Source organism: Cannabis sativa, chromosome 3, assembly GCF_029168945.1.
Source record: "Cannabis sativa cultivar Pink pepper isolate KNU-18-1 chromosome 3, ASM2916894v1, whole genome shotgun sequence".
Classification (NCBI taxonomy): domain Eukaryota; kingdom Viridiplantae; phylum Streptophyta; class Magnoliopsida; order Rosales; family Cannabaceae; genus Cannabis; species Cannabis sativa.
The window spans coordinates 74,937,096-75,009,184 of NC_083603.1; the positions used below are offsets into that span (position 1 = coordinate 74,937,096).

At 30.2% G+C, this 72,089-nt stretch overlaps 3 protein-coding genes across 4 annotated transcripts; 2 read left to right on the forward strand and 1 right to left on the reverse strand.

Moving 5' to 3' along the window:
- Positions 1-24,919: 24,919 nt before the first annotated feature.
- Positions 24,920-26,086, forward strand: LOC133036287 (uncharacterized). Its single transcript, XM_061112836.1, has one exon. The coding sequence runs from the start codon at positions 24,920-24,922 to the stop codon at positions 26,084-26,086; it is 1,167 nt and encodes a 388-aa protein (XP_060968819.1).
- Positions 26,087-30,471: 4,385 nt separating this feature from the next.
- LOC115709369 (uncharacterized) lies at positions 30,472-35,399 on the forward strand. Of its 2 annotated transcripts, none has more exons than XM_061112278.1 (7): positions 30,472-30,678; positions 31,205-31,403; positions 32,048-32,171; positions 32,339-32,679; positions 32,900-33,626; positions 34,323-34,492; positions 34,760-35,399. In XM_061112278.1, exons 1-7 carry the CDS (start codon positions 30,593-30,595, stop codon positions 34,856-34,858), a joined length of 1,746 nt encoding a protein of 581 aa, XP_060968261.1. In that variant the 5' UTR covers positions 30,472-30,592; the 3' UTR covers positions 34,859-35,399. The 2 variants fall into 2 exon arrangements, with proteins under 2 accessions (XP_060968261.1, XP_030493315.2); XM_030637455.2 differs by having other exon boundaries at positions 30,474-30,678; positions 34,293-34,492.
- Positions 35,031-36,563, reverse strand: LOC115709370 (peptidyl-prolyl cis-trans isomerase CYP26-2, chloroplastic). The gene is made up of 2 exons (XM_030637456.2): positions 35,527-36,563; positions 35,031-35,237 (listed from the first exon to the last, which is right to left on the reverse strand). Exons 1-2 carry the CDS (start codon positions 36,390-36,392, stop codon positions 35,135-35,137), a joined length of 969 nt encoding a protein of 322 aa, XP_030493316.2. The 5' UTR covers positions 36,393-36,563; the 3' UTR covers positions 35,031-35,134.
- Between the last annotated feature and the right edge of the window lie 35,526 nt (positions 36,564-72,089).

Below are 72,089 nucleotides of genomic sequence, written 5' to 3' on the forward strand. Positions count from 1 at the left end.
TGTATTTGAAAAATTAAAGTATAAAAACTATACAAATTTCGAAAATAATAAAAATTAGAAAAGAAATACTTGATTTTCTTTTGACTAGTTAATTCAATTTCTAATAATATATATTTTCAATTTCTTTTATTTTAAATTAATCAATATATGAAAAAATCATTGATTTAAGTTGGCCCAAGAATTAATTAAAATAAATAATTAATTTACAACTCAATCTATTTTTCAAGATAAAAAATTCAAAAAATATTGCATAGATAAAACGCAATTTTCGAAATTGATTCATAAAATAAAAAATTTGAAAATTACTTAAATTTAAGTTATAAAATTAAATTTCAACCTAAAAATAATTTTCTATTTAATTAAGTAACATGAAAAATAAATATTTAAGTATCATGATAAGAATCAACTTAGATATTTAAATTTTTCAATTTAATTAAATGTATTAAATTCAAGAAATAAATAATTAAGTGTAGAGAAGGCTTAATTATTAATTTCTAGTTTAATACTAGGAAAAATATATTAAATAAAATTGTACCAAAATTAATTATTTAAATAATTAATTTCACAATGTATAATATTTTCCTATTTGAATACTAGAAATAATAAGTAGTCTAGAAATAACTATCTAGAAAATATCTTATTTGACTAAGTATCTTTTCAAAAAAAAATTGAAAAATATCTAATTTAAGTTGTGTAGAAAAAATCTAAAACTTAAATAATTTCAAATTTAGATTTAATTTAATATCAAAAATTAAGCTGTAACCACTTAATTTGAAAAATATTCCATTTTAAGTTTAAAACTAACTTAAAAAATATCTTAAGAATCTTTAATAACTAATGCCTAGGATTCCTCAACTTAATTAAAAATTTAAATAAAATATTCAAATTTAAGTTAGATGATAAAAATCAGTTGATACAACTAATTTATAACTTAAATAGGAATATTTAATTAAATAAGCTCCAGAAAGAATTTAGTTAGTTAAAATTCTTTATTTAATTAAATACAAGAAAAATACAAATAGTTTGTCTAGAAAGAATATCTAAAACTAAATGTGTTTTTCTTAAAATTAACTTTAAAATATTAAAATGAAAATAAATTTTCACAAATTTTAAAAGTTAATTATGTTGCTAATTCAATTTAATTAGGTCAAACTAATATAATTAACCTAGTACAGTTATTCAAATCAGGCAAATGGGCCTTCACAATTGGGGTAGTTCATGTGAGGGGGTGCTGGGTTCAGTATGTCGTACCCACTTCTATGGCTCCCAACTCTCACACAAGGCCCAAAAGAGAGAAATTTAACCTTAAAATAAATAATTGTTATTAATTGAATAGGTCCAAGAACTAAATGGACCTAAATAAAATCTATCATGGTGTGACATTTTATTTAGCAACAACCTATATGCATCTATATAATAAAATAAACACATAGGCTCACACTTGGATGGATCCTATCATGTTGCTAGGTCATACACAGATGAAAGAAGATTGTAAAATTTACCTGTTACAAATTATTAACTTGACCAAGGGAGCCATGAGTTAAAATCAGATCATTGGATATGTCAACAAGTTAACCATGGCTATTTGCAATCAAGTAATAATAGGTTTTAAAAAACTTACACACAAGCTAAAACCACATACTCCTGCAACAAGGTTAGCTGGATAATTGGAAGTAGGATTTATTTAATTTTAAATAAATAAATTTCGAAAAATAAATAAATAAATAAATAAATAAATAAAATTTAATTTTTGAAAAATTAAAAAAAAAATTATTTATTTTCGAAAATAAAAAAAAATATATTATTAATTTAAATTTCAAAATTATTAAAATAAATATTTAAAATTAACCCTACAATTTTGAAAAATTAGGTTTCAACTAACCTAAATATCATTTCAAAATATGCTAACTACTTTTAAAAATTAAATGTTATTTTATAAATAAAAATTAAATAAAATTAAAAAAGATAAATTAAATATCTTTTTCAGATTTTAAATTTAATTTAAATAAATAAAATAACAAAATTTAAAAGTTAGCAAAATATCTTACATCTATTTAAAATTTCATGATTATAATTATCTTATTTTAAATTTAAATAAGGTCAAATTATTTAAAAAAAATTAATTTAAAAAAAATTTAATATCTGACCTTAAATTTAAAAATAAGATAAGATATAATCAAATTTAAAAATAAGATAGTTAATTAAGCAAAAAGATAGATATTTACTAATTTCAAATTCAAATTACACTAATATCATTAATTAAAATAAAAAAAATATTAAATAAATTAATTATGATAATTAGAATTGAATTAGGAATAGTAAATATATAAATACAAAACTACACAAAAAATCGGAACTAAATCCATGAAAAAACGAAGAAAAACGAAAAATTTGGGAGCTGTACGGACGGTATGCAACACGCGAGGAGATGCTGGCCGAGAAAGCTCGGCGGATTGGGAAGGTTGCAGCATTCCCGCGCGCGTAGGGGGCATCAGACCAGGTTCCGCGCGCGTAGGTGATGCTCAGCATCCCTATCTTTTTTTGAATCTTCAAAAAATCATAACTAATTCAAATTAAATCGAAATTTAGTTATGTAAAAAAGTAACTTGGTTAATTTTTTCCATACTATCCAATAAAAATAATTCCAGAAACAAATTCTCAATTATTTTTCACGAAAATTCACAAACATCAATCAATCATCATATAACACTCAATACAACATGAAACCATCCAAATAACAAATAATCGTTTTAAAGTCCAAATTTCTTGCAAGAAAATCAATTACCATGGCTCTGAGGCCAGTTGTTGGAATTTATTTTACCAAGATCTTAGATCTACTCACAAGTATGTTGTTTAACACCCTAAATATGAACTTTCTAAAACGATAAATTAAACACATATAAAGTTAAGAAAACCTTACATTGATGCAGCGGAATTAATGTCTCCTTCCACTCAGATCTCTAACCCTTGTATCCTTTCTGTAGCAGAGTATAGTCAAGATATGAGCCCAAATGTCCTTCTTCTTTGAGTTTGATCCTTCACAGTCTTCCAATCTATGATTGAGTTACTGCTTGCTGTGTGTGGGCACTTACTCTTTAACTAGGGTCGAAATTTATGAATGGAAAGGAGAGAAGAGGGTTTCGGCCTATAGAAGAAAATAGGGAAGGCTCAGTTTTTCTGAAGAGAGAAATTTATGTCAGATAACTAATGAATTGCCAAAGCATGTGATTTGACTGAGTCATCACTTTCTATTTATAGGCAACTACTAGGTTTAGGTTGCGAATTATTTGGCATTAAAATAATGAAAATATTAATTTGAAATTCCACAAATAGTGGCCGGCCATGGTGTAGTTTATGGGCCCACTTGATTTTGCAGTTTTATCAAATTTTATTTCTATTTTCTCAAAAACGACAATTTTCCAATTCTAACCTTTTAAATGCAAAAACTAATTATTTAATAACTTAAATAGATTATTAAATAATATTGTCATTTAATTTAATTATTAACTAGACATATAAAGTCCATTAATAAATAAATAAACCTAGAATCTCTTTTCTTTACAATTTCACCCCTGCTTAGTGAAAATTCAGAAATTAGACATAGTCTAACTTTAGAATTATAATTGATCAATCACGAATCAATTAATGAGTCTTACAAGCAGAATGTTCTCAACTAGAATGGGGACCATGGATCTATATGCTGAGCTTCCAATAAGTGAACCAAATTTACCAAGTAAATTCCTACTTATTAATTCTTTGTTGAATCCACTCTTAGAACTTAGAATTGTACTCTCAGACTTATATAGAGCATATTATATGTTCCACGATATCAATATGTTATCTTATTTAACCATTGTTATAATCTTATTGTGATTTAAAGATCCTCTATATAGATGATTTACATCGAGATGGGATTTCTTTACCGTTCTCACCCCTCAATGTATTTTGCCCCTTAAAACACTTAGCTACCTGTAAATGGTGTTTAGTGATCTAGTAATTAGTCAGTTAAACAAGAGCTCATCCATTTACTTCTATTTGCTAAGCTCGAAGGGAATCATCACTTGACTTCTATACACCATTAGAAGCTATAGATTCCATATTTATGTTCAGCACTCCCACTCAATCATACTATCATGTTCCCAAAATATACGTATCACCCTGACCCAAAAGTAGGCTTAACTAATAAATCAAAGAACATGAATAGTACTCCTGAGTTGAGCCTAAGCATATATATCAGGATTTAGATTCTTTTAATCTTAAGATCATCTACTGATATTGACTTGGAAAGATATATATAACGGTAAGTTTGTAATATCTTAACTTAGTTGCAATATCGGTCCAGTCCAATGTATACTCCATACATTCGAAACTAGTATACTTTACTAATGTCCTGGAAAGAACATAACACTTACTTCAAGTGTAAGTACACATCATCGCTGATTATCACATTAGTGTAAATCCAATAACACTGATGAAACAGGGACCAAGTCTTTTGATTCATATGATCACAATCACATTCCACTGTGTTGACGATACTGTAATTGTGAATAAATATATGATCTGGATTTAACTGATTTTGTGTGTAAATGTAATAAACATATTAAACCATTAGCATGTAAAATTCATGCAAACATTAATCACTTCAAATTTCTTATATTGATAACTAATCAGATTGTAAAGAGTTTTATTTAGGGCATAAAACCCAACATCTAGCTCAGGCGAGGTTTAAACTCGAGGAGTCTCTCATGGATATCTCAGCTTTTCTTGGAAAATTGAATCCACGTGTCCTCCAAACAGGAGTCTGGTCTCGAGTTTCTAGGTGAGAGAAATCTCACTATAACATTAATGATATTGATTTTGAGTTCAAAACAAATCCTCAACTCGTAGAAATTTTTGAAATTCTCTTTCTCAACTATGTTGATTTTCCTTTCCATCTCAAATCTTGCTTATTTTATTTTGGAACTTTTCCAGAAGATTATTTACTTCCGAAAGGAAGACTGTGTCAGCTATGGAATTTTGAGGGTTTTGTTCAAGTAAGGCAAGGAAAATCATAAAGGAAGAAGCTGAAGGAAAATGAACGTAATCTTTCACATTTGTGGAATCCAACATTTGCTCTCTTCTTTCTCACCATAATCTATCACAGTTTCAAACCATCTGCCATTAAGTCCCTCTCTTCTTTCTCACCATAATCTATTTTATTTTTCACTTTTTAAATATTTAAATAAAAAATTAAATAATTAAGTGTAATAATTTTAATTTTAAATTATATGTACAATAAAATTTTAATTATGAAATTATATGTGTATAGTTTTAAATTATAAAGAATTTTGTAATAAAAAATTAAATAATTTAAGTGTAAAAAAAATAAATTGCTAAAAGATTCCTTTTTAATAATAAATTGCAAAAAATTAATTAATTATTATACTTAATGTAATTTTAAAATATAATTAATCCTAATTAAAGTTTTGAAAGGAAATAAATTAACAGGTTAATATTAGGTTACATGTCATTTTTTATTTATTTTTATTTAATTTCTAAATTAATCACAACCATTTAATAGTGATCCAATAGATAAAAAAAATGTAACTATAATGGTTACAATAAAAATGTAACCATTGAAACCTCCTCCTATATAAATAACATTATCGCGTTAAGAGTTCTCCAACCATACTCTCTTAATACACTCCTTAGCTAAAATGGGGAGTGAGACTTGAAAAAATAAACACCAACCATACCAAAAAGTGAAATTTGTCAACTAATAATGTGAAATACTAAAATTTGCAAAATAACCTAACTTAATTTACTTTATGCGACTATGATGGTCACACAATGTAAATTTATGGTCGTTTTACGACTATAATAGTCGTTTATGGTCGCACAATGTAATTTATGGTCGTTACTATTACTATAAAAAGTTATTTTGCTAATAAATTTTTTTTGTAAAATTATTTTGCTAAAAAAATTTCATAAAGACTATTTTTTTTTTACAAAAATACTCATTTTTGTTAAAAAAAATTTAATAGTATTTTAATAAAAAAACAAAATTACTTTTTTTTATTATTTTATAAAATTAATTTATATTTAATAAATTTAAATTATAAAATATTATTAAATAATCAAATAATAACACTAAAGTATGGAGCATGATTGGAGTAACAACAATAAATTTTTTAACATTTTAGTTATTTTAACTAAAAAATAAAAAAAAATATTATTGGAGATACTCTAAAAAAACACCTACCTAGCTATCTTAATTTATTCGAACTAAAATAACTCAATTCGTAAAATGTGGGTTTTCATTTAAAATAGAATAAATAGATTTGAGCTATCCCTTCGTACTGTTTTGTTCCTTAACTTTTATTTTTATTGTAAAATTTCTTTATCAACTATAAAAATTAGTTCAAATAACTCCAAACAGTTATATTTTCTCCTTTTTAAAGAATTTATTGATGTAACAACTACATTATGCTAAGAGAAATTATAGTAAATAGGCTTAAATTATAGGACTATATTAGTAAACGTCCTCATTTTAAAACTTATAGTAAATAGGCTTAAATTATAGGACTTTAATAAATTTTTTTCATATTTTTTTTAGAATTGGAAGCAAATTACTTAAAAATTATGGTATATTTATATTAGTTTTGTTAAAAAAAAAAAATTATTTGAAAGTTATGTCGATTTTTTTAATTTCTTATGAGTTGTTGTGGGTTATTGGTATATAAATTTTATTGTACAGTATATTTTTATTTTGTTGTATGGTATATTATTATCTTAGATGATATTTATTTTTTATTTTACAATGTATAATAGTAGTATATAATTTTGTTAGCATAATACAAATATTTTAATATATGTATATAATTTTATTCACATGCTATATATATTTAATTATTATTTTTATATATTTTAATTATATGATATATTATTTATTTTAAGTAATATTCAATTAGTTATTATTTTATTATATACAATGGTGATATATAATTTTATTGTCATGATATATATTTTAATTGTGGCCTATAATTTGATTAGTATAGTATACATATATATTAGTAATATATATTTTTTATTATTATTATTTTTAGTATATATGTTTTGGTGAATGGATATTTTTAGTTATACGGTATATTATTTTTTAAATAATATTTAAGTTATATTTCCTATTGTACTTTTTATTGAAATGATTTATAATTTTATTAGCATCCTGTATATTTTTATTTTTATTTGTTACTATTATATATATATATTTCTATTGTAAGATACATATTTTTGTTATATGGTATATAAATTTTATTGTATAGTATATCATCTTATTTTAGATCATGCATGTTTAGTTTTTATTTTATTATATATAAATGTGATATTTAATTTTGTTAATATAGTATATACAAATTTTTTTAATAATATTATATTATTTTATTTTATTTTTTATTGTAGGTATATATGTTTTATCGTATAGTATATGATTTTTGTTGTCTATAGTATATCATTTATTTAAGATAATATTTAGTTTCTATTTTATTATATATAAAAATTTTGGTATGCATACATATTTTAATAGTGGCATATATAATTTTATTATCATGATATATATTTTTTTTAATATTAATTTAGTATTGTTATAATTTTTTGTGGTATATAATTTTATTACTACGGTACATTAATTTTTAGTACTATGATATATCAAATATTATTGTATATATTTAATGATCATTTAATATATTTATTCGTCTTTGTTATAATATAATAATATACAATAATAAAAAAAATTATATAGCTTAATTTAATTATTATATATATTTTTAAAAAAAATAATATGTAGTAAATGTATTTTTATTAGCTAATTTATTATATTTGGTCATTTTTTTAATTTTTTTAAAAAGAGACATTTACTAACTTAATTTCTAAATTTAAAATCATTTTACATCTCAATCCTATTGCTAATCTGCCAAGTAAATTCATAATATATGTATATGGGTGCACTCTTAATGGGTATTACCCATTCATGAGTAATATTTTAAAATTTTGAGTTTTCATACTTAGTTTTTCTATCTAATTAAAAAAATCTCTTATTTTTACATTATATGAATTGGGGTTGTTCTATCGGCTGAAAAAAAATTAAAAAAAAGTTTTTCTGCAAAAAAAAATTGAGTTTGACTTAAGTATTTTTATATATAAACATATTTTTGATATATTGTAAAAAGTGATTTTTTTTATATATATTTTTTAATTAAGTAGTTAAATTAAGCATAGAAATTTAAATTTCTCTTTTATTATTCGTCATTGGATCAAAATCTAATAGTTTAATATTTTTAAAATTAATATTTATAGTTAAATTATTTAGCAACCATTAATGGGTAATACCCATTAAGAAGTATTCCTATATATAACGAATTATATTCAAGTTACCGAAGTGTATTTGTATTTATATCCCATATATCTGCATATGAAAATACACTACCCTAAACTAAATGATTCGTGTGGTTGTGTGCTATTGTATTTTTGAATTTAGATCAACTTTTATGTGATAAATTTTGATAATTTTTAACATACTAGGTGAGGTTAGCACGTGCGATGCAGGTGCTTTGCTCTTCTTGTTACATTTTATTTTTATTTTTGTTTGTTTAATTTTAATACTATAAATATTTGTAACAAAAATTTAAGTTTGATAACTCAAAAAAAAAAAAAAAAAAATTTAAGTTTGACATTTTAATTGCAGTACAAATTAAAAATTATAAATTATAAAATATAAATTTTATTATTGTATAAGAATAAGAAATTGACTTTTTAAAAATGTATATATATCTTATTATTTTACACTTTACACTTTATTAGTATCAATGTAATTATATATTGTTGTAAAGGGTAAAAGTGGTATGGTAATTAGGGGTGTTCATCAAACCGCCCACACCACAAAAAATGTAGTTTGAAATTCTTTGCAGTGCAGTTGCGATTTGAATTTTTTCTAAACCGCGCGGTGCGATTTGCGGTTTTAAATTATTTATATGCGATTCAAACCACACCGTACCAGACATTCCAATTTTTATATTTATTTAGGTCCAATATGTAAATGTCCAAACAAAAGTCCACTAATTATTGTATTATTGAAATTTTTTTTTCATATTTATTTTCAAGTCTTATGGTATTTTTGACAAGTGTTGCTCAAACTTTGTTGTATATGTGATAGTCCAAGCCGCAAAAACCACCGCACCGCACTATTTTTTGCGGTGCGCTTCTGCTGTTTTTTAGTTTCGCGGTGCAGGTGCAATTTGGAAAATTAAAAAAACCGCATGTGCAGGTTGGTTTGAAAAATTAGTTAAAACCGTACCACCCGCACTACGAACATCCCTAATGGTAACATCATGAGATGAGTTGTAAATGACCCAAATAATTAATAATTGTGGTAATAAGAGAAAGCATAGAACAGATTCAACACTTGTTGAATCTCTTCGCCATTGATGTTAATCAAGCAAACAAGAACAACCAAAAATAAAGAAAAACAGAGATGAAGAGAAAGAAAAAGAAAAAGAAAGAGAAGGAAAGGCATTGAAAGAGAAGATTGTAGAACAAAGAGCAATCTTATTATTGAATCAATGAATATTGGCATTATATAGCCAATGATTACACAAGGGAGAATTAGTTAGTAGTAGCAAAAATTAGTTACAACCAGTACTGAACCACTAACAGAATCAACTAACACATGGTAACTGAATTAACTAACTAATACTCCTAACACGACCCCTAAAAGTTACAATTGGAAGCATCTTGAGAATCTTTGATATCTTCAATGGTAAGCTTGGATCGAAATAGAGAGAGCCGATTAGTGGAGATTGCCTTTGTAAGACCATCAACAAATTGGTCTTGAGCTGGTACATGTTTAACTTGAACGAGTCTATGAAGTATCTTCTCACACACAAAATATAGATCAAGTTTAATGTGCTTAGTTCTTGCATGAACAACTACATTTACTGTGAGAAGAACGGTGCTGAGATTATCACACCATATCATGGGGGTTCATAATCTTGATTCGCAGTTCAGTGAACAAAGAATGAATCCAAGTAAGTTCATCAACTTTACTAGCAAGACTTCTAAACTCGGCTTCAGTGCTTGACCTTGATATGGTGTGTTGCTTTTTGCATTGCCAAGCAACAAGATTATCTCCATAAAAAATTATGAAGCGAGAGGTTGAGCGTCGATCATCTATGTCAGTGGCCCAATCAACATTGCAAAAGGCAACCATTTCTTGTAAAGAAGACCTTTTGAGATGAAAACCATGATTGATGGTACCACTGAGATATCTTAAAATCCTCGTCATGGCTAACCAGTGACTTAATTGAGGATCTTTCATGAACTAACAGACTTTATTGACACTAAAAGAGATTTCAAGTCTTGTGATTAGGAGGTATTGAAGTGCACCAACAATTGAGCGATACAATTGAGGATCTGGATTAGGTTCACTGCCATATGCATATAGTCTAAGGCTGATGACCATGGGGGTAGGAGATGGTTTAACATCGTACATTTGAGCCTTAAAAAGCAGGTCCCTGATGTATTTAGATTGTGATAGGTGTAGACCAGATGAGGTTGATTGAAATTCAATGCCTAGAAAGTAGTGTAAATCCCCAAGGTCTTTGAGTGAAAATTTGCTGTCAAGAGCAACAACCAGATCTTGAATTGCCTTATTATTGCTGCCAGTTACAAGTATGTTGTCGACATACACTAGCACTAAGGTAGTGTATGTAGAGGTGTGTTGTATGAAAAGAGAATGATCAGACTTGGATGGAACAAAGCCAAGGTCTATGAGACAATGATGAAGCTTGTCAAACCAAGCACGGGGTGCTTGTTTTAATCCATATAGGGCTTTATGCAACTTGCATACAAGATAGGGAGCTGAAGTTATTTCAAAACCTGAGGGTTGTAACATGTAAACTTCTTCATTCACTGTGCCATTTAGAAAGGCATTATTGATGTCAAGTTTGGCTAATTGACCAACCATTTGATATAGCAATGGTGAGGACAATTCTAATGGTCACAGGTTTGACAATCGGGCTAAAAGTTTTAGTAAAATCAAACCCCAGTTGTTGATGAAAGCCCTTAGCAACAAGACAAGCTTTGTACCTGTGATGTGTTCCATCTGAATTCTCTTTTTTCCTGAAAACCCATTTGCAGCCTATGGGAGTCCTTCCTTCTGGTAATGGAACAAGAGAATAAGTTCCATTTATGGTTAAGGCCAACATCTCATATGTCATGACTTGATTCCATTGTTCTTGATGCAAGGCCTCTTTGACAGTTCTTGGAATCTTAATGGTGAGATAGACTTTAGGTTTATGAATTCCTAATTTTCCCCTTCTTTGCATGGCATGAGAATTTATGGTGATTTCTTTTTGTGCAACAGGTTCTGGTGTTGGTGTGGTGTCAACAGCAGAGGGTGCTGGTGTGACAGCAACAGGTGACACTGCAGGTGCAACAACTTCAATTTAGCAGTGAGAGTTGGTGAGACAGTAGTAGTATTGTTGTTGTCACTGTGTGAAGGAGCAGACTATATGATATCTGGAACCTGCTGAGGGATGGAAGTAGGTATGTTTTCCTGTATAGGCAGAGAAAAACTTGCCACAGATGGCACAATATTAGTAGTAATAGCAAGTGTAAGATCAGGACAAGAAGTGTTGAATGTGTTAGAGAGTGGAATTTGTGCAGGTGTGGCAAATTCAGAGTACATGTATGAATCAGTGGCCAATCTGGGAATGGAAGTAAAAGGGAAAGATGTTTCATCAAATATGACATCTCTTGAGATGTACAATTGACCAGAGGAGTCTAAGCACTTATACCCTTTGTGATCGAGACTATACCCTAAGAAAGTGCATGGAGAAGACCTAAATTGGAGCTTATGTTTGTTATAAGGTCTTATGTTGGGAAAACAATTGCGCACCAAATGTCTATGTTTCCTTTCTACTAAGCCATTTTGTTCATGTGTAGTAGGACATGGATGCCTATGAGTGATGCCAAATTGTTTAAGATACTCAGTGAAAGACCTAAATTCCCTTCCCCAATCTGTTTGAAGACACTTGATCTTTTTACCAAGCTGTAATTTAGCTTCTGTTTTGTAACGCCCGTACTTTTATGAAAAATACTAATTTTATTTACAAGCGTTAAATGCGGAAAATTATAATGTCGCATTTTTATTTAATACTTGAAAATGTTCACAACTGGCCAGTTTTCGTACAAAAGACATAATAAATAATAACTAAAATAATTGCGACATAAACTTAATAGCGTAAATAAATAAATAGAGTGTCCTAAACCGCCCGCAGTTATATGGCCCTCAGCGAGTTCACACACACAAGCGTCCAAAGTTCCACTCGCCACCGGCATTCTAGACTTTCAGTTACCTTGGTCTGCACATGGTAATTTGATAAGGGTGAGCTACTAAACTCAGTAAGGAAATGTGTGTCAGGTAGTCACATAAATAAAAATAAAACTTAACTAAAAATGCACATGCACATATATTGACAACTAGCAAAACATAAACTTAATCATATCACTAGTAGCTAATAACTAAGTTCTAAGCTAAATCACATAAAATGATTACGCCCAAGTCCGACTTTGGCAAATAAACCCGAGCTATTGGACTAAATGGTGGAGGGCTGGGTTCAGTAAAATCGTACCCACTACTAAATGGCCCCCTATCTACCATATAGACCCAACAGTCAAGTATTTCACCATTATCTTCTCGGTCAAACCATGTCACATTATAATCTACCTAATTTAAATAATGTCAAACTACTATACATTATTTAAATAACATAACAATCATAATTAAATAATGTGAATCTTATAAACACACTATTGACATACATACTTAAATAACATGAATCTTATAAACATATTATTTAAATATATATATCTTTAGCAATGGCCATGCTCTAATACTGTAAACATACATAAATAACATGAATGTTATAAACATATTATTTAAATATATATTATACAGTACATTAAATAACAAACATTAAAGAGTCAGGCAGAAGACCTTAGTTAACTTCTCTTTTACTATTCCCACTCTTTCTATGAATGTTATTACATACAGAAAACTTATGCTTTTCTACTTAATTTCCTTACCTCGAATGTAGAGAATCTAGCTTGATTGCGAGAGTGATCCTTGAGAACCAATAATTATTTTATGAACAACCCAAATTTCATAATTATTAATTAGAACATATCACAATGGTATATATAAATATATATATTTATATACAAGACCTTAACCTTGAATCTACAAATCCAAAATTATAGAATGATACCTTAGATTCAAAAGGAAAACTGACAGAGAAATAATGGTGGTGATGGTGTTGATATATATAAGTAAATAAAAGAGGGGTATATATATATAAATGCTTAAGAGGTTGGTGGTGGTGATATGTGAGTATGACAAGAATAAGCAGTTGGGAATAGTGTTGAGAGGATGGTGAAATGATAGAGAAAGAAATTGAAAGAAAAAAAAAATAATAGAGAAAATGATAAAGGATGATGGTATATGGATGGCTTATATATATAGTGCTTATATAGAGGAAGATATGTGACGTAGAGTAATATGTAGAGTGATGGTAGTATATGTTGAGAATTTGGTTGACTGAACTAAGGAATGAATCAATAAAATTGGTATTTATAGACTCTAGAGAATTAACTACACATAATTATCGTAACAACACCTAACCTGTCAATTCTTTAATAACCAATTAAGTGTTTAAAAATGACACATGGATATTCTTAAGGCTCACTGATGCTATTTTGGTGGATGACGAGTTCAACCTGTTGTGTTTCTTTAGAAAGAAATGCTCATGGGTATACACCTCACCAAAATTATTATAGACTAAGTTCTCATATTATCAAATGATGCTAACTAATTCCACTCATTTCTCTTACCTACCACACACATCCAATTTGCTCTCAATGAAGCTAACAAACTTACTATAACCATCCATGAAATGCCACACGTCCACCTTAATTAAAATTAAATAACAAGCTAGATAATGTTCAATTTTCAATCTACTTCATCATACTCGGTCAATACCGATTCTTAAGCTAGTCGTCATATAAATCATAGCTAGAATTTAAATTTAAATTTCAAATAATATATTCTCAATCTTAATTCCATTAAAACTCTTACCTACATCAACTTATGACTCCCACACTAGTAGCCCACGTGCAAGATAATCAAAATTCAAAACCCTTTTAAATCTCAACAAGCCATGTGTATATGGTTGGTCAAGGCTTGGACTATACACATTGGGAGTTGATAACTTACCCTTTCTAGTCTCCTCATGTAAGCCTTATAATGATTAAGCCTTAAATTTAAATTCTGAAATACATTAAAACATGTTTCCATGCACAATGCCACTTGGTCTTATAACTATTATGGTACACATCCCCTTAATTAAACCATGCTTTATAAATACTATATACTATATATATAATATATATCAACATATATCATTCAAATGTACTTACTCTAATTAATGGCACCATTGCAATAAAATTTTAATAATTAATCTAATCACTTTATACTATCACAACCTAACTTACAAGCCCAATAAAAAAATACTTGTCACTTTATTTTAATAAAGAATTACTCCACTTCTAGCATTTTTAAAAAAAATCAAGACAAATTCTACATAATTACTATTTCCACATCGAGATATTTGGACTAACATAATAGAAGATAATAATCAAATATTTTGGTTATTACATGTTTTGAATTGCAAGAAGGTTTTTAAAGCCTCAAACTTGTTTTTGAGCATGTAAATCCATGTGAATCTAAAATAGGCATCAATAAAATGAATATAGTATTTATAGTCATGAACAGAGGTAGTTTTGGCAAAACCCCACAAATCAACAACTATCAATTGCAAAGGTTCATTGTAAACAGTAAATGAAGATTTTGGAAATGGTAGCTTGTGAATCTTGCCTAAACAACATGCTGAATAAACAGATAAGGGATTTTTATTGCTAACGCTGATATTGCAAGTTTGAAGAACAGATTTCACAATCTTTTCTGATGGATGACCAAGTCTATTGTGCCCTAGATCATACTCAGAGAGTTGAGATCTGTTACTGTGAGTACAATTTGAGGAAGTTGACTCACTGTTGTGTGACAGAGAAGTAGTGAATGCACATGGGACAACAGCTGGTGTGTTGGGTTGCACATGAAACTGAGACGGCTTAAAAATATAGAGGCCATTTTGGTGTATATGGCTTATGTTTCTTGATCCTTAGTAAAATATTTGTCAGCATGAAACTCAAAAAATACATGATTATCATGAGAAAATTTAGAAACACTGAGTAAGTTTTTGGTAATTTTAGGAACATGTAAAAGGTTATTTAGCACAAGAGGATGAGAGTTATTTGTACGAATAAAAGATTGGCCAATGTGTTTGATGGACAGACCTGAGCCATCTCCAACATAAAGCTGACCTGCTCCTTCATACTCAGTGCTGATGTTGAGGTTTTGAACATTGGGAGTACAATGATTAGATGCACTAGAATCGGGATACCAGTTGCTGTCATCAACAGGAGTTGTTTGAGAAACATTCACTTGAGCATTGGGAGGGTTGGAAGTGGGAAAGACACCTGTAAAGCTCTTATCAAATCTGTAAAAACAATCAAGAATAGTGTGTCCAAGCTTGTGGCAAAGCTGGCCCTGAACACGATTTGATGAAGTGGAAAATCTGCCTCCTTTGCTGAAACCAGAAACACCACGACCATTAGCATAGTTAGGATTAGGGGAAGGATTAGTGTAGTTACCTCCATTGTTAACAACACGATTGTTGAAGCCACGACCATTTCCTCTAGCTGATCTAGAAGAGGATGAGGGAGGGATTCGACTTTGATTAGGGCACTTGCTAGCATGATTTGTGTAATTTTGATAAGCAACATTAGCTTCAGAGAATTGATCCATCTCAGTAGTAGCAACATTAACTCTAAGATCATTTTCTTGATCAAGGTTAGTCTTTTTAATTTGAGACTCGGAGGCTAATAGGAGAGCTTCAATTTCAGCAACCGAGTATTCTTCAATTCTAGTGTTGGTTGATATGATAAAAGTATCATATTGAGGTGGTAAACCCTTGAAGATAGCAGCGATGTGATCTTTTAAGCTTTAAACTTCTCCAACCGAGGCAAGAAGATCCACATGTTTCTTAACTTTTAGCAGATTGTCATTCAATGACATTGACCCTTTTCTAAGTTTTCGTAATTTTGTTCTGATTTCCAGGATCTTGGAAGAGACTTGTAAAGTGAAGTGTTTCTCAAGAGCACTCCAGATTTGTCTCGTTGTGTTGCGTCCAACCATGTGTGTAAGAAGACTCTCTGTCATCAAAGAGAGAAGCCAAGAAACAAGGAGCTGATCTTGAACCTCCCATTCAAGAAAAGCTTGATTGAAAGTGTTTGAAGCTTGATCAACATCATTTAGAAACTAAGGAGGAGGAGCACGATCTTGAATGAGCATTAGCAATCTGTTTCCATGAATTGCAGCAAGAACCTGATGTTTCCACAAAAGAAAATTGTGATAATTTAATCTAATGGACATATTATGGTTGAAGTATACCAAATTAAACTCATCAGAGTCGTTTCTCGGTCGATTGAGATTCGAAGCTCCATTAGGTTGATTGACTGGTCTGTTGAGATGTTGAGATTCGACTTATTCTGAGTGTTATTGGTGCCAACTCCAACGTTCGCCATGTTAGCCGACAATGGAGGAAAGAGCTCTGATACCATGTTGAATCTCTTCGCCATTGATGAACAATCAAGCAAACAAGAACAACCAAAAGTAGAGAAAAATAAAGACGAAGAGAAAGAAAAAGAAAGAGAAGGAAAGGCAGTGAAAGAGAAGATTGTAGAACAAAGAGCAATCTTATTATTGAATCAATGAATATTGGCATTATATAACCAATGATTACACAAGGGAGAATTAGTTAGTAATAACAGAAATTAGTTACAACCAATATTGAACTACTAACAGAATCAACTAACACATGGTAACCGAATTAACTAACTAATACTCCTAACAATACTATAGCCAACACTATGCATAATAATAGATTATTTTTCTTTTTTATAAAAATAAAAGAAATAAGTGGAAGAAATAAATAAGATAAATAAGGTTCAGATATTTGAATAAATTCAACTAAATATATATAAAAAGAAATAAATGAGAGTTGACCGATCAAATAAATTGATCATATTGATAATTCTATAAGAGAAGATATAATGGTTTAAATAATTAAGTCATAGCATATAAAATATAAAAGTATTATTGTCATTAATATTATCACACAAACACTAAATTTTTATAATAGTAAAATTATTGAAACAAATACTTTATAAGATGAACTATATTTAATTAATTTTTTTTTAATAAATAATAAGATCACTAATTTATATCTCCAATGGAGAACTCTAACACCCAGCAATTTTAAGCAAAAGAAATACTAGGGGTGAGCAAAAAATCCAAGAAACCGATCAAACCGAGTAAACCGACCGTCCGAACACCGAAAAAACCGACACCGAAAAAACCGAAAACCGAAAAAACCACCTTCAGTTAAAACCGCCTTAACATGGTCGGTTTTAGTGTCAATGGCAAACCGACCGATTAAACCGAGAACCGACCGAACATATATATTATATATAATATATATTATTTTTGTACATATTTAATATACAATTTTATTAAACTAATTTTACTTAGATCTTTTTTATTTAAAGTCTCAATTATTCATTATTTTATTTTATTATAATTTGATGCATTTACGTATTATATATACACATTCATAAAATAATACTAGTTTTTTAACATAACTCATTACCATATTAGTAGCACAAATAATTTGAACAAATTTTAAAAAGTTTATTTTACATTATTTATTTAACTAAGAAAGTTTTATTTTTAAATTATATGATATTTGATACAATAGTTTAATTTTTTAGTTTTCAAATAATTATAAAAAATTTAAAAACTTATTTTTTTTTTTTTAAAAAAAAAAGTTCGGTTTGGTCGGTTTAAACCAACCAAACCGTGGATTAAAACGGTCGGTTTTTTTATATTTTTATTATGGTCGGTTGGTTTTCGGATTAGAACCGTAAAAGTCGAAAACCGAATTTCGAATTTTTTTTGTGTAAAAACCGATCAAACCGACCATTGCTCACCCTTAAGAAATACCAAAAGAAAAATAAAAAGAAAAAGAAAAAGTGGGGTCCTTTACGTTGTCATTATTCAGTATATAGTTAATACCTTGACTAGAAATGAAATAAAAGAAAGAGAGCATCTTAAATGTTTTGACTGTCTTACCTTCAATAAGAGAGAGAAAGAGAGTCTGCAGAGTGTAAGCCTGTACGTCGTTCAGACTTAGACCAAGGACCATTCTATTCCAGTATTATCTCTTTCTCTTTTCTTCATGAAGAAACTCAAAAACAGGGTATCCACTTTGCAATTGACCATCTCCTTTTACTTCTTTACTTCTCTACACCCCAACATAAATTTTAGTTTGGAAAATTTGTTATTTCAATATATCTATATATATTAATATAAAGGAAAGCCTGTACGTGGCTTTTTATAATTTTTTTTTTTTTTTTCATATTTGTGTAATTTTTTAAGAGTACCATATTAATGTACTAAGAAAATATAATTATTCAATTAAATTTATTTTTTTGTAATAGTCTCACATTATTTAAAAAGTATAGTAAAACATTACACATACACTATAAATAAATTTTTTCTCGTAGTATTTTAATTTGTGTCAAAATATGTATTTTCTTCCTTGAGTCCTTAATTAATTGATTAAATTAGTTTATTCATTTAGTATGTGGCTTTCTATAATTTTTTCTGAATAAATATTATTGGGTGATTCTACAATGCACCCCCTTAAAAGGGATGTACTGATGCAACCCCTACTTGTTTTGGCATCTAGAAAAAATTTTGAGTCTAATTTTTTTTCATATTCCTGTACGTTATAGCTACTTAAGATATCTTACAAAATTTTAAGAAATTCGGAATAATTTACAATATAGAAAACAGTGTTCAAACAGTCAATTTTACACGCGTATAAAATAAAATAGTCACGCGTGGAACACACTGCTTGAATATAATTTTCGGCGTGTTAAACTTTTTCGAATTTCTTAAAATTTTGCAGGATGTCTTAAATAACTATAATTTACATGATCATAAGAAAAAATTGACTAAAATTTATTTCGGATACTAAAATAGATAGAGATGTATCGATATATCTCTTTCGGATACTAAATTAGTTTATTCATTTAGTATGTGGCTTTCTATAATTTTTTTCTAGATAAATACTATTCTGGGTCTTGAGTTTTGTAAAAGTTATCGATTGGACCCTCTATTTTGTTAAATGACAAAATAGACCTTGTATTTTCTAAAATTATACTAATAGGACCCTGAACTAATTTTTTTATCAAAATAAAACTTAATAATAATCTGATATCTGATCTAGAGATGTTATGACAAAACTAGTTAAATTTTTTGTATCTGTTCGTATTAAAAATTGTCTTAAAGTTGGTTATACTAAAAAAATAAAATTATTAAAAATTGAACTCAGGATCCTATTTTTACCATTTTATAAAATATAAGGTCAATTTTGTCATTTAACAAAACAGAGTATCATGGTCTAAAATGGTATTTACCTATTTTTTCTTCGGGAAAATTACATAAATATGGGATTTTGTAAAAAAGTTACAAAAATATGGCATTTATAGGTGTGCCACTTTTCTAAGGCATTTTTTACATTTAAGACTTTTTATGGTATTTGATATGCCATATTTTTGTAAACCTATTATCCATACCCATATTCATGTTTTTGTTTCTAATTTAATTAGTTTTATTTTTTTTTAGTTTATTTTACATTTACATTTTAAGGTTTCTTTCTATTTGGAAAATTTACACCAAATACTAACTTTTTTTTTTTCCAAACATTACATTTATAATTTGAGTTGCTGACTTTTTTTTTTCTTTCTCTTCTCTCTCTCTAATTTTCTTTTTTATTTTTTTTTCTAATTTCTCTTTGTCTCTCTTTTTTTTAAAAAATTTTTTTTCTCAAACTATTTTTTTCTCTTTATATATATAAATATATAATTAGTGTACATTTTTGTATCTTATTTTTTTACAGGAATTAAACTTTTTTTTTTTATTTAAACTACTATTTGTTTTTTTTTTGTTAAAAACTAATTATTTTATTAAAAATAACACAAAAAAAAAAAAACCAGTTTCATCAACATCATCATGGAAAAAAAGAACAATATAAAAAATCATAATCTGAAAAGAATACAAACTTCAAAAACTAGTTTCATCAACATTGAAAGAAACTAATAATTTCATTAAAAGAATAAAAAAAAATAGTTTCATCAACAAGATAATGAAAAAAATTACAATCTAAAAACGAAACTAACTTTAAAAACCAGTTTTATCAATATTAAAATAAACTAATTATTTCACTAAAAGAGACAAAAAAAAATAGTTTCATCAATAACATAATGAAAAATACACAATGCCTAATAACTAAACTTTTACAAACGATACTAAATTAAAAACCAGTTTTGAACATATAAATTTTATATCAATACCTAATAACCAAACTTCTAACTTCATTCTTTATTTTGGCATTTAATTTTTATTTGCTTGCTCAAAAAATAGAATTGATTTAAACATACATTATGTAGCAAATATAACAAAGAGAAACAAAAATTACAACCAAAGAGAAAAAAAGAAACAAAGAAAATTAAAGAGACAAAAATGCAATAAAAATCATAAAAGAATAAAAAAAAAATAGTGGAATGTGAGAAACTAGTTAGTAAAACAACCAAAATAAAAACAAACAAATAAAAACCAATTTCTTGAAATAATCAAATAAAAAATTGAAACTTAAAACTCTATTATGAACAACAATAAAAAAACCAGTTATGAAAACTAGTTATTTAAAAAAAAAAAAAACCAGTTATGAAAATAATATGTGTGTCAGAAACTGATTATTTAAAATAAAATAAAAATTGTTGTTCAAATATCATACAATAATAAAATTGGTTTTATACAAACTACAAAAAATACAGTAATATCATAAAAATAGAGCAACCCCATTACAGAACAGTTAAAACCTATGAAACCAGTTTCGACCTGTGAAACCAGTTTTGACGCTATAAAAAATTATAACAAAATATAAATGTTAATTATAAACTTAACTGAAACCAGTTTCATCAGACAATCAAATAAAAAAAATACACACACACACAAAAATACAAAAAAAAATATATATATATATATTAATCACAAATGTAATCAAAACAACACACCATGCATACCAATATTAAAAATAAAATATAAGTGTAAGTTTCGAACCTAGAAACAAAATAATAAAAAAGTAACTTAAAATAAAAATTTTGTAATAACATAATGAAACTATTTTTTTATTCCTTTAATGAAATTATTAGTTTCTTTCAATGTTGATGATACTGATTTTTAAAGTTTGTATTATTTTTAGATTATTTTTTTATATTATTTTTTTTTTCATGATGATGTTAATGAAACTGGTTTTTTTTTTTGTTCTGCTGCTTTTAATGAAATAATTAGTTTTTAACAAAATAACAAAGAAAAAAAAAACAAACAGTAGTTTAAATAAAAAACAAGTTTAATTTCTGTAAAAATAAAAAACAAGTTTAATTTCTGTAAAAAAAAAACAACATCTACACTTTAGATTATTTTTTTATTTATTTTAGTGTTTTATTTTTCAAAAAAAAAAAAATAATAAGAAACACAAATTTAAAGTTTTTTATGGCATTCCTTATGACTTTTTCCCATATTTGTAAGTTTTTTTTTTAAAAAAATGTCATATTTAGGGTAATTAAGTTTTTATGCCATATATATCAAAACATATCTTCATTTTCCCATATTTTTTTAAATAGCCATTTTTCTTCATTTTTTTTAAGTTTTTTGAGAGTATCATGTTAATGTACTAGGAAAACATGATTATTCAACTAAGTTCACTTTTTATAATAATGTCATATTGTTTAGAAAGTATAATGAGACATTACATACATTATAAATAAATGTTTTCTCATAGTATTTTAATTTATCCCAAAATATGTATTTTTTTCCTTGACTAATTGATTAAATTAGTCTTATTCAATTAATTAGTTATATTTTTTTTTTTAATTTATCCTAAAATATGTATTTTTCTCATTGACTAATTGATTAAATTAATTTATTCATTTAATTAGTTATAATTTTTTTTAAAAAAAAAAAATATCTATTCTATAGTCTATTACAATAACATACATTTTATATTTTATATAAAAATAAAATATATTTTTCATCTTATTTTTTAAGTTTGTGAGAATTTTATATTATTTTTCCCATATACATATTAATATAAAGGAAAGCACACAAGAGTGTAGGTGACTTTCTATAATTTTTTCTTCATATTTTTCTAATTTTTTTAAAAGAACCATGTTAATGTACTAAGAAAATATTATTATTTAACTAAGTTTATTTTTTGTAATAATCTCACATTATTTAGAAAATATAGTAGAACATTACATATACACTATAAATAAATCTTTTCTCATAGCATTTTAATTTGTCCCAAAATATTTATTTTCTTCCTTGACTAATTGATTGAATGAGTCTTATTCAATTAATTAATTATATTTTTTTTGTCCCAAAATATGTATTTTTCTCCTTGACTAATTGATTAAATTAGTTTATTCATTTAATTAGTTATATTTTTTTGTTTTCAAAAAAAATTATCTATTCTATAATAGTCTATTATAATAAAATACATTTTATATTTTATATAAAAATAAAATATATTTTTCATCTTATTTTTTAATTTTGTGAGAATTTCATATTATTTTTGACATGATTTCTATATCTATATATTAATATAAAGTAAAGTACACAAAAGAGTAGGTCCTTTCTATAATTTTTTTCTTTATATTTTCTAACTTTTTGAGAAAATTATGTTAATGTACAAAGAAAATATAATTATTCAATTTACATTTTGTAATAATCTCATATTATTCAGAAAGTATAGTAGGACATTACATATACACTATAAATAAATATTTTCTCATGCCATTTAATTTATCCCAAAATATGTATTTGAACTTACAACACATTTTCTTTTTGAGTGTAAGTGTAGTATCACTAACCTATGTCTATGACTACTCTTAAATGATAATTTAGACTTTATGTTTTGCAACATGAAATATAGCAATATCATGAGTCCAATATTAGTGAAAATAATTATAGTTAAGATAGATTAGAAATCGGATCATAATTGTTAATGAAGGTTAGGAAGAGAAAGTTTTAAGGTTAGTAAAAATTTTTTTGATTATAATTAGACTTAGTGTATCGTTATATTTATATTGTAAATGTTCAGAAATATGATTTTTTAGTAACTTTTTTTTTCTTGGTAATTAAAATTTTACATGGATTAAAAAAAATACATAATTAGTATACTTCTAAATTATGAATAAAGTATTCTTACATTCATTTTAATTTGCCTAAAAATACATGGCTGATTTATTATTTAATATTGCCTAATTAGTTGTAATCTTTTTTATTATTATTTTGAGTCATCAAATCAACTCTACATATTTATTTAATATATTTATATACTCATTTAATAAATAAAAAATACTTAATATATGAATTTTTAAAATAAAAAATACAAAAAAAAATAATCATAAATAAAATTTGATTTTTCAATAATTATAATGATTCTACGAGGCACGATATAATTATAATGATCCCGCAATTGCACAACCAACTTCATATGGTATTTATCATTTTAATTATTACTAAAGAGTAAGACAAATAAATATTTCGATGTAGAAGCAATTAACCATATGAATCGTGATCTACCTTTTTATTATTCCCATTTAAGACATATTTTTCTCATCCACATAATTTATTATAATTAATCTTCTTATTAAATATTTTATATAGATCAATTTTATCATTAATATTTTTATATAAATCCCTCATTTTTTTAGTTTTTAAAAATAGATAATATTGTGACGCCCTTTTTTATCGTTGTCATCTTATGAAATAAAATGTAAAAAACTTTCTGTTATACCCGAAATTCGGCTAGAGGACACGTGTCAAGATAAAGGGAATGTAAATTGGTGCAATATCTTTTTATAGAATAACTTATTAATTACGTAAGTATCAGAGTATATTTGTAACCCGCTGACTATAAGGTCTTATGAGAGGAATCAATATACAAACTGACACTTAGTGTATTAACGAGAAACCATACGTCGCTAAAAGTGAATAGCGAGGCACCGGAGGAAAGTGACACATACCTTAGCTTGCAATAAGCAAACTAAGTGTAAAAGTCGGATCGGCTCGAAGAATAAGTATGCGAGATGACCATCTCGCTATGAGAAGACTTCCTGTAGCTTCCTGTAACTATTGATTGATTGATTGATTGATATTGATATTGATATATTGATTGGTCGAGATCATGCTTTTCCAAAACTAAACAAAGGTAGTCAGTTTCAAATAAATATTTTTTTTTTTAATTTTTTATTTTTTTTTTATTTTGACCGTTTTTTTACTTGGAAGAGAGAAATAAATAAGCTGTTTAGTTAATAAACTACCTCGTGAAACCTATTAGATTACTTACCAATTAGTTTGTTAGTCGGTTATTTCTGTTAAGGCATATTGTTAGAATTTAGTTAATTGGGTTGTAACTGTGAGCTAAGTCTACCTTGTTGTATTGCCTATATAAGGTTCTATTCTGTAACAAACAGAATTATTCAATACAATTACACCAGAACAGAGTATTTGCTCTGCATTTTTCTCTCTGATTTCTTGTTCTCTCACATGGTATCAGACGTAACTTTGCCATCGTCCATGGCTAGACCTTCAACAAGATCTCAGAATGGTATTCCACCACCTACTACAGATCACCCCTCATCGGACAATCCCGATGTCACTTCCGCCCCTGCAACTGGTCCCGTTGCTAATCCTCCTCAGATCGATTCAAGATCTAGATCTCACAACGTCACCGACAACAACGTTGATGCCTCTGACCATCAATCTCCAAGAAACGAAGCGATACCAATCCCTAATCGCAGGTCTTCTGATCGCACCACCATTGACAACGCCTCAAGCCCTTTCTTCCTCAGCTCCGGTGATCATCCTGGGCTGGTCCTCGTGTCCACCGTTCTCACTGGAGTCAACTACCAATCTTGGAAGCGTGGCATCATGATGGCGCTTGCTGCAAAGAACAAAATTGCGTTCATTGATGGCTCAATCCCACGGCCTGAATCTGGTAACACTCTTCTCCCATCTTGGTTGCGTTGTAACAATATGGTGATGTCCTGGTTAGTCAATTCTGTTTCACCTGAAATCGCTCAAAGTATTATGTACTTTGATCAAGCCACCGATATGTGGCAAGATATAGCTGAAAGGTTCAATGAGGGCAATGGACCCCGTGTTTTCCAGCTCCAAACCCAGCTAACTCGTCTCCAACAAGGTGACAATTCCGTCACCTCTTATTTTACGAAACTCAAATCCATATGGGATGAGCTGAAAGAATTTCAGCCTAATACTACATGTTCTTATGGTGCAATGAAGATATTCCTTGACTATTACAATCGAAACCAAGTCTTGCAATTTCTCACTGGCTTGAACGAGTCATATGCCTCGGTTCGAGCCCAAATCTTGTTAAATGAACCACTGCCGAACCTCTCTCGAGTCTTTGCTATGATAGTTCAAGAAGAACGTCAACGCACTCTCGGATCTTCGGAAAACCCACCTCTTGCCTCTTCGGTTCGCCCACCACCTACTAATCCTCCAAGAAGCAAAAAACCCCGGCCTTCTTGTTCTCACTGTGGTAAACCAGGTCACCTTGTGGATAAATGTTTTTTCCTCCATGGTTTCCCACCTGGTTATGGGGACAAAAAGAAGGCTGATAAAGGAAAGGCTCCAGCCAATCACACCTCCTCTACACCGATTGCAAATCACACAACAGCCCCCAATATCCTGCTGATCTTACATCACAATGTCAACAATTAATATCCCTTCTTAGCCAGCAGCTTAGCCAAGCAACTCCATCTGCTGAAAATACACCAGCTGCTTCGAATATGGCCGGTAATATCATTTCTCAATTTTCTTTTGATTGGATTCTTGATAGTGGTGCCACCCACCATATGTGTTCAAATATATCTTGTTTTACATCTTTCAATAACACATCTTTTCCTAAACATGTAGTTTTACCTACTGGTGGGTTGGTACAAGTCACAAAATGTGGCACAGTTTGCATCAATAACTCTCTTGTTTTGCATAATGTCCTATATGTACCTCACTTCCGAATCAACCTCCTGTCTATCAATGATTTAGTTTCTAATACACCCTACAATGTCCTTTTTAAAACTAATTCATGTATTATACAGGATCCTTCTCGGAAGGTGGTGATTGGGATAGCTAAGAAACATGACAAATTGTACCTCCTATCTCAAGACAAACCACTTGCTGCTGCCTCTAATCAATCTTCTTTCGATTTATATACATCCAATGTAAACCAATGGCACAATCGCCTTGGTCATCCATCATTGTATATTTCGAATTTTATAAATAAAAAGATTGACAATTCTTTCATTCCCAATTCTAATACTTTTTGTCATATATGTCATTTAGCTAAACAAAAGAGACTCCCTTTTGTCTCAAATAATAATTTTGCAATGACAAATTTTGACTTAATTCACATGGATATATGGGGACCATTCCAAATAATAAGTATAGAAGGTTATAGGTATTTTTTGACCATTGTTGATGATCATTCCCGCTTTACATGGACTTATATGCTAAAAGCAAAATCGGATGTTAAAACTATCATACCAGATTTTTTTAACATGATTTGCACTCAATTTTCCACCTCCATTAAGGCTGTCAGATCCGACAATGCCAAGGAATTAAATCTTACTTCGTTTTATGCCTCAAAGGGCATAATTCACTATCACTCATGTGTTGAAAAACCACAACAAAATTCTATGGTTGAAAGAAAACATCAACACATAATAAATGTTGCTCGAGCTTTAAGCTTTCAATCCCATTTACCATTGACTTACTGGTCTTATCTCATATCTACGACCACTTATCTCATCAACCGAACCCCTTCTAAACTCCTCAAAGGTCTTACATCCTTTGAAACTCTTTATAAAAAAAGTCCCAACTATGAACACCTTCGATCCTTTGGTTGCTTGGCATATGGATCCACTTTAGAATCCAAACGCCATAAATTCTCTCCTAGAAGTCGGGCATCTATATTCATTGGCTACCCTATGGGAATGAAAGCTTACACCCTTTTAGACATTGAATCCAAACAAATTTATATTTCCCGCGATGTTGTGTTTCATGAACACATTTTCCCTTTTTCTAACATCACCTCACCTCAGGAAATAGACATTTTTTTCTCCCCATCCGTGTTACCAAACCAGCAACCAGTAACACAAAACCAGCCCACTGCTGAAATACAAACAATAGCTGCTGTTGCAGCCAACAAAAAACAAGTTGATGCAGTCTATTTCCATACTGCTACAGCCCCTACAGTGGCCACCGATGCCACAAACAACATACCTCTTGCTGCACAAAAATTACCTACTGCCACTATGCATACTGATGCAGCAAACACAACTCTTGATGATGCAACAAACACACCTACTGCTATATCCCCACTCACGGCTACTGATATAGCCGACACACCACATATAATTCCCAATCCAAGTATCACAAAAACTCATCACAAGGTAGCTACCAAAAATCCAAGTATCACTACCACAACAAACGGTCGCATTCTCACTAAACCACCACACTTAAAAGACTATGTTTTTCATGCCTCTTCCACAGCCTATCCAATTGAATCTTTTTTATCATATATAAAACTGAATCCTCAGTTTCGCGCCGCTGTCTTAGCTGCATACACACATAGTGAACCAAAAAATTATGAAAAGGCATCTCAATTCAAACATTGGCTTCAAGCCATGGATTGTGAGACTCAAGCTCTTGAAAAAAATAAAACTTGGATTATAACCAAGCTACCCCCCGGCCATAAAGCCATCGGTTGCAAATGGGTATACAAAGTTAAATACAATGAAGCTGGTGAAGTTGTGAGGTTTAAAGCCCGGCTAGTTGCTAAAGGCTTTAACCAAAGAGAAGGAATTGATTTCTCTCAAACTTATGCACCTGTTGCAAAGTTTAATACTCTGAAAATCTTCCTTGCACTCGCTGCCATAAACAATTGGACCATTCACCAATTAGATATCAATAATGCCTTCCTTCATGGAGATCTTCATGAAGAAGTATACATGAAGATACCTCCTGGATACAATGCTCCTCCAAACACTGTTTGCAAGCTCAATAAGAGCATTTATGGGCTTAAACAAGCCTCCCGACAATGGTACGCCAAACTTAGTGCTACTCTCATAAAGGATGGCTTTCAACAATCTCAATCTGACAATTCCTTATTCATTAAACGCACTTCCTCCTTTTTTATGGCTGTCCTTGTGTATGTTGATGACATGATTATTGCTAGCAACAATACTACTGCCATAACCAACTTCAAACGCAACTTAGACATTCAATTCAAGTTAAAAGACCTTGGTAAACTTCGGTTTTTCCTTGGTCTTGAAGTTGGCCGAACTAAAGACGGAATATTCATTTCCCAAAGACATTTCACTTTGCAATTATTAAATGACACCGGGTACACCGACACCAAGCCTGCCTCTACCCCCATGGATGTCAACTTGAAACTTAGCAAAGACAAAGGGACCCCTTTACCCGACCCCACTCTCTATCGAAGTCTAATTGGTAAGCTTATCTACCTTACCATTACTAGACCCGACATTTCTTATGCCGTGAATCATCTTAGTCAGTTTTTGGCTTGCCCTCGGCTCCCTCACTTACATGCCACACATCGCATATTACAATATCTCAAAAAAACCCCTGGTCAAGGGTTATTTTTTCCTTCTCATGCAGTCCCCACCCTCACGGCATATGCAGAAACTAGCTTATCTCCAGCAAATGTTCAAGTTTCTTTCTTTGCTGATGTCGATTGGGGTAGCTGCCAAGATACTAGACGTTCAATCTCTGGATATTGCATCTTTCTTGGCAACTCTTTGGTTTCATGGAAATCAAAAAAACAACAGGTAGTCTCCCGTTCCTCTGCTGAAGCCGAATACCGGGCTATGGCCAATGCAACCTCTGAACTCACATGGCTCCTTGCTTTACTCAAAGATTTTGGCGTCTCCCATACTACACCAGCCAACATGTATTGTGACAACACCGCTGCCATCCACATCAGTGAGAATCCAGTTTATCATGAACGGACAAAACATGTAGAGATAGATTGTCACTTCATACGCGAAAAAGTTCAGCAAGGATCTCTCAAACTTCTTCATGTGCCTTCTCAACAGAACTTAGCCGACATCTTCACCAAGCCTTTACTTCCAAATCAGTTTTCTACCTTAGTCTCCAAGATGGGTGTACTTGACATCTACACTCCATCTTGAGGGGAGCTATTAGATTACTTACCAATTAGTTTGTTAGTCGGTTATTTCTGTTAAGGCATATTGTTAGAATTTAGTTAATTGGGTTGTAACTGTGAGCTAAGTCTACCTTGTTGTATTGCCTATATAAGGTTCTATTCTGTAACAAACAGAATTATTCAATACAATTACACCAGAACAGAGTATTTGCTCTGCATTTTTCTCTCTGATTTCTTGTTCTCTCACAAAACCCAATCACATCAACGTCTTATTCTGTGAGAGTGGTTCGGTTCGGCTCAACGATGTCCTCCGTTTCAGATTTTTGTTTTCATTTATTAATTTACTATTATTAGTTTAATTTCAATTAATATTTTTATGGGGTTAGAATTATAAGGAGTTCATCCCTTAATTAATTTTAATGTTGTGATCGTGTTTATTTGTTGAAACTAATTTAGTTTTTCCATTAGTCTTGTCTTTGATATGGTTTTTTAGTCTTTTTCTTTTAGTTTTTTTTTTTGGTTCGAGTCTTGTCTTTTGGCATGGGTTGTGTAGCTCAGAATCATCATGGTGCTATGGTAGAAGCATTCAAGAAGGGGAAGATTGGATGTGTTCAACTCGAAATTGCTGAGATAATAGACATTAAAGAAGCATTGAGTTAGATTGCAACTCATTCGTGGAATAGAGTCATGTTGGAAACAGATAGCTTGGTGTTGGAAACAGATAGCTTGCTGTGTCTAAGCGATTCAGAGCGGATTTTATGCCTTCACAATTTGTGTTTTGTAAAACGATCTGTAAATAAGTTGCTAATTGCTTGGCAAGATACTATTGTTTCTCTAGAGGTCGTGTTCCTCTGAAGTGAGTTTTATTTATTTTTTGTTGAATGAATTTATTAATTAATACAATTTTTATTAAAAAAAAAAAAACGCTTTAGTTTGAAGATCTCCCTGTCTTTCTCTACCAAACTCTCTTTCACTTCGTTAATAGTTTCACTTTCACTTATTCTGTACTATTGTAAGTAAGGCCTTCGACGATTACGGACATGGACGATTCAGACAGGAGGTTTCATGCCCTAATGGACAGGATATTCAACACTCCCAAGAAGGGTCAGAAAGAATCCCCTTCCAGGTTTGTTTTTTTTTCCCTTCTCCGTTTGGTTCCTGAGAAACGCAAAATTGATTTGGTTTCCGTTATTTTTTGTGCCTAATGTTTATTTTGGGCTTCCTTTTATGTTAAAATCGATGTGTTCGTAGGTTTTTTTTCTAATAGAAATTTAGAATCGATGTGTTGTTAGGTTGATTAAGAGAAATTTAGCTTTAGTTTAAATGTTTTGTCTCGTTTACTGTGCCGTCTAATTGTTCTCTTTCCGATTAATCGCGTTTTAAACAACCTAACGTAGCTTCAAGAACTATGTCGAATTCGTTATTTTTCTTACAGTAGTTTACACTTTGATATACATTTATTGAACTAGCTTCTTCTTGCTGTATCGAAATTTTTACAGAGTATGCTCCAAACCTTTTTGCGAAACTAATTATGATACAATCTTTGATATGAGTTCACAAATTTGTGAATCCTGTATTTTTTTTTTTAATTTTTTTTTGGTTCATTTGTTTTGTTTTTATTGAGTTTTTTCTTTCTTTCTTTCTGTTATTAGTTCATCGGATTTACAAACACCGAGGGGTGAAAAGCTTGCGGATTCGCCGTCTTCATTGGCATTGATGGAATCAAATGTAGGTGGTAATGTCAGAGCTGGACCGTCCTATCAGGGTCCAGAGTGTAGGCCATGGGACCGTGGAGATCCTATGCGGAGATTAGCCACATTCAAATCGATGACATGGTTTGCTAAACCCGAGGTATGGTTCTTCTACTTCTGTCATCCAATTTGATAGCCTTGTGCCTTTTTCTGTTTTTAGTTTCTAGTCAGGAATAAATTTCTGAATTTGTACCTTTAGTATGTTGGTGCTGGAACTGTAAATGTTCTTTTTATTGTAGCTTCTCGAATAAGCTTGCATGGCACACCTTTATTCTGAGGTTCTTCATTCAGTTCTAGAGTGGTATGAAGTAGGAGCATATCACAAGTAGGAAAGAGTTCGGTTTAAGTATTGCTTTTGTGGCAAGTACTCATAGAAGATAAACGTGATTAGAAAAATGCAACCTTTTAATGTTGTGTGTTTACTTCTGTGCTCTGGAAGTTGACAGTCATGGAAGCATATAATTCTTGCAAACGTTACTTTGAATAATGCTCTCATTTAATCTTTTCTTGTTTGAAAAGATAGTCTGTTTCTCTTGAGAAAATTTTAGGAACATCTATGTAGGTTTTTGAATGGTAGAAGGCCGTTCTTTTTTATATTGTGTTGGGAACACTAATGTCCTTATCAAGCTCATTTCATTGCTGCAATTAACCCTCAAGCTGTGCTGATAACCTTACTGAATAGTTTCATTTATCCGGCTTGGTTAAAAAAATTCTAATTTTTCTAACTTCTCTGTTTACTATCAGGTAGTAAGTGCCTTAAATTGTGCTAGAAGAGGTTGGATCAATGTAGACATGGACACCGTAGCTTGTGAAACATGTGGGGCTCGTTTACTTCTTTCTACACCTTCAGCTTGGAATCAGCAGCAAGGTATGCTTGGTTTATCTTCTACCAAGTTCGGATTCATCCTAAGTATTCCAAATAATGGTCTAGTTGCCTATATTTTGCTATATTTGTAAATGGAGTGGAATCACCATAATTTGTTATTGGTTTCATTAGTATGACATTTATTTGTTTTCTCCATAATTTTCTGTCAGTTGAGAAGTCGGCTGCAGTATTCAGCTTAAAACTGGACAAAGGGCACAAATTACACTGTCCTTGGATTGATAATGTCTGTGCTGAGAAGTTGGTTCAATTTCCACCAACACCACCTCCAATTTTAGTTGATAAATTTAAAGAACGTTGCTCTGCTCTCATGCAACTCTCTGCTCTTCCTGTTATTTCATCGTCAGCCTTTGAGTACATGAGAAGTCCTCAACTTGAGCAAATTATTGAACAATCTTTAGTGCTGGAGTGTGAGAATGGTTGTGCAGACATGTCAAGAGTAGAGTACCTCAGAGATGAACATGATGTGGATTCTGAGAAGAAATATTATCAGGTTCAAGTCCTACACATGTTTTCATTTGTAACTGTCATTACAGGCAAATGATTGCTTTCTTCGCATATGATATTTTATTAGCATGTTGATGAATGTGAACTCACTGACTGTAACAGTAAACACATTCTCAATTGTTCTTCTCTTGATTGTTGGTATGTGTGCAACTTGAGTATTTTAATTTTAATGTTAATTTTTTAATTTTTATTAATATAATTTTCAGGCACAGAAGCTTATAAGTTTATGTGGCTGGGAACCACGCGTACTGCCTTACACAGTGGATACTGGGAATAAATCAAGTCAACCCTCAAAAGAAAATGTGCCAGAGTCACCTAATTCAGCTGCTCATGATCTGAATACCGAAATCCATGTGCTATCTACTAGAATTAATGAGCCTACAGAGGCAAATGAGAATTCCAACAGTCCTTATATGCCACGATCTGATCCCAATTCGGCTGCTCTAGATTGCAGGCTCTGTGGAGCTAGTGTAGGATTATGGGCTTTCTGTACAGTACCAAGGCCTATGCCTATGGAACTGATCCAGCTGGTAGGATATGGAGAAATAAATGGTGGAAACCATTCTGAAATCAATGATTCTCGCACCGAAACTAATTCCATAAAAAGGGGAGAGATTATACTTGCTGATTCAGATATTACAACATTGACTAAAGAGAGACATCAAAGTTTAAATCTGACTATTGCAGGGGGTCCTCCACCAACAAAACAGAACTTTAAAGCTACAGTTTCCTTGCCTGTTATTGGTCGGAATCTTAGGGCTCGATTTTTTTCTGATTCTAAATCGAGGGATCCTGTAGTCTCTGATCAAGAAAAAGAACATGTCAATGAAAATGGTGATGACCAAAACACATCAGGTGTAACAGGTAACAGTGGGGATGGTGAAGGCGAGTTGCATATTCCTGTAAACAACGGTCTTGTTTCTCATGATACTGGTAAGCAATATTATCATTTTGTTCTTTTCTTTTGATCATGAATGGCTGACTTGAAATGTCATGCTTGTCTGTGTGGTTTATTGAAGTTCTCCAATTTTTGGCATCTGGTTTTCTTCGAAATATGTAAATATGTGTTCATATTGCCTTGTTTCTGTGCAAAGTTCTTCTGTGATAATCATTAAATTTTAATTGATTAGTGTGTCTGCTCATAAGTTTCATATATGACACCTATCGAGCCATTTTTAGGCAAGTGGTTGTTGAATTCTACAAACGTTGGAGAAACTCTCATGGTTTTTGAAAGAAAGGGTTTCGTTGTTTCTGGTCACTACTGTGATGTATTCTTTGTTTCATTTTTATTTCAATTTATTTAACTAGAGGTAATATCTAATTATATGTTATCTTGTGGGCATCAAAAAGATAAACAATTGGTTTTTAGGAGTTCTTTGGCAAACCCAATTTTGACCTCTCGGGTCTATTAATGTAGTGGCTCTTATTTTATGAGTTCTTTTGATAGTGATGACTGCATTATAATGAATCAGAGCTTTGATAGATATTCAATTTGTCAGTCTTTTAAGAGCTCTTCTTTCAAGAAGCTTCCTGGTCTTTTTTTGCCTCAATGAAACTGAGAAAACATTTTTGACAATCCTTCTCCGTCTTCCTTCTCAGGGAGCAATCTAATAAAACAAGTGTCATCAGATAATAAAATGGAGCTTGATCCCGTCAGGCAGCACAGACATTTTTGCCCCTGGATTGCATCAACAGGCAAGGGGACACCTGGATGGAAACAGACACTATCTGCTTTACAACGTCAGCAAAGGAGTTCACCACCTTCATCTGAGAGATCTCCATTGTCATCTATTATTAAGGTATTTCTTGACCTTCATTCTTGCTAGCGTAAGTGAAGTGCTAGGTTGTCGAAGATAAAACATCTCATACTTGCACTTGATTAATTCACTGCCATAAATTACATTCGGCCATGTTCAAACCTGTTCTGAGTATGATAAACGCACAAACACTATTAAGATATCTGCTCACGCTATGTGCTTGCTTTCTCCTTTGCATGTCATTTTTAGTATATTGTTATGGAACTGTTATTTGACCAACTGTTCCTTTGCATTATAACATTTCTGCAGGTAGACGATCCCCTTGCATCTGTTAGAAATATTTTTATGTCTCCATCTGCCAAAAAAAGGAAGTGTGATGTTTTATCAACCCCAACTACTGAGAAATAGGCAAGGATTGGAGATCTCATGTTTGGTGAAATGATCAGATGAAAGTTAATTTCTCTGATCATTGATCTCTTATCTTCAGTTAATTTATCTGCATTTGCTGCCAAACTACTGCTTGGATGAACATGGTGAAACTTCCATTGGAGAATGACACATTACCTGCTAGGCTTCGAAATTCAAGAATTTGGTATCGAGAGGTTCTTTAAAGCAAGATAAGCGGATAATTGTACTACATTATTGTGTTGCTCAAAAACAAAAAGAGATGCAAATATCATTGTGTTACTCCAGCAAGCCACAATTTTTCACTACCACCTTTGAGTAAGGGCGATTGAAACCTCTTTCTGCAACAACGGCTCTCTTGTCACCTATGAGCTTGGCCACCCTTCACAAGTGGACAAAATTGTTGTTAGTGCATTTATTGAGAGGCTAAAAAGGAGTGTCTGAAAATTTGTGCTGTCATGGTTTGTAAGAAAATAATCGAGACTTTGAATTATACATTTTTAATCCTTTCCATATTAATATCACACAATTTTGATTGCTTTAATTAATATGATATGCAAGAGCAAGCAGCTCTTACAGGCGCTAGTATTTAACAATGAGGAGTGTATTATGACAATGTGCAGAGACAGAGAACTCATTTAAAAATATAAGACTTGAAGCAATTAACTTACCTAAAATAAGGGGAGCTGGTGTTCTCCTGCACAGTCTTGACCTTGCTGATCTTCTCCACGACTTCCATCCCTTCCAAGACTTTCCCCACCACCAAAGCCGAGTCATCCAGCTCCGGTGAGTCTTTCATGGTGATGATGAACTCTGTCCCATTCGGAGCGGCCTTGACCTCCTCCTCATCAATCTCAAGCTTCCCTCCTCTTGCAACCAACTTCTGTTTCGGAGGTGGCCTCGAAGGATCTCTGACAACAAGGCTCACTGTCCCAGCCACGTTTTTGATTCCAGAGCATTTTTCCTTGGCTCTTTCCCACTCTTCAAGAAGATTTTGGGCCTCTAAATTGCTTCCAGTTCTGCTCGCCATCTCTGCGTCAACACCATAGGATCTCACCCCGCCATGCTGAACATAACCAGGCATGATTTTGACAAACTCCTTCCTTCTGTAGCTGATTCCAGCTGAACCACTAACAAGGTTAGCTAATCTAGTAGCTCCAAGTGGAGTGTCGTTTCCGTACATCCCAATCACAATCCGACCCACTGGTTCTCCATCAATGGATATATCTAGAAACGCTCTCTTTGTTAAGTTCTTGTCACCACAAATAGAAGCAGAGTTGGTATCATTCTCATTTTCTTCAGCTTTTGCTTCAGACGATCTGAATGGCTCTACGCCACCTTGAAATCCCAAGAGGAAAAGCAAGAGAGAATTGGTACGGATTGTGAGCTGCCGCCGTGAGAATTTGCAGCATTGTTTAAACTTGGAATAAGATTGGGAAGTGGGTAACTCTTGGACTTGTGGATTAGCCAATGTTGATGGTGTTGGAGGAGGAAGGAACTGAGTTGAGGGCTGCAAGAACTTTGGGCTCTGTAGCATCTTTTTTCGTTTGGCTTCTTTTCTTTCTCTCTTCAGTGAATATCCCTTTCCTTTACTCTTTTTCTGGTTGATTTTTTCTGTTCTTTTTCCTCCTTTTTTCTTCTTGGGTTCTTAGCATGTAAAGAGATTTTCGTGGATAAGAAAGTTCCAAAATCCAATCCATATTTGCTTTATAAATGTCTATATTATGTGGCACTTAGTATTACTTGCTATCAATACCCATAAATAAATGCGCAAAAAATTATTTTCCTTAATGGAATAAAAACAAGTATTAGTAAATCTGTTTTTCTCCATCAAAAAATAAAATAAAATTGCTTTGATCTATGTTTATAAAATTTTATTTTCCACATGTTTGGTAAATCCAAAGTAAAAATAATTAAAATTGTTCATCATTTTTTTTTAAATTATAAAACAAAATAAATTCAAAATCTTAAAATTCATGCCAAAAAAAAACTTATTAGGGAAATCAAATTTTAACATGTATTTTTTTTATTTTTAGTCTTTATTTTCGATTGAGTATTTAAGGGAAGAGTAATTTGCAGGCGATAATACCAAATATTGTTATAATATATAATATGAAAATACAGTATATATGAATGATATGTAATGCGAAATAAACTAAAAACATATTGAAATGTATATGCAATGAAAGATCGAAATACTTCCAGCTATTGATCTTTGAGCTTCAATCCCTGTGATAGCTTCGGTATTGGAGTTCGGGCTTCCTTGCTCTCTCAAATCTCTTTAGATGGAATTTTACTGTATAAACATAATGAGTGAGGAGCTCGGGGACCGAGACCCTATATTTATAAGTGAGATACTCCATCAGTATTTGCTCCACATCAATTGTCAGAATATTTTGACAATTAATTCAAGAAATCAAACCGGGTAATGAATACCAAAATCTGACCATATATAAAATATTACATGATTAATTTTGTCCAAATTCAATGAATATAAAATATTCATTTATCACAAAATCGACTCTTTATTTTATTTCATAATTAAAAATATTCTAATATTCTCCCACTTGGTGAGTATTTAGACTAAAACATTCAAACCCAACGTTCCTCATTATATAATAAACATACAAATCATAACGATATGTCCTCATTATGAGTGGAGTATTATCATCCATGTATTACAATATATTTATGTTGGGTTTTATGCCCTAAATAAAACTCTTTACAATCTATTAGTTATCAATATAAGAAATTTATAGTGATTGATGTTTGCATGAGTTTTACATGCTAATGGTTTAATATGTTTAATATGTTTATTACATTCATACACACAAAATCAGTTAAATCCACATCATATGTTTATTCACAATTACAGTATCGTCAACACAGTGGAATGTGATTGTGATCATATGAATCAAAAGACTTGGTCCCTGTTTCATCAGTGTTATTGGATTTACACTAATGTGATAATCAGCGATGATGTGTACTTACACTTGGAGTAAGTGTTATGTTCTTTCCAGGACATTAGTAAAGTATACTAGTTTCGAATGTATGGAGTATACATTGGACTGGACCGATATTGCAACTAAGTTAAGATATTACAAACTTACCGTTATACATATCTTTCCAAGTCAATATCAGTAGTTGATCTTAAGATTAAAAGAATCTAAATCCTGATATGCTTAGGCTCAACTCAGGAGTGCTATTCATGTTCTTAGATTTATTAGTTAAGCCTACTTTTAGGTCAGGGTTATACGTATATTTTGGGAACATGATAGTATGATTGAGTGGGAGTGCTGAACATAAATATGGAATCTATAGCTTCTACTCGTGTATAGAAGTCAAGTGATGATTCCCTTCGAGCTTAGCAAATAGAAGTAAATGGATGAGCTCTTGTTTAACTGACTAATTATTAGATCACTACAGGTAGCTAAGTGTTTTAAGGGGCAAAATACATTGAGGGGTGAGAACGGTAAAGAAATCCCATCTCGATGTAGATCATCTATATAGAGGATCTTTAAATCACAATAAGATTATAACAATGGTTAAATGAGATAGCATATTGATATCGTGGAACATACAATATGCTCTATATAAGTCTGAGAGTGCAATTCTAAGTTCTAAGAGTGGATTCAACGAAGAATTAATAAGTAGGAATTTACTTGGTAAATTTGGTTCACTTATTGGAAGCTCAGCATATAGATCCATGGTCCCCATTCTAGTTGAGAACATTCTGCTTGTAAGACTCATTAATTGATTCGTGATTGATCAATTATAATTCTAAAGTTAGACTATGTCTAATTTTATGAATTTTCACTAAGCAGGGGTGAAATTGTAAAGAAAAGAGTTTTCTAGGTTTATTTATTTATTAATGGACTTTATATGTCTAATTAATAATTAAATTAAATGACAATATTATTTAATAATCTGTTTTAGTTATTAAATAATTAGTTTTGGCATTTAAAAGGTTAGAATTGGAAAATTGACGTTTTTGAGAAAATAGAGATAAATTTGATAAAACTGCAAAATCAAGTGGGGCCCAATACAACACCATGGCCGGCCACTTAATGTGGGATTTCAAATTAATATTTTCATTATTTTAATGCCAAATAATTGTTGGAATTTATTTTACCAGGATCTTAGATCTACTCACAAGTATGTTTATTAACACCCTAAATATGAACTTTCTAAAACGATGAAATAAACACATATAAAGTTTAAGAAACCTTACATTGGGTGCAGCAGAATTAAATGACTCCTTCCGTTCAGATATCTAGCCCTTGATTCCTTTCTGTAGCAGAGCATTATCAATATCTGAACCTGGATCTCTTTCTCTGAATCTTTGATGCTGAAACTCCTTCTTGCTGAAAGTCTTTCTTCACGATCTTCCTCACTATGATTGAGGTATCACTTGCTGTGTGTGGGCACTACTCTCACACTAAGATTTTCGAAATTGAAGAGGGAAGGAGAAAGAGAAGGGTCAGCCAAAGATAGGGAGAGAGAAGGCTCGCCTTTTTCGAATCGAAGTGTAGAAATTTAAGTGTAAATTTCCTGAAGCCTTCACTATCTATTTATAGCATTCCACTAGGGTTAGGTTTGAATTATTTGGCATTAAAATAATGAAAAAATCAGTTTAAATTTCCTACAAAAGTGGCTGGCCCTATACAAGTGGATTTGGGCCTCACTTTTTGCAATTTTGCAGTTTTATCTTTTCTGCATCTGATTTTCTCAAAAACGCCAATTTTCTAATTCAACCATTTAAATGCCAATTCTAACTATTTAATAACTATAAATAATTATTAAATAATATTGTCATTTATCATATTTATTAATTGAACCATACAAAGTATCATAATTAACAAATATGCCCCTATAAACTCTTTCTTTACAATTTCGCCCTTACTTAGTGAAAAATTCACAAATAGACATAGTCTAACTTGAGAATTATAATTGATTAATCAAAACCAATTACATGAGTCTTACAAGCAATATTATCTCAACTAGTGGGGGGACCATGGGTCTATATAACCAAGCTTCCAATAAGTAGATCAAGAATTTAGCACTAAAATTCACTAACTTATTAATTCTTCGTTGAATCCACGCATAGAACTTAGAATTGCACTCTCAGTATATAGAATGCTCTATATGTTCCACCATATAGACACATCATTAGTTATCCATTGTTATAATCCTAATGTGATCAATGATCCTCTATATGAATGATCTACACTGTAAAGGGATTAAATTACCGTTACACCCTACAATGTATTTATTCCTTAAAACACTTGACCCCGTATAAATGATATTTCAGCTTATGTGAAATGAGTACTCCACCATTTATGTTCGTTTGGTCAAGCTCGAAGGAGATCATCCTTTGCTTACTATTCGCCAGATAGAAGCTATAGATTCCATGTTTATGATAGCGCTCCCACTCAATTGCACTACCGTGTTCCCAAAATGTACGTATCACCCTGACCTAAAAGTAGGCTTAACTAACAAATCAAAGAACACGAATAGCCTTTCAAGATTGAGCCTAATCATAACAGGATTAAGATCATTTGATCTAGGATCAACTAGGTGATATTGACTTGAATAGATTTTACGGTAAGTTTAATTAAATCTAAGTCAAAGTTCAATATCGGTCCCTTCCGTCGCATACTCCATGCATCCAACCTGAGCTTTACTTTAACCAATGTTCTGGAAAGAACATAGTATTTCTCCAAATACAAGTAAACTCTTGTTGTAGATTATCATATCAGTAAAACCCTATGTTTGATAAATCTAGGAAACTTTATTCACATAGTCATGTTTACTTTCCAATGTGTTGACGGCACAATAAACAGGATCAAGTATGTGAAAAGGGTTTCAGATGAATTTATACATTATGTACATATAATCATGAAATAAATCATGTGAACCATGCAACATTAAATGTTATTTCTGATCTATATTAATAAGTAAATCTGATTATATTGAAATGAGTTTTATTTAGGGCATAAAACCCAACAAACTCCCACTTGCACTAATATAAAACAAAAAGTGTGTTTCAAATAATCTCAACACCTTGATATACAAATCAAGTGTAGTAGTAGTAAACTCCTCGTAATAGGATCTGAAAGGTTGAATTAACCACAACCTTTTCTCCACTATTACTCTTCCTTAATCACAAAATCATTAATAATGTGAAATTCCTCTCTATATGTCTACTCTCTTGGGATACTGGATTCTATATCTTTGGCAACTACTTTTGGTTAATCAGGAAATTAACACTAGTAGTTTAAGGCAATTTGGAATGGTGCCAAAGATGTATAGAACTTTCCTTAGACTGAATAAGTACCTTTCCTGCAACCTTAACATTCAGTCCCTCTCTGGTAGACCTAGAGAATTCAGATAGGTTTTTACACTTCTCCAAAATCACTATTCCACCCCCAGAGTAACCACCATCTTATCAGAAAGATTTACTAGCACAAAGGCAAATTTCGAAATCTCATATGGTGTAGTCTAAGAGTTTTAAACACACCTTTATAGACTAACATATAGTTCCTCTTCTTTATCTTAAGATTTACTTGATTGTCTTCCAATGTTCTTCTCCTGGATTAATCTGATACCTACTCATTACTCCCACTCAACAAGAGTGTCTGGTCTAAGGCATACAAAAGCATATCTAAGACCTCTCACTGTTGATTTAAGAAATTCTTTCATGGCTTTATCTTTTCTGGAATAGTTGAAACTTTTCCTTAGATAAATAAAATCTATGTTTAAGAAGTTGTGAAGCTTCTATAGATTGCCATTAGAAAGAAAATGCTTCAGCATCTTACTAAAGTAAGTTGCTTGCATTAGAATAAGTAATTACCAGGTATACCACAAGCCATAGGTTTAGATAAACTCAAACCTATAATACTAGGAACAGGAAGTTTTGTTAAGTCCATTGAATGGACTTATAAACGAAAATTTCCTTTTATGTCCTTGTAATAGAAAACTTTAGGTTATTCCATGTGAATGGATTAAACCATAGTTCTATTGGCTTTCTTCTTAGTTTCTTATCTTGACAATCCATTACTTGTTTAAACTCACAATGGATTTTAATCATTAGTGTCTCCCAAGTCATAAGAAGGTGAGTTCCTAGAAACTCTCCCACTACGACAAGGTACCATGAATTATGTCGAAGAAAACTAAATGGTATTGATCTCTTCGGTTGTGACAAGACAACAGAGGCAGTGGGATCATCATATGTTATATAAGATGATAGAACACTTTTGGAATCAAGAATTAAATATCTCCTTTATTTGCTACTTGTTTTTCAGACTTAGTCATTTTCTTAGAAAAGTAGTATTTGTTTGATCAAACACTTTCTTATCTATTGATTATGGGATGGTCCACCCCTAATCACTTAGAATAGCTAACAAACCATGGTTAACAGTTCTAGCTTTTCTTAAGATTTTGATTAGGTCATCCATGAATCTAGTAATGATTTACATTAAGTACCCAACCATTACATCATTCTGAAATTGTATTACCATAGAAGGATTTAGGCAACGACTAGTAACTAATCATCCATATGCAACTCGAAATTTCTGGGGAGGTAAGTTTGGATATAATTCAAAAATCAATTTAATGATCTTTGAACTGCATATCTACTAACTATTTCTCCACCCCTATCAGTTCGCAAGATCTTTAACCACTTACCTTAATGGTTTTAACCATTGCTAGAAATTAATGAAAATTTTCAAATATTTCAAATTTCTTGCTAAAAGGTATAATCTAGAGTTATCGTTTGAAGAATACAACGAAAAACTCATATCCACCCCTGAATGTACATCCATCTGCGAATGAGATGAACTACTTTCAGTGGATATAGGCATATTAACTCTTTGCAGAGATTGATCTTGTCAAATCCACTATGAACAAGATACAAATGCCATAGATTAAAAAAAAATGTGGTAGTGTCTTTTGATGACATAGGTTTAGTTACATCAAAGAATTCTTAGAATAGTGCATGTGGATCCTGGTCACAGAATACCTAACTCATATTCCATACAGTTTGAATCCATTAATAGAAGATGGATATTAAACACTTGAGAAAGTGTAACTGTATTGTATCTGGAATTAGAAATATAAGAAAATTTCTGTTTGGATTCTAAAATTAAAGTCAAAGACTTAAATTCAACCAAATATAATGAGTAATTCTTTCTTGGACCACCACTACTAATACAAACTCTAAGTCAGATTTGCCCATACAAGTAGGAGATTTCTAAGATTGAGGATTTATATCAATTGGGAATAGAATTTCGGGATTATAATCATATGCGTCATTTAATTTCTTAAGAGAAAATATAGAATGACATGAAATGATTTATAGACCATTCATCCAATGATATGTTTTGAAGCTAATTCGAAATGAATAAGCTAAGAGGAATTAGGATAATTTCGTTTAAAATAAGAATCCAACGATGCTTCGATTAGCGAAAGACAAAGTAATCTTATTTATGTAATCTTCTTGTTTCATATTGTAAAAATACTAGTCTAAGGTGTCATCAATTGATGAACAGTTAGATGTCGCATATACAATACTTATCTTTCGAGATCTTACACTATTATGTATGTCTAATGGTAAAAATCCATTAGGGATTTATCTCATTAGAAAAACAAACATGTTAGACCAACAATGAAGATTCGAAATTAAACTACAACTTAATAACAGAAAATAACATGGTTCAATATAAATTCATACACAATTCAGAAATTATAAACATATAGCAAGTAGGAATGACTAGTGAAAATACTAAAACATACAATCCTATATAATTTCCAAGGTTTTCAACAAACTGATACAAAGGTCCCTAAGAGGCGAGAGTCAAAGCATCATTTATTGAATAGAGTTGTCACTCATCTAAAATAGAAACCATTCTAGCAACCTTTTATTCGATCAAAATAAGAATCCAACGTTGTCCCGGTAGGCGAGAGTCAAGGTTATTCTCATTTCATGAGCCTCTACCATTGTTTCATGTTTCATAAGTTTATCTCTAAGTAGTCACCGTAGGGAGAGTCTAATAGAGACGAAAACTTACAAAACACTTATCAAATGAAATCTTACGGTGTTAAATGCGTTCAACGAATAACCATCCATAGGGGGACGAAGTCTAGCGTCTCGAGGTTATATTGAAAACATTTAACTTTTGTAAGACCAACAATGGAGATCGAATATCTTAATAATAATCAAGCTCATTATTTAAAGTGAGTTGTATTTTCTTTGATTCTCTTTATTTATTCTATTTATTTTAAATATATATTTATTTAATAAAAATTTCCAATTTAGAATGAAAAATTCTAAATATAAATTTTAATTTAATATTTATAAATTTTACTTAGATGGATATGAAAATAACATGAATTATTTCCATCTTAGTAATAATTTCCAATAAATATTTAGAAAAATATTTAATTTAAGTTGTTACAAAATTAATTTAAATTAATTTACAACTCAAATTTAATTTTCTATAAATATATATTGCATTTCGAAAAATTAAAGTATATAAGAATACAATTTTCGAAAAATGCATATTAAAATAAAAAATAAATCCTGGAAAAATTATTCTAATTTAATGTTGGCTTAAAATTAATTAATAAAATTAATTTACAACAAAAAATAAAATTTTCATATTTAATTAAATATATAAGAAAAATTTCAAATATTTAAGTATGATGATGAAAATCAACTTAAATATAAATTTTCTATTTAATTAAATACACTAGAAAAATACTTCAAGCAAAAATATCATCTATCTAGATTTTCCTTTGACTAATTAATTCAATTTCTAATAATATACTTTAATTCAATTTATTTTAAATTAATCAATAAATGAAAAGATCATTGATTTAAGTTGATCCAAGAATTAATTAAAATAAATAATTAATTTACAACTTAATCTATTTTCCAAGATAAAATTCGAAATTCTAGCATTTAAGAAATGCAATTTCAAAAATTGATTAATAAAATTAAAAAAAAATATATTTTGAAAATTATTTAAATTTAGTTGAAAAATTAAATTTCAACTAAAAAATAATTTTCTATTTAATTAAATGTCATGAAAAAGAAATATTTAAGTATGATGATAAAAATCAACTTAGATATTTAATTTTCAAATTAATTAAATGTATTAAATTCAAGAAATAAATAATTAAGTGTAGAGAAGGCTTAATTATTAATTTCTAGTTTAATACTAGGAAAAATATACTTAAAATAAATTGTACCAAAATTAATTAAATAATTAATTTCACAATTTATAATATTTTCCTATTTAATATTAGAAATAATAAGTAGTCTAGAAATAACTATCTAGAAAATATCTTATTTGACTAAGTATCTTTTCCACAAATTTTGAAAAAATATCTAATTTAAGTTGTATTAGAAAAAATCTAGAACTTAAATATTTTTCAAATTTAAATTTAATTAAATATCAAAAATTAAGTTGTAACCACTTAATTTGAAAATATTCCATTTTAAGTTAATATTCGAAAAGATATTAACTTAAAAAATATCTAAAGAATCTTAATAACCAATGCCTAAAATTCCTCAACTTAATTTTGAAATTTGAAATTCAAAAGATATTCAGATTTAAGTTGGTTAGTTGTAGATAACTAAATATCAACTTAAATAAGAATATTTAATGAAAAATTTAAATTAAGTTCCAGAAAGAATCTAGATGGTTATAATTCTATATTTAATTAAATACAAGAAAATACATATAGTTTAGCTTAGAATAAAAAATTCTTTAAACTATAATTTTCTTAAATTAATTTCAAAATAAATGAAATTAATTATGTTGCTAATCAATTTTAATTAGGTTAAACTAGTGTAATTAACCTAGTACAGTCATTCAAATCAGGCAAATGGGCCTTCACAATTGGGGTGGTTTGTGTGAGGGGGTGCTGGGTTCAGTATGTCGTACCCACTTCTATGGCTCCCAACTCTCACACAAGGCCCAAAAGAGAGGAATTTAACCTTAATAAGAACAACTGTTATTAATTGAATAGGCCCAAAAACTAAATGGGCCTAAATAAATTCTATCAAAAACTATGATAATTTATTTTAGCAACAACAACCTATATGTATCTATAATCAAATTAAACACATAGGCTCACACAGGCACACTTTGGATGGGTCCTATCATGTTGCTAGGTCATACACAGATGAAAGAAGATTGTAAATATACCTGTTACAAATTATTATCTTGACCAAGGGAGCCATCAGATCATTAGATCTGGCAAAAGGTAACCATGGCTATTTGCAATCAAGTAATAATAGGTTTTAAAAACTTACACATAAGCTAAAACACATACTCCTGCAACAAGGTTAGTTGGATAGTTGGATGTAGGATTTATTTAATTTTAAATTAAATTTTTAATTTCGAAATAATTAATTAATTAAAAAATAATTTTTCGAAAATTTTAAAAAAAATTTGAAAATTCGAAATTTAAAAAAAAAAAAATTTAAAATTAAACCTACAATTTTGAAAAATTAGGTTTCAACCAACCTAAATATCATTTCAAAATTTGCTAACTACTTTTAAAAAATTAAATGTTATTTTAAAAATAAAAATTAGAAAAGATAAATGAAATATCTTTTCAGATTTTAAATTTAATTTAAATAAATAAAATAACAAAATTTAAAAGTTAGCAAAATATCTTACATCTATTTAAAATTACATGATTATAAATATCTTATTTTAAATTTAAATAAGGTCAAAATATCTAAAAAGATTTAATTTTAAAAAAATCTTAAAAGATAAGATATAATTAAAAATATCTTAAAAGATAAGATATCTTAAAAATATCTTAAAAGATTTTATAAATATCTTATAAAATCTGACCTTAAATTTAAAAATAAGATAAGATATAATCAAATTTAAAAATAAGATAGATTTTTAAGCAAGAAGATAGATACTAATTCTATTCAAATTCAAATTACACTAATATCTTGAATTAAATTTAAAAAATATCAAATTAATTCAAAATGATAATTAGAATTAAATTAGGAATAGTAATAGTATAAATACAAAACTATACAAAAAATTGGAAGTTAATTCCATGAAAAAGCATGAAAAATTGAAGAAAAACAAAAAATTTCGAAACTGTACGGACAGATTTGCGATCGCATGAAAATATCAAGACAAATTTCCGATTTTGTCAAATCTTCAAAAAATCATAACTAATTCAAATAAAATCCAAATTAAGTTCTGTAAAAGGCTAACTTGCTTAATTTTTTCCATACTATCCAATAAAAATAATTCCAGAGATAAAATAGCAATTATGTTTCACGAAAATTTCACAAACATCAATCAATCATCAAATAACACTCAATACAACATGATACCATCCAAAGAACATACAAACAATCGTTTTAAAGTCCAAATTTCTTGCAAGTAAATCAATTACCATGGCTCTGAGGCCAGTTGTTGGAATTTATTTTACCAGGATCTTAGATCTACTCACAAGTATGTTTATTAACACCCTAAATATGAACTTTCTAAAACGATGAAATAAACACATATAAAGTTTAAGAAACCTTACATTGGGTGCAGCGGAATTAAATGACTCCTTCCGTTCAGATATCTAGCCCTTGATTCCTTTCTGTAGCAGAGCATTATCAATATCTGAACCTGGATCTCTTTCTCTGAATCTTTGATGCTGAAACTCCTTCTTGCTGAAAGTCTTTCTTCACGATCTTCCTCACTATGATCGAGGTATCACTTGTGTGTGTGGGCACTACTCTCACACTAAGATTTTCGAAATTGAAGAGGGAAGGAGAAAGAGAAGGGTCGCCCAAAGATAGGGAGAGAGAAGGCTCGCTTTTTCGAATCGAAGTGTAGAAATTTAAGTGTAAATTTCCTGAAGCCTTCACTATCTATTTATAGCATTCCACTAGGGTTAGGTTTGAATTATTTGGCATTAAAATAATGAAAAAATCAGTTTAAATTTCCTACAAAAGTGGCTGGCCCTATACAAGTGGATTTGGGCCTCACTTTTTGCAATTTTGCAGTTTTATCTTTTCTGCATCTGATTTTCTCAAAAACGCTAATTTTCTAATTCAACCATTTAAATGCCAATTCTAACTATTTAATAACTATAAATAATTATTAAATAATATTGTCATTTATCATATTTATTAATTGAACCATACAAAGTATCATAATTAACAAATATGCCCCTATAAACTCTTTCTTTACAATTTCGCTCTTACTTAGTGAAAAATTCACAAATAGACATAGTCTAACTTGAGAATTATAATTGATTAATCAAAACCAATTACATGAGTCTTACAAGAAATATTATCTCAACTAGTGGGGGGACCATGGGTCTATATAACCGAGCTTCCAATAAGTAGATCAAGAATTTAGCACTAAAATTCACTAACTTATTAATTCTTCGTTGAATCCACGCATAGAACTTAGAATTGCACTCTCAGTATATAGAATGCTCTATATGTTCCACCATATAGACACATCATTAGTTATCCATTATTATAATCCTAATGTGATCAATGATCCTCTATATGAATGATCTACACTGTAAAGGGATTAAATTACCGTTACACCCTACAATGTATTTATTCCTTAAAACACTTGACCCCGTATAAATGATATTTCAGCTTATGTGAAATGAGTACTCCACCATTTATGTTCGTTTGGTCAAGCTCGAAGGAGATCATCCTTTGCTTACTATTCGCCAGATAGAAGCTATAGATTCCATGTTTATGATAGCGCTCCCACTCAATTGCACTACCGTGTTCCCAAAATGTACGTATCACCCTGACCTAAAAGTAGGCTTAACTAACAAATCAAAGAACACGAATAGCCTTTCAAGATTGAGCCTAATCATAACAGGATTAAGATCATTTGATCTAGGATCAACTAGGTGATATTGACTTGAATAGATTTTACGGTAAGTTTAATTAAATCTAAGTCAAAGTTCAATATCGGTCCCTTCCGATGCATACTCCATGCATCCAACCTGAGCTTTACTTTAACCAATGTTCTGGAAAGAACATAGTATTTCTCCAAATACAAGTAAACTCTTGTTGTAGATTATCATATCAGTAAAACCCTATGTTTGATAAATCTAGGAAACTTTATTCACATAGTCATGTTTACTTTCCAATGTGTTGACGGCACAATAAACAGGATCAAGTATGTGAAAAGGGTTTCAGATGAATTTATACATTATGTACATATAATCATGAAATAAATCATGTGAACCATGCAACATTAAATGTTATTTCTGATCTATATTAATAAGTAAATCTGATTATATTAAAATGAGTTTTATTTAGGGCATAAAACCCAACAATAATTCCTAACCTAAACCTAGTAGTTGCCTATAAATAGAAAGTGATGGCTCAGTCACAACACATGCTTTCATTAGTAATCTGACAGAAATTTCTCTCTTCAGAAAAACTGAGCCTTCCCCACTTTCTATACCTAGCCGAAACCCTCTCTCCTCTTTTCTCCTTCATCTATTTCGACCCTAGTGAAAGAGTAAGTGCCCACACACAGCAAGCAGTAACTCAATCATAGATTGGAAGACTGTGAAGGATCAAACTTGAAGAAGAAGGACATTCGGGCTCAGATCTTGATTATACTCGCTACGTAAAGGATACAAGGGTTAGAGATCTGAGTGGAAGGAGACATTAATTCCGCTGCATCAATGTAAGGTTTTCTTAACTTTATATGTGTTTAATTTATCGTTTTAGAAAGTTCATATTTAGGGTGTTTAAACAACATACTTGTGAGTAGATCTAAGATCCTGGTAAAATAAATATTCCAACAATTTAATATATAATAATGTACTTTATGTGGCAATGTACTTAAGCGAATAGACTCTAAACTTTATATTTATTCTGGTCCTCTAAAATTTTCTCAAATGTAAAATTAAGATGCACATAAATATGAGAAAATAATAAAAATAAGAGTTTCATTAATAATAAATTTATTTGTACAAACAAAAACTGCATCTGGGTTAACTGAATCCCATATTTACTTTATGATCCTTGAATTTGTGTTGCGGCATGCCTTTAGTCAAGGATATGCAATCACCCAATTCAGTTTGTGTGGTTAATGACCACTTATCACGCCTTTTCATGGCTAAATACATAATGTCAATATGCTAGCTTCGAACAATACTCTTATAGTTATTAGCCATAAATATTGTAGCTAAATTTGTCGCAAAATTTTTTTAATGGCCTAATGAACTGTAATTCTGAACTCTAGGCCTACTATGAAACTCTATAATACACCATACGAGATGTATCCTCAAAAACAATAAATAAATTTGACTTTTAAAGTAGAAATAACAATCAAGATTCTCTACAATACAACTTACTGGCAATCTTAAGGACGTAATCAAATATTGATCTACGTGAATCATTATAACTAGTGAAGTACGTTAGAATCTAATTAGTTAACTATATTTTCAGATGGTCAATTCATTTAACAAAATATGTATGAATATAATTTTTAGTATCTTAAAGACACCACATCACTTTGTATGGAAAATAAAGTGGTCTTAACTTTATTTATTCTGATACTACTTAACGATCTTGAAACAAATGCAATGCAAAGTCTTATTCAGACTTTTAAGTATACATTAGGCTTCTAGAAGTAAAGGAATGTTCTTAATTCATTCTCATTCCAAATCATTTTTCAGATGCTAGTTTGAGTTGAATTTATCACACTTAAAGATTAAAGTTACATTAAATGAATAATACATAATTTTATTTAATCAGAGATGTTGTGGCTACTCTCTAATTAATTAAAATTATATATGTTATTTATATTCTTTATCTCAAAATAATAATTCGAGATATGAATTATTTCACCTTATATAGAAAACTTTTATTATCATTTGCAAGTAACATATTGTCTATATATATAAAATAAACATTACTTCCACTGACGTTCTGGTATATAATTAATTTCATAATGTTCTTTTCAAATCTAAAGAAAATATGACATAATGAAAATACCATTTGAGAGATGTTTGTTTTAATCTATAAGTAGACTTCTTAAGCTTGTATATGTTCACCACTATTAGAGAAGAATCTTTAGTGTTGTCTGTATACCTTCTCCTCTAGTTCACTGTTTGGAATTGATAAATAAATTGAAATGAGCAATAAATACCAAGGTTACTGTAATAGAATCTTTTATAAAGACAAGTGAGAATGTAAATCTCCTTTGTTATTGATTCTTAGTTTGAAATGAACTTCTTAGCAATGAATTTGATTTTATATCTTTATATTTCTCTATGTTGCCTAATGAGTATTTATTGGTGAAAAAACTCATGCTTAATGAATGTTCTCCACCTCATTAGGCAACTTTACTAAAGATAGACTTCATTGCTCTTTAGGATATTCATTTATTCATTCATGGCATATTGTACCACCATTTAAATTATGTGCATTCCATAATTTAATTTGTGTCTCAAATTAATATTGTAGCTGAACTCTTATTGTATAGAATGTAATCACTAGAAAATATTGATCTTATTATTCTAATAAGTCATCTTAAGGATGAACCAAAATACTCTTTAAAGAGCAAATTATTCAACATGTATGTTATTTAGAAATTGTAAGTAATTACTAAATAACATGACTTATTAGAATTTTATTAATGACTTATGGATGATTAATGATTAATTATGGATTCTCAATAACCATTCAAATTAAAGGTTATTGTGAATCATCATTAATCTTATACTTGAGGTGTAAGTTTGAATGTTTGAGAAAATAAATGATCTTTTCTAAAGAAACTAGATTTCTAGATCGATCGCTCCCACTAATCAAGTCAATTCTTAATTCTACAGTTCTAGTATTGTGAGATAGATAATAAAATATGTAACCCTTAGACCTTATAGCTTTTATGATGAAATGCTCATTTATGGTATTTGGGTCTAGATCTTTTTTTTGACAATTGCACTCTAACTATGTACATGTATTTATAAAATGTGTACATGTCATCAAGTCGGTTTTCAACCTTATCACAACTCAAAATGTATTTGAGAAATAACTTTAGTTAGAACACGATCTGATATGTACACTCCCATGGGAGAGTATCGACCGACAAAGATTAGGAAAGTTTGGAGTTTGCTATGTAGGCTCCACCCCATGTCCAATAATGCTTAGTTTCTTAAATCTACCACACACTATTATTTAGGTGTACCAAGCATATGTATCGGGCAATGAACCCATGCTTTTAAAGAAACTTTGCAAATGAACTTGGAGTTTATCCATACTCATGAATTTTAGTGTAGTATTCTCCATTTTATATTTGATCTCTATCTTAATGTGCAAAATGTACTATTTCTCTACTTAAGATTTAAATGTCTTTAAAACATATAAATCTTTACATTTGTAGAAATATAATTTATGTGAGTAATCGTTAAAAATGAGATGCAAAATTTGAGTCCATGTCTACAAAATTAATTGACTTGTATGATTTCTAATATTATAGAATTCTAATGTGCACCGATTTTAACTTGTTGGAATATATTTTCTTAATGAAATTCACACAAGTTCTAAATAAAGTTAGTAAAACCAAGTGTAATGAATATCCCCACTATTTACTAACATTTATTCTATTTATGGAGATATGCTCCATAATTTTTGGTGCTATAATGTAGAAGAATTCTTATTAATAACACATTTCTTATTGTCAGGTTGAACTTACATATCTTTATGAGTGACATCATTTTGTAATAAAGACCTTTAAATATGTGTCTAATCAAGTTTTAATAGAAGCTTGGAACATAAAGGTCTTCGCTAATTATAAAACAAAGCCACTACTATAGTGCTTGTTCTTTTCTAAATGTGAGAACTCATCTTGTCCGTGGATAAGATTTGCTCAAAGTTACTGACTTTCATAAGTTTATTTGTAAACCTTGCAAGAAATTATGAATGTGGAATAACAATCTAAATTAATTCATTATGTGTTAATAATCATATTAACTATATTACAATGAATTCGTACAAAACAAATTGAAAAATTATTGGTGATAATAAAGTGTGATTTATTTTTCTTAATTATAAAGTAAAAACTGTATATTTTAAATGAAGTTATCAAAATAAATTTTGAAAATTTCTACTTGTATTGTAAAAATTTATGAATAGTGATGTGATAAAATTATATATATAGTTTTGAGGCTTAAATGAATCATATTTTTACCAATGTATAAACATGGTTAAATATGAAATCTTATTAAATAAAAATTATCCGTGGGCTAAATTTTTAATTCAATAAGAGTAGATTTAGATGTAGATTATGATAGATTTACACAATTTATGAAAAACTTAAAGTTTAAATTTCTATCTTAATGAAAGGTATGAAACACTTTTATAAATATTTCAAAATTTTTAAACTTTATGATAAAACTATTAAATTAAATCTACATAACTCCCTGTGGGATAAATTAAGAGATTTAATTTGATATATTAATTATATAAATATAATAAAATCCATGTAGGGTAAGATTATTATGTCCACATATTAATTATAATTCATGTCCATTATGTGATCTTGATCCACTTAATATATATAATTTTTATAATTAAGGATGTTGTGGCTACTCCCTAATTATTTAAAATTATGTTGTTCACTAGACACCAAAGTATAAACTGAAGATTAAAATTTTACTAAATCTAAAATTGCGTGTGGGCTAAATTTTAAATTTAATAAAATTAGATTAACCTTATGATAGATTTAATTAATTAGTTTAGAAAAATGAAGGTTTGTTATCTATCTTAATTAAATTTGTGATAACATTATTAAATTAAATCCTCATAACTCCATGTGGGGTAAATTAAGAGAATTTAATTTAATATATTATCCTAATTAATTATATAAATATAATAAAATCCTTGTGGGGTAAAGCTATTACACTTATATAATTAATTACAAGTTATGTTCATTAAGGTGAATTTTAATTAATATATAATTTTATATAATTAAAGATGTTGTGGCTATTCCCTAATTATTTAAAATTATATTTTCACTTAGACATTAGGTATTGGGTTCTACTTAAAAGTAATTTCGTTATTAATATAATAGACAATCACTGAGATTAGTGCTCCTAGTGTGGTCGTCCGAAGATCATTAAAACTCATCCTAGATATGAGCATTTGTCTCAGGTTCATGTTTTCTTATGTCAAACCACAAAATTACTTACATTTTATTCGTATTTTATTCATTTTAAATAAGTTTTATCAAAATTTAATGTGCTAAATAAAATATTCAACCTATCTCAATGTTTGAATATTTCTAAATATATCTAGCACTATAAAAGGAATTTATGTATAGCATTTCAATCATACAAATCTAGAATTATTTTTGATAAAAATAAATTTGCCAAAATAAGTACAAATTAATACAAATAATATATGATAATTAAATACAAATTCCTAAATATGAAATTAATGGAAATTTTTTCAAAATTTATTAATTTAGACAATAAATTACATAAATTTGGTAATATATAATTAAATGTACAATTATATAAATTAGCACAATTATTACATGCTTAAATAAATCATGTAATAAATTACCAAATTAAAATAAATTTTCACTTTCAATTTATACTAAATATCATATTAATTCTAAATATATGTATTAAATAAATACAAATTATTGACTAAATTAAAACAAAATAGGAAAGTAATTAATATTCCAAATAAATAAAAAATTATAAAAATTCGAAATTTTTTCATTTTTTTTTTTTTGAAAATGACACTGCCTAAATGACATGTCATTTTTGCAAAAGGCAAAACGACACGTCGTTTTGTAGGGCTACCTCACACAACGAAAAATGTTATGTCGTTTTCAATTGTAGGGCTGCCTCACACGATAAAAAGCGACTTGTCGTTTGTAACAAACGACGGCTGCACAAAACATGAAAAACGACACGTCGTTTGGCTGTAACGATGGTTGAGCACACATGAAAAATGTGTTGGAATTTATTTTACCAGGATCTTAGATCTACTCACAAGTATGTTTATTAACACCCTAAATATGAACTTTCTAAAACGATGAAATAAACACGTATAAAGTTTAAGAAACCTTACATTGGGTGCAGCGGAATTAAATGACTCCTTCCGTTCAGATCTCTAACCCTTGTATCCTTTCTGTAGCAGAGTATTATCAAGATCTGAACCTGGATCTCTTTCTCTGAATCCTTGATGCTGAAACTCCTTTGCTGATGATCTTTCTTCACGATCTTCCTCACTATGATTGAGGTATTGCTTGCTGTGTGTGGGCACTACTCTAATCACTAAGGTAATTTCGAAATTCTAAGGAAGAAGAGAGAGAGAGAGTGGCGGCCAAGGTAGAGAGAGAAGGCTCAGGTTTTTCTGATTCAGAAGTGTTAATTTTCCTGAAGCCTTCACTACCTATTTATAGCATTCCACTAGGGTTAGGTTTGAATTATTTGGCATTAAAATAATGAAAATATCAGTTTAAAATGCCTACAAAAATGGCCGGCCATGGCTTGATGGATTTGGGCCTTCCTTTTTACAATTTTGAAATTTTAACACTTTTGTATCTGATTTTCTCAAAAATGCCAATTTTCTAATTCAACCATTTAAATGTCAATTCTAACTATTTAATAACTATAAATAATTATTAAATAATATTGTCATTTATCATATTTATTAATTGAACCATACAAAGTATCATAATTAACAAATATGCCCCTATTAACTCCTTCTTTACAATTTCGCCCTTACTTAGTGAAAATTTCACAAATAGACATAGTCTAATTTGTGAATTATAATTGATTAATCAAAACCAATTACATGAGTCTTACAAAAAATATTATCTCAACTAGTGCGGGGACCATGGGTCTATATAACCGAGCTTCCAATAAGTAGATCAAGAATTTAGCACTAAAATTCACTAACTTATTAATTCTTCGTTGAATCCACGCATAGAACTTAGAATTGCACTCTCAGTATATAGAATGCTCTATATGTTCCACCATATAGACGCATCATTAGTTATCCATTGTTATAATCCTAATGTGATCAATGATCCTCTATATGAATGATCTACACTGAAAAGGAATTAGATTACCGTAACACCCTACTATGTATTTTATCCTTAAAACACTTGACCCCGTATAAATGATATTTCAGCTTATGTGAAATGAGTACTCCACCATTTATGTTCGTTTGGTCAAGCTCGAAGGAGATCATCCTTTGCTTACTATTTGCCAGATAGAAGCTATAGATTCCATGTTTATGCTAGCGCTCCCACTCAATTGCACTACCGTGTTCCCAAAATGTACGTATCACCCTGACCTAAAAGTAGGCTTAACTAACAAATCAAAGAACACGAATAGCCTTTCAAGATTGAGCCTAATCATAGCAGGATTAAGAACATTTGATATAGGATCAACTTGACGATATTGACTTGAATAGATTTTACGGTAAGTTTTATTAAATCTAAGTCAAAGTTCAATATCGGTCCCTTCCGATGCATACTCCATGCATCCAACCTGAGCTTTACTTTAACCAATGTTCTGGAAATAACATAACATTTCTCCAAATGCAAGTAAACTCTTGTTGTAGATTATCATATCAGTAAAACCCTGTGTCTGATAAATCTAGGAAACTTTATTCACATAGTCATGTTTACTTTCCAATGTGATGACAACACAATAAACAGGATCAAGTATGTGAAAAGGGTTTAAGATGAATTTATGAATCAAATAGACAAGCAATTGATAAAATGAACCAAAACATACACAAATGAATGAAAAATACTTCTGTTTATTTATTGATGTTGAATAAAATAGATTACATTGAAATTGAGTTTTATTTAGGGCATAAAACCTAACAAACTGACACGTCATTTTCCACAGTGTGGAAAACGACAAGTCGTTTGGATACTTCTTCAACTTCCATCCGGGTCAAATTTGACCCACTTTCAGCCACATGGGTCCGTTGGACCCTACCCAAACCCGACCAAAAAAGTTAATTCTGACGATCAAATTACGTGTTTTCAAATCTAAAATGTTCTAAATCCAATAATAAAAAGATCCATATAGATTTTACGCACGAAAACACGAAAAAATATGAACTTTAATATCACAAAATTAAGTCGGGTCCGAAAATGTTTTTATAGAAATTTTTTTCCATCTTTAAGTTTTTCAAAAAAATTTCACATGCTTATATCGATTTATAATACTATATGAATATAATAATGTATATAGAATTCGAAATAAACATCGAATTATAAAAAATAAAAAAAAATTAAACAATCAGACCGAAAAATTTCAATCATGTTTATATATGCACGTATATATCGCATAAAAATATTATATGTATAGAAGAAAATATCACATACATTTTTATGCAATAAAATTATATATTCTATGTGCAAATATATATAAACATATATGAATGAAATATATATGTATATACGTATATATATATGTATATAAATATAGCAATACTTATGTGTATATATAGTATATATATATATAAAAAAAAATTAAATTATGAATATGTATATACGTAGATTGAATTAAAATGTATATATACATGATCAGAATTATATGAATATATATATATATAAAATATATATAAACGAAGAACTGATACCGTATACGTATATATATATATATATATGAATGAAACTCAAATAAAATCAAGACAGAGATAAAAACTACTCTGATACTAACTGTTAGACTATAATATATAATATGAAAATACAGTATATATGAACGATATGTAATGCGGAATAAACTATAAAAATATCAAGATGTATATGCAATGAAAGATTGAAATACCTCCAGCCATTGACCTTTGAGCTTCAATCCCTGCGATAGCTTCGGTATTAGAGTTCGGGCTTCCTCGCTCTCTCAACTCTCTTTAGTTGGAATTTTGCTGTATAAACAAAATTAGTGAGGAGCTTGGGGACTGAGACCCTATATTTATAGGTGAGATACTCCATCAGTATCTGCGCCACATTAATTGTTAGAATATTTTGACAATTAATTCAGAAAATCAAATCGGGTAATAAATATCAAAATCTGCCATATATAGAATATTACGTAATTAATTTTGTCCAATTCAATGAATATAAAATATTCATTTATTATAAAATCAATTCTTTATTTTATTCCATAATTAGAATATTCTAATAAATATATCTTTCGATTACACTTAAATCTTTTAAGTTAAATATTTGACAGTAATAATTAGGGTTGTATAAAAAAATTCGTAAACCGCCCAAACTGAATAACCCGCCCAAACCAAACCAAAAAAACTAATAAAAATTACAAATCGAAATAAGCCAAAAAAATTACAAACCGCCCAATCTGTTAATTGGGCGGGTTGAAAATAGGTCCAACCCACCCAATTAAACCGACCAATCCGACCAACCCGATTTCGCACCTTTAATTTTTTTTTAATATTTTAGTTTTTATTATATATAACATAAATGATTAAATATATAATAATATAAAGTTATATACGTAATTATTAGTTTTAAAGTCATATATATGGTGTTGTACTTTAGTGGAATGTGATATTTTTAATTTGTCTTTTTAATTTTTATTGATTTTGACTTTGAAACTAAAAAAAAAAAAGTTTGGCCGGTTTATAGATTTTTTTTTTTAAATTGGGCGAGTTGCACTCAAATTTTAGCAACCCAAACTTTAGATTAAATTTGAAAATATATAGGATAAATCGTCCAAACCGACCGATCTACAACCCTAGTAATAATACATGTTACACTTATGAAACATCCTGTTACGCAACCTTAAATGTCAGATAAATGTTCACTTGTCACTCTTTAATGAATAAAAATTAGTTAATTTTTATTCTTTAAGAATCAGTTAAAATATTTTAGAATAATAATAAAAAGAACAAATCAAAATCACTTCCATAGACAAAATATAAATATAAATGTAGTGAAATTATATGTGCAAGTGTATATAATCACAAAAATAATAAAATAATAAATTGAGATCGTCTCTATCAGGACTACAAATAAAATTTAGTGTAAAATCAACTATCAACAATATAAAATTTAAAAAGAGTAATTGATTAGATGTTGTAAACTTAAATACAATAAACAGAATGAAATATGCTTAAGAGTTTTAATAATGAAAATTATTTAATTTAAAGTTGGTCCAAAATTAATTAAAAATTAATTTTCAACTTTAATTTAATTTTTAATATTTAAATTTCAAAAATTATATATAAATATATAAAATTCGAAAAAAAATAAATGAAAATATAATAAAATAAATATTTGAAAATTATCCAATTTAAATTGTTCTAAAATAAAAAAATTTCCAACTTAAACTATTTTCAAAAAAAAAAAATTAATTAAATAACAAATTAAGTAATTTGAACTAACCACTTAATTTGAAAAATATTCCATTTTAAGTTGATCTAAAATTAACAAACTTTCAACTTAAAATAATATTTAAAGAATCTTTCAATAACTAATTTCCTAGAATCTCTCAGCTTAATTATGAATTTTAAAAATATTCAAATTCAAGTTGATTCAAAATTAGTTATAAATAGCTAATTTTCAACTTAAAAAATATTTAATGAAAAATACAAGAAAAATATTTAGTTATAAGCATCTAGAAGAATCTAATTAGTTATAATTGTTTATTTAATTAAATACAAGAAAAATACATAGTTTATCTTGAAAAAGTTTCATTTAAACTAAGTGTGTTTTTCTTAAATTAATTGAAAAATTAATTTCATATATTTTGAAATTAATTATGTTGCTAATCAATTTTATTAGGTTAAACTGGTTTAATTGACCTAGTATAGTCATTTAAATGAGGCAAATGGGCCTTCGCAATTGGGATTGTTCATGTGAGGGAGGGTTGGATTCAGTATGTCGTACCCACTTCTATGGCCCCCTAACTCTCACACAAGGCCCAAAGGAGAGGAATTTAACCTTAAATGGACAACTGTTATTAATTGAATAGGCCCAAATATTAATTGGGCCTAAATAAAATCTATCAAAAGTGATCATTTTATTTAGCAACCTAGTCAATTTTAATTACAAAAAGTAAATGGGCTACCTATATGCATCTAAGTCCAAAGCAAATATATAGGCTCACACAAGCACAATGATTTGGATGGATCCTATCATGTTACAAGGTTTATACACAGGTGAAAGAAGATTGCAAAATTTACATGTTACAAATTATTTATTTGACCTATTGACAATTGAACCATTGGTTAAAATCATATCATTAAATCTGTCAACAAGTTAACCATGGTAATTTAGATCAAACAATAATAGGTTTTATATAAAAAAAAAAGTTTAATAATTAAACAATATATAAAACACACAAACATGTAACTTGTTGGATAGTTGGAAATAAGATTTATTTAATTTTAAATTAATTAATTAATTTATTAATTTCGAAAAAAATAAATAATTTTTTTTTCCGAAATAAAAAAAATTAAATTAAATTAAAAACTAATTTTAAAATTAAACCTATAAATTTGAAAAATTAGGTTTCAACTAACCTAAATATCTATTTTTTTTTTTTTTTAAAAAAAAAAGCTAACAACTTTTCCAAATTTCATGTTATTAATAAAAATAAATCTTCAATAAAATAAAATGATAGATAAATATTATTTTTTTAATTTTACAATTTAATTTAAATAAAATAACAAAATTTAAAAGTTAACAAAATATCGTATTTCAATTTAAAATTTCATGATTAAAATAATCTTATTTTTAATTTCAAATAAGGTCATTTTCTTAAAAAAAAAAATTAAATAATTTAAAAATGTTAAATATCTGACCTTAAATTTAAAAATAAGATAAAATAATCAAATTTTAAAAAATAAGATAACAAACTAAGGAAAAAGATAGATTTTTACCTATTTTCAAGCTTCAAATTACACTAATATCTTAAATTAATTTTAAAAAATATTAATTAATTTAATTCTAATAATCAAATTTGAAATATGAAAAATAAAAGTCTAAATACAAAATTACACAAAGAATTCGAAATTAATTTAATGAAAAAGCATGAAAAAAATGAAGAAAAACGAAAAAAAATGGGTTTGATGCGGATGGTATGCACTGCATACCATCCGCGCGCGCAAAGAAAGGTGCACGACTAACAAACCTCGGCGAAGGAGGCTGCATGCAGTCTGTCCCGCACGCGCATAACCCTAGTTTTAAACAAAATGGCCCTTCAGACCGAGAAAAACCGGACAGAACCTTGTCCGAGGCACGTGTGACCGAGTGAACACTCGGATTCGCGCACGCACATGGGTGACACCTACCCTATCTTTTTTTCAAACTTAAAAAAATCATAACTAATTCAAATAAAATCGAAATTGAGTTCTTTAAAAAAGTGAATTGCTCAATTTTTTCCAAACTATCCAACAAAAATAATTCCAGAAAAAAATTCAAATTATTTTTTGTAAAAAATTTACAAACATCAAACAATTATCAAAAAGCACATAGATCAACATGAATCACATCCAAATCACACATATATTGTTTTAAGTCCAAATTTCTTGAAAGTAAATTAATTACCATGGCTCTGAGGCCAGTTGTTGGAATATATTTTACCAGGATTTAGATTTACTAACAAGTATGTTTTTAACATCCTAAACATGAACTTCTAAAACGATATAAAATAAACACATAAAAGGTATGAGAAACCTTACAGTGGTTGCAGCAGAATTAAATGACTCATTCCGCTCAGATCTCTAACCCTTGTATCCTTTCTGTAGCAGAGTATCACCAAGATCTAAGCCCGATTCTCCTTCTCTTGAATTTGGATTCTTCACAGCCTTACACACTATGATTGAGTACCACTTGATGTGTGTGGACACTTACTCTAATCACTATAGGGTACGAATTGAAGAGAGAAAGAGAGAGAGGAGGATTCGAAATTGGTATAGAGAAGATGGTTCAAATTTTGACTCAAGGAAAGTGTTTGCATCATCTTTTTCTTTGAGGCCATCATTACCTATTTATAGGAACCCACCTAGGGTTAGGTTAGAATTATTTGGCATTAGAATAATAAAAAAATAAATGGTAAATTGCCCATTAAGTGGCCAAACATAGATATTGGGCCCCACTTTGTAACTTTACTATTTTTCTAATTATTTATCTTATTTTCTCAAAAATACCATTTTTTTCAATTTAACCACTTAAATGCCAAAACTAATTATTTAATAATTAAAATTAATTATTAAATAAAATTACCATTTAATATATTTATTAATTAGACTTAATAAAGTCTCTTAATTAGCAAATAAACCCTATAATCTCTTTTCTTCACAATTAAGCCCTAACTTAGTAAAAATTCATAAACTAGACATAGTCTAATTTTAGAATTATAATTGATTAATTAAAATCAAGTAACTGAGTCTTACAAGTAGTATTGTCTCAACTAGTATGGGGACCATGGGCCTATATATCCGAGCTTCCAATAAGCAGATCTATAATTTACCAAGTAAATCTACTAACTTATTAATTCCTCATTGCATTCACCATAGAACTTGGAATTGCACTCTCAGTTATATAGAACGCTCTATATGTTCCACGATATAGATACGCTATAAATTATCCATTGTTATAATCCCAATAATCAATGATCCTCTATAGATGATTTACATTGCATAGGAATTAATTTACCGTTACACCCTTCAATGTATTTTATCCTTAAAACACTTGGCCACCTATAAATGATATTTCAGTGAACTAACATAACCACTGAAAGGAGTACTCAACCATTTATTACTGTTTAGCCAAGCTCGAAGGAAATCATCGCTTCACTTCTATGCCCAGATAGAAGCTATAGATTACATATCTATGATTAGCTCTCCCACTCAATTGTACTACCATGTTCCCCAAATGTACGTATCACCCTGGCCAAAGAGTAGACTTAACTAACAAATCAAAGAACATGAATAACACTCTTGAGATCGAACCTAACCATGTCAGGATTAAGATCATTTGATCTAGGATCAACTAGGTAATATTGAATTGAATAAATATTACGGTAAATTTATCATATCTAATCCAAGTTTAATATCAGTCCCTTCCAATGCATACTCCATGCATCCAACCCAAGCTTTACTTTAACCAATGCCCTGGAAATGACATAACACTTATCCAAGGTGCAAGTAAACTATGTTGTAGACTATCATATCAGTTAAACCCTGTAAACTGATAAATCTAAGAGTACATTTAATCACATAATCTTGATTACTTTCCACTGTTATGACGACACAATAAATAAGAATATCAATGTGATAAGGATTTGGATGTATTTATAAATCAAATAAACATATAAATGATCACATGAACCAAATGACACACTAAATAAGTGATGAAAATACTTCTGAAGCAAATGAGAGAAAATTGTTTTTATTTCTGATGATATCTTTTAGTATATACAAAGGGTATATGTAATACAATGTGAACACTTAGTAATATTAGAGTAAATGAAAAAATACATTAAATGTAAATTTACACCTAATTGCTAGCTTGATTTCCTACACTCCCCCTCAAGCTAGATATATACTAAACATTCCTAATTTTGAACTTAGTTCCCTAAAATTAGGACGATGGAGAGCTTTGGTTAAGATATCAGCAGCTTGTTGTCTCGAGGGAATATGCTTCAAGGTGATGATCTTGTTTTCAATCTTTTCACTGATGAAGTGACGATCAATTTCAACATGTTTGGTCCTATCATGATGAACTGGATTCTTTGCTATTGCTATGCTGATTGATTGTCATAGAGAACGTCTATTGGGCCTTCAAGTTTGATTCTGAGTTCATTAAGAAGACGTTTTAGCCACATTCCTTCACAAATTCCATGTGCTAAGGCACGAAATTCTGCTTCTGCACTGCTGCGAGCTACCACTTGTTGCTTCTTGCTTCGCCAAGATACGAGATTTCCCCAAACATAGGAGCAGTACCCAGAACTGGATCTTCGATCAGTGAGAGAACCAGTCCAATCTGCATCTGTGTATATTTGAAGATTTTTGTTGAGAGTTTTCCTGAACATTAACCCTTTTCCTGGTGTTCCCTTAAGGTACCTAAGAATTCGGTAAACGGCATCCATGTGTTCCTCAAAGGGATTATTGAGAAATTGGCTAACAACACTCACAGCGAAGCTTATGTCAGGCCGAATGTGAGTTAGGTATATTAGCTTTCCCACAAGACGCTGATATCTTCCTCGGTCAACTTTTGTTCCGTCTGTCTGTACTTCAAGTTTGGTATTAGGGTCCATAGGAGTTTCATTTGGCTTGCATCCGATCATCCCTGTTTCCTGTAAGAGATCAATGACATATTTCCGCTGAGTGACTGAGATACCTTGGTTGGATCTTGCAACTTCCATCCCTAGAAAGTATCTTAATTGGCCTAGATCTTTAATCTCAAATTCGCTGGAGAGAAGCTGCTTGAGATGAGAAATTTCTTCCACGAAATTACCTGCTACCACAATATCATTGACATAAACAATCAATGTTGTTAAATTTCCACCAACTGAGTGTTTTATAAACAAAGTATGATTTGATTGGCATTGGGTGTAAACATCTCCTTTCAACACTTTTGTAAACCTGTCAAACCAGGCTCGAGGGGATTGCTTGAGGCCGTAGAGAGATTTTTTCAGTTTGCACACTTTTCTTTTTGAGAATTGGTCCTCAAATCCTGGAGGAATGTCCATGTATACTTCTTCCACAAGGTCGCCGTTAAGAAACACATTTTTTACGTCAAGCTGGAATAAAGGCCATTCATTGTTGACAGCAATAGATAAGAGAACTCGGATGGTGTTCGACTTAGCAACAAGAGCAAATGTCTCTTGGTAATCAATGCCATACGATTGGGTGAATCCTTTAGCCACTAATCAGGCTTTGAATCTTTCAATACTCCCATCAGCCTTATACTTGACCAAGAATATCCATTTACAACCAACTGTGGGTTTGCCATTTGGCAGATCTGTGATAATCCATGTTTTATTCTTTTCAAGTGCTTTTACTTCCTCCATTGTGGCAGCATTCCAATTGGGATCCTGTAGAGCTTCCTAAACCGAATTTGGAATCTGAACTTGATCCAGAGTGGTGATAAAAGCTCTATAGGTAGGAGATAAGCTTGAGTAACTCAAATAGTTGTGAATGGGATGTTGAGTGCAAGAGCGAACACCTTTCCTGAGAGCAATGGGAATGCTTAGATCGTCAAACACATCTTCTTCCACAACAGGTTCAACTCGAGCATCTTCCTGTGTTTGTTCAAGAATGAATGGAATCGGATTATATTCATGACTTTGCTGAGTTTGAGTGGTAGCTTGTTCAATGTGGGCAAGATTTTTCTTTTTCCTTGAGTAAACCCGGATTTCTTTGTTTGGGATGTGGACAGGAGTTTTTGGCTCATGTGAATTGGCTGAATGGTTGACTCGGTCCTCGTTGATAGGAACAAGACTTAAGGAAAGAGTTGGATGAGGATTTCTTGGCTCATGTGATTTGACTGAATAGTTTGGAGTAGACGGATGATGACTGTTTGAAGCAATGGTGTTGTCTGAAGAAGAATGAGGATCAGTGAGTGAAACAGGAGGATAAGTAGTTTTTGGAGCAATGGTGTTGTCAAAAGAAGAATGAGGATCAATGAGTGAAACAAAGTCCCAATTTTGTAGTTCTTGATTATGATTCTCCCCCTGAACTGCAAATTTGGGATAATAAGACTGTTCCTCAAAGAAAGTAACATCCATGGAGTTGAACACTTTTTGTGAAACAGGACAGTAGCATTTATATCCTTTTTTATTAGATGAATAGACAAGAAGGATACATTTCGTGGCTTGAGAATCAAGTTTGCTACGATGTGAGGAGTGAACATGGACAAATGCAACACAACCAAAGACACGTAAGGGAATCTGAGACACAAGATGTGAGTGGGGATATGCTTCTAGGAAGATATGCAGCGGAGTTTTGAATTTTAATACACGTGATGGCATTCTATTTATGAGATAGGTAGCTGTGAGAACTGCTTCACCCCAAAATCTTTTTGGAACATGGGATGAAAAAAGTAAAGATCAGGCTACCTCTAGTAAATGACGATTTTTGCGTTCAGCCACACCATTTTGTTGTGGTGTGTCTACGCAAGAACTTTGATGAACAATCCCATTGGATTGCAAATATGATCCAAGTACAGAATTGAAGAAGTCACGAGCATTGTCGGTTTTTAACACTTGGATGTTTGTTTGGAATTGAGTTTGGACCATTTTGTGAAAATTTTGAAAAATATGACTTGTTTCAGATTTTTCTTTTATGAGGAATGTCCAACTTAGGTGGCTGTGATCATCAACAAGTAATAAAAACCAACATGCTCCACTGATATTTTGAATTTTGGATGGTCCCCATATATCACCATGAATGAGTGAGAATGGGTGAGAGGGTTGATAAGGTCTTGGAATGAAAGAGTTGCGAGAGTGCTTAGAAAATTGACAAATATCACACTTGAGAGACGGAGGATTTACATTGACAAATAGGGATGGGAACAAGTGTTTGAGATATACAAAATTTGGATGACTTAGACGGTAATGCCATAACATGATAGTACTGATTTTATTGGATTGATTTACTGAAGAAAGAGATTGACCTTGGGAGAAACAACAACGATTTCCATGATTAAACATGGGGTTGCCGATTTTTAGCAGATACAAGCCGTTACTGAACTCAGCATAGCCAATCATCATCCCCGATTCCACATCCTGAAAAACACAAAACTTAGCAGCAAACTTAACTTCACAATTAAGATCACTACTCAATTTGCTTACAGAAAGTAAATTGCAATCAAGCTTTGGAACGTAAAGGACAGAATTTAAGACAAGACTTGGTGAGATTGTTATAGTTCCGATTCCATCAATTCTAGAAGACGAACCATCAGCTATGCGAACAGTCCTTTCATGAGAGCACTTACTTAGAAAAGAAAATAGAGATCTATCACCTGTCATATGGTCAGAAGCACCGGAATCCACAATCCAAGGGTCATGAGGGATTTGTTCTGCCATGGAGAAAGACATCAAGACAACACAAGTATATAACCCCAGAGGAGACGAATAGAGAGAGGACGCCGGAAAAAAACGTCGTTGGAGTTGGAGAAGAGTCTGAGATGAAGAAATCTGAGAGAGACGATGCGGAAAAACACCGCTGGAGACTGCCATGCGCGTACACGCGCCGGTGCGTGGAGAGGGTCGCGACGGAAGGAGGTGGCGCGTGGGGCCCACGCGCAGCTCAGATGGACGCCGGACTTTTGGGTTTTGCCGATCGGAGGTGGGACAAGCTCCCTGGGTCGGAGGTGAGAATAGAAAACTACTTTTAATTAATCTTCTAGGATAAAGCCTTCAAACCCTAATTTTAAGGAAGGGGTTTGAGAAGTTTCAAATGCTCTGATACCATGAAGCAAATGAGAGAAAATTGTTTTTATTTCTGATGATATCTTTTAGTATATACAAAGGGTATATGTAATACAATGTGAACACTTAGTAATATTAGAGTAAATGAAAAAAGTACATTAAATGTAAATTTACACCTAATTGCTAGCTTGATTTCCTACAACTTTTGTTTCTTCATTGATAATTGAATGGTAAAGATTACATTGAAATAGAGTTTTATTTAGGGCACAAAGCCCAATAGAAACACCATCAATACTTTCATTAATATGGAGAATAAGAGAGTTTGTACAATCACCAATACTAAAGCAAACAATGCTCTTTTGCACTAGAAAAACACACTAGAGAAACAGTCTCAGTTTCTCAATTCCTACCCGAGTACACCCTTGGTTCTTGACCTCTTTAAGAACATGATTTTACAACTTAGCAAACTAAGCACTCATTCTCTAAACTCTCTCTCAATTCTCTACTTCAGAAGTGAAAAGAATACCCTTTTGATAGGTACAACTCACCACTAGAAACTAGGTGTAAAACCAGCACCAACTAACCAACTAACATAACAGAAAGTTAGTTGAGCTAGTTAAAGGTAGGTAAGTTAGTTTTAGTTTGGTTTAGAGGATCAAATACCACAAAATTAAATTTAAAAACATAAATAAAGAAACCAATTCTAAAAAGTTATGCAAAATAAGTAAAATATTTCTATTTTGCTCACTAAAAACAACCTAACAAGATTATACTATTTCATCATTCAAGTGTAAAGTTACAAACTACTAAATTCAATATTTCCCAAATTAATGTGTGAACTGTTGGGCTTTGTGCCCTAAGTAAAACTCTATTTCAATGTAATATTTTTCTATTCAATTATCAATAAAGAAACAAATTTATTTTTCATTACTTATTTAATGTGCTATTTGGTTCATGTGATCATTTATTTGTTTATTTGATTTATAAATTCATCCAAATCTTTATCACATTGATATTCTTGTTTATTGTGTTGTCAACACAGTGGAAAGTAATCAAAATTGTGTGATATATGTATTCCTATGATTTATCAGTACAAAGGGTTTAACTGATAGGATAATTAACAATGTAGTTTACTTGTACCTTGGATAAGTGCTATGTCCTTTCCAGGGTATTGGTTAAAGTAAGCTTGGGTTGGATGTATGGAGTATGCATCGGCAGGGACCGATATTGAACTTGGATCAGATATAATAAACTTACCGTAATATCTATTCAACTCAATATCACGTAGTTGATCTTAGATCAAATGATCTCAATCCTGAGATGATTATGTTCTTGTTTAATTGCATTATTTGTGTTCTTCAATCTGTTTGTTAAAGTCAAACAATGATTCTTCTCATGACATATAGATTAAGGACATGGTAGTTCAATTGAGTGGGAGCGCTAATCATAGATACGAAATCTATAGCTTCTATCTGGACATAGAAGTAAAATAATAATTTCCTTCGAGCTTGGTTTAATAGAGATAAATAAAAGAGCGCTCATTTTAGTGATTATATTAGTTCACTGAAATATTATTTATAGGAAGCTAAGTGTTTTAAGGATAAAATACATTGAAGGGTGTAATAGTAAATTTGTCCCTACTCAATGTAAATCATCTATAGAGAATCATTGATTATTAGGATTATAACAAATTGATAATCTCATAGCGTATCTGTATCATGGAACATGTAGAGCGTTCTATATAATTGAGAGTGTAATTCTAAATCTATAGTGGTGCAATGAGGAATAAATAAGTTACGGAATTTACTTGGTAAATTCTAGATCTGTTTATTATAAGCTCGGTTATATAGGCCCATGGTCCCCATACTAGTTGATGTTGGATATATTTGACCAGGATCTAGATTTACTAACAAGTATGTTTCATTAACATCCTAATATGAATTCTAAAACAATGAAATAAACACATATAAAGTTTAGAAAACCTTACATTGGGTGCAGCAGAATATAATGACTCCTTCCGTTCAGATCTCTAGCCCTTGATTCCTTTCTGTAGCAGAGCATCACCAAGATATGAACCTGGATCTCTTTCTCTCCTTCCTTTGATGCTGATTCTCCTTCTTGTTGGTTGATTTTCCACAGTATTACACACTATGATTGAGATACCACTTGATGTGTATGGGCACTCACTCATTCACTCAAGGATTTCGAAATTTAGAGAAGAAAAGAAGAGAGAAGGTGGCGGTTAGAATTTTTTCTCTGAAGGAATGATCTGTATTATCTTTTCCTGAAGCCATTACTACCTATTTATAGGTAACCACCTAGGTTTAAGTTAGAATTATTTGGCATTAAAATAATGAAAAATTAAATGATAAAATCCTACAATAGTGTCCGGCCTGGGCTTTGGATAATGGGCCTCACTTATGCAATTTTGCTGTTTTATCATTTATGCATCTCATTTTTTCAAAAACGCTAATTTTCAAATTCAATCATTTAAATGCCAATTCTAATTATTTAATAACTAAAATTAATTATTAAATAATATTGTCATTTAATATATTTATTAATTAGACATATAAAGTCTCTTAATTAATAAATAAACCTAGAATCTCTTTTCTTTACAATTTCGCCCTTGCTTAGTGAAAATTCATAAACTAGACATAGTCTAACTTTAGAATTATAATTGATTAATCAAAATCAATTAACTGAGTCTTACAAGCAGTATGGTCTCAACTAGTATGGGGACCATGGGTCTATATATCTGAGCTTCCAATAAGCAGATCAAGAATTTATATCTTAAATTCACTGACTTATTAATTCTTCGTTGAATCCACGCATAGAACTTAGAATTGCACTCTCAGTATATAGAACGCTTTATATGTTCCACGATATAGATACGTCATTAGTTATCCATTGTTATAATCCTAATTTGATCAATGATCCTCTAATAGATGATCTACATTGAATAGGCACTAAATTACCGTTACACCTTCAATGTAATTTATCATTAAAACACTTAGCTCCGTATAAATGATATTTCAGCGAAGTGAAATGAGATCTCCACCATTTATCTCTGTTTAGCCAAGCTCAAAGGATATCATCGTTTCACTTCTAAATTCCTATAGAAGTTATAGATTCCATATTTATGTTAGCGCTCCCACTCAATTATACTGTCATGTTCCCAAAATGTACGTATCACCCTGACCTAAAAGTAGGCTTAACTAATAAATCAAAGAACATGTATAATACTCTTGAGATCGAACCTAAACATATCAGGATTAAGATCATTTGATCTAGGATCAACAGGTGATATTGAATTGAATAGATAATACGGTAAATTTTAATATATCTAATCAAAGTTCAATATTGGTCCCTTCCGATGTATACTCCATACATCCGATACTGGTAAACTTTGCCAATGCCCTGGAAAGGACATAACACTTATCCAAGGTGTAAGAATACCTATCGCTGATTATCATGTCAGTCTAAATCCAGTGAACTGACAAATCAGGGAATAAACTTTCGAACATATAATTAAGATTATATTCCACTGTGTTGACAACACTATAATCATTAACAAATTGATATGTTCTAGACTTAAATAGAATTCATATATTATGTAAATAATCATGAAATAAATCATGTGAACCATGCAACATTAAATGTTATTTCTGATCTTTATTAATAAGTAAATCTGATTATATTGAAATGAGTTTTATTTAGGGCATAAAACCCAACAGTTGAGACAAACTGCTTGTAAGGCTCAATTAATTGATTTTAATTAATCAATTATAATTCTAAAATTAAAATATGTCTAGTTTATGAATTTTTACTAAGTTATGGCTTAATTGTGAAGAAATAGGATTTTAGGGTTTATTTGTTAATTAAGAGACTTTGTGGAGTCTAATTTATAAATAATATAAAAGACAATTTTATTTGATAATTAATTTTAATTATTAAATAAATAGTTTTGACATTTATAGTATTAGAATTGTAAAATATGCATTTATGAAATAATAGATAAATGATTGAGAAAAATGACAAAAATCTAACTAGTGTGGAGCCCAATACGTGGCCAGCCACTATAATCTTTTTTTGCTATTATTTTATCATTTTTTATTTCATATAATTCAATCCTAAACCTAAATGAATTAGTATAAAAAGCAAAGAATGGTCTCATAATCCAACTAATGACTCTTAACCTAGTTTATATCTTGTCAGATAACTAGAGAGTTTGAGACTTCTTCTTTCTTCTTCTTCAATTTTTGAAATCCTATAGTCTTCTTCACAAATAAATTCGAGCCTTAGTGATAGAGTGCATGCCCACCCATAGCAAGTTAGTCCTCAATCATAGTGTGTAAGACTGTGAAGAGTCCAAACAACTGAAGGAGTGTCGGGCTCAGATCTTAATTATACTCTGCGACAAAAAGGAACAAGGGTTAGAGATTTGAGCGGAAGGAGTCATTTAATTCCATTGCAACTAATGTAAGGTTTCTCATACTTTATATGTGTTTAATTTTGATCGTTTTAGAGATTCATATTTAGGATGTTAAAAACATACTTGTTAGTAAATCTAGGTACTGGTAAAATATATTCTAATATGAACGTCTTGTGTGCATGCCTAGGTTAGGAACTTTCATGCGAGCCCATGTGGGGGCTCACATGTGAGCTATTGCATGGTGTGTGTGTGTGTGCGGTGTGCGTGTATTCCGAAGGGGGGCTCGCATGCAAGCTGGGCATGTGTGTGTTGTGTTGCGGGTGCGTGTGTTATGAGCCTCGGGGGCTCACATGGGAGCCCATGTGGGGGCTCACATGCGAGCCGTGGTGTTGT

What these genes read in the sequence shown, in the direction of transcription:
- LOC133036287 (XM_061112836.1), top strand. Translation starts at nt 24,920, where the DNA reads ATGGCTAGACCTTCAACAAGATCTCAGAATGGTATTCCACCACCTACT.
- LOC115709369 (XM_030637455.2), top strand. Translation starts at nt 30,593, where the DNA reads ATGGACGATTCAGACAGGAGGTTTCATGCCCTAATGGACAGGATATTC. An exon ending in CAGAAAGAATCCCCTTCCAG is followed by an intron (nt 30,679 to 31,204) that starts GTTTGTTTTTTT and finishes TTCTGTTATTAG; the next exon opens with TTCATCGGATTTACAAACAC. An exon ending in CATTGTCATCTATTATTAAG is followed by an intron (nt 34,493 to 34,759) that starts GTATTTCTTGAC and finishes ACATTTCTGCAG; the next exon opens with GTAGACGATCCCCTTGCATC.
- LOC115709370 (XM_030637456.2), bottom strand. Translation starts at nt 36,392, where the DNA reads ATGCTACAGAGCCCAAAGTTCTTGCAGCCCTCAACTCAGTTCCTTCCT. An exon ending in ACCAGCTCCCCTTATTTTAG is followed by an intron (nt 35,238 to 35,526) that starts GTAAGTTAATTG and finishes CCACTTGTGAAG; the next exon opens with GGTGGCCAAGCTCATAGGTG.